The 72089-nt window shown below is 37.0% G+C and overlaps 2 protein-coding genes across 3 annotated transcripts; one reads left to right on the top strand and one right to left on the bottom strand.

Annotated features, from left to right (window-relative positions):
* The first annotated feature begins 20927 nt into the window (after positions 1 to 20927).
* Positions 20928 to 48911, top strand: LOC149842255 (uncharacterized protein C227.17c). 2 transcript variants are annotated; one of them, XM_090001340.1, is made up of 4 exons: positions 20928 to 21077; positions 21978 to 22098; positions 41458 to 41576; positions 48535 to 48911. In XM_090001340.1, exons 2-4 carry the CDS (start codon positions 21987 to 21989, stop codon positions 48652 to 48654), a joined length of 351 nt encoding a protein of 116 aa, XP_089857466.1. In that variant the 5' UTR covers positions 20928 to 21077; positions 21978 to 21986; the 3' UTR covers positions 48655 to 48911. The 2 variants fall into 2 exon arrangements, with proteins under 2 accessions (XP_089857466.1, XP_089857467.1); XM_090001341.1 differs by having other exon boundaries at positions 20937 to 21077; positions 21981 to 22098.
* Positions 48912 to 61793: 12882 nt separating this feature from the next.
* LOC149842254 (26S proteasome regulatory subunit 4 homolog B-like) lies at positions 61794 to 68303 on the bottom strand. The gene is made up of 6 exons (XM_089999030.1): positions 67727 to 68303; positions 66895 to 67140; positions 66590 to 66759; positions 66277 to 66493; positions 65759 to 65899; positions 61794 to 62094 (listed from the first exon to the last, which is right to left on the bottom strand). The coding sequence occupies exons 1-6, from the start codon at positions 68201 to 68203 to the stop codon at positions 62011 to 62013; spliced, it is 1335 nt and encodes a 444-aa protein (XP_089855156.1). The 5' UTR covers positions 68204 to 68303; the 3' UTR covers positions 61794 to 62010.
* Positions 68304 to 72089: the final 3786 nt, after the last annotated feature.

Raw genomic sequence — 72089 nt, 5'->3', positions numbered from 1 at the left:
CCACTCAGACCGAGTTGATCATAACCTGACCCATGTTGAACCTACTAGACTCGGTACAACAGATGGCTTACGTGAGTGATTGTAAATAGATCAGACGTTGATCTGACTGCTACAACCAACAGGCAAACAAGCCGACAGTGACAAGCTAGATCACATTTTAATCAAATAGCACTCAGGTTCAACTGAATTGGTATGCTGTAAACTGGGATTTGCAGGTCTACAACCCGAGGTATGGCAGGTCGGGATGGTGCTCACAGACATATCTGAATTTCTGGTTTGCGTGGACCAGGTTTTGCAATTCAACGCCAGCCATTGTACAACACCAAAAAAAATACAAGCCTGATTTGGAAATGAGCTCGATCAGATTTGTATGGCATAAAAAATGTGTTGAATCACAATGGACTTTTGATACTGCAAACTACAATGGATTTGTGTATTCATGCAGATCCGATCATTAGATCTCATCCAGATCTTCGGCCATGTGGCCTATGCGATGAGAGAAGAAGAAAATAAACTAAACTACTGATATGCTATGATAAAACACAATATTTTTTCTTTTTAGATTTGATAAAATCAATTAATCAAAGCTAAATGCAATAATGAAATATTAATGATGTATTCTAAGAAGGAAATAACACTAATATAACTATGAAAAGATAGGAGAGAAGAAATGTACCTCATGATCCATTTTTGATGGATGGGTTGAGAAGAAAAAAGTGGTCTTACCTTTGAGTTGCACGTGCCTCCATCGAGAGGGGGTAAGAAGAACCGGTGCTAGAGAAAGGTTAGAAGCGAGACAAAAATGAGGGAGAAAGGAAGAGAACAAGAGAGAACCGATTGAGAACGAGAATGAGAGAGAAGAGAAGAGGGAGAAGAGGCATGCATTTTCTTAAGAGGCAAAAATGTGTTTCACGACTGAAAACATACTATTTATACTAAAAAATTAGGTTACATATTTTTTTCAGAAAACTCTAATTAATTTTTAAAAATTTTAAAATAGTACTTCTGAAAAAACATGTTTCACAAAAAGGGCTCTTCTAAATCAGATGAAATACTAATTAAACACCTCTAAACTAATTAGATTAAGAATTAAAAAGTTTCAAGCAAAACTAAACACTGAAAAATGCAAGAAAGAGCTTGAAATATGTGATTTTTCTTTTATTTTCAATTTAAAGCAGTTTCTCGAAAACACTGATAAGAATGAGCTTTTAATGATATTTTTCACTAGATCATGCATAAAATAGTATGAATAAAATGCAAAACTTATGCATGATCAGTAAGTTAGAAGGGTTATTATTATTATGTTTCAATAGTCTTTACCTCCTCTGGATACGCAGAGACATTTGTCATCATGCCATAAGAGCATACTACAATGTTCATTATACAAATTATATTTTTGTCATAGCATCTTAGTGACCGGATAAACCAACCCAAACCCGCGATCTCCAAAGGATCGAGAGATATTCGGTGCAAGAGCAAATCCAGATTGCAATCCCTATCACTGCAGCAACTGAGGCCTACAATTTTTTCGGTGATGTTGATCTCCCTAACTCTGAGTGACGGAGGTCTAAGGATGCCTTTGCTCTTTATTTTTCAAGTCAGTATGACATGTAGCTAAAACCTATATGCAACATTTGTCACTCAGGGTTGTATTGTTTCACCCTCTCTCAGGTGGACTAAGGTGTGAATGGGTGACATGGGTGGCTTCATCTTCATTATGGGTAGTTAGTAGTCATGCTCTCATTTCACGAGGTAGTTAGGCTCAATACCCTCTATACTCCAGTCAATGCAGTATGACATGACAAGGTCTTGCCCAGCCCAAATCAAGTGCTCCTAAATGAGCACCTTGCCTGTGAAGGCGATAACCAAGATCTTAAATGTGTGGTTGTTTGTATATGTAGTGAGAATTTCTCTCACAATGTGGGGTCTCAACCCACCCAATCTCTTATTAGAGCATCAACGCATTTCACAGTTAGTTCATAACACATAAGACAAATGATGTTCATCATGCCTCAATGCATCATGTCATAGCATAACAATTCATATGCATATAAATGTACTTCTTCCAAGTATTATGCATATCATTTTGCGAAGACACTATAGCCAGTTTTTAGAGGCAATTATCTTATATGAAAAACATGAACATCATGATCATAGGCTTTTATGCAACACATGTTACTTATGTATGTACATGTCATATGCATTTTTCTTTTTCGCATAACTTTACCATTTCATAGTCAATTTTAGCACACTACAACACAAGTGTTATCATATGACACTCGGCTCATGCATAGACATTATGACTCAATGTATTGATGTCAAGCATAAGTATATTTGTTTTATGTCAAAGTGCATTCGTCACATTTGTGAGCACAAATAAATATGATTCCCCCGAGTGTTTGTCATATGATGAATTTCATAAGCATAGTTAGTGCAATGTCGCCTAGCTTTATCATAAGCATGTAAAAGTATTGGTCATGCATCTTTCATATGCATAGACCCACAAGTTCTTTCAAGTTTCATTGTCTCAAGTATATGTATAGACGTATGCAAGCCTTTATATGTGCAACATCATCGTGCACTAGTTGGAATCATATACGTATTTGATTTTTGAACAATGCACCATTGTTTTGATCATACTCAAACATGCATTCAATAAGAATTCCTTTTTTGTATTTCATAGCTCTTTAAACACATAATTTTGAAAGTGTATGAACATCTAGTGATGCTATTCTTATGTATGAAAAGATTCAAACTTTCGCATATAAGAAAATTTGCAAAGTAGTTTGCTGTGTAAAATGATTTATATTGATTCCTCAAAGCCGAGATCGTATAACTGGCTGATGGTGGGAAAGGCATCCAGATTGAATATGAACCTATCCATGAATATATTTATGATATGTTTAAATTCTCTAATATTTTGGAGATTTAGGGTGGCAAACCATTTTAATGCCTCCCCCTTTAGGCTTCTGGGCAATCAATTAATTAGCCTCCTATCGATGTTTTGATATTTGACCATACTTCCTATGAACAGAGACAACTGAGTCCTTGGGTTCTCTTTTTCTACTGAATTTCAAGAACTTGAGGGTGTATCATCATTGTCGTCACATCCCTTCGGCAAGAAGTCATCCATAGAGTATTCTTTCTTGCTTATGTCCATGTATCTCATTCTCGATGTTAGGCTCTGAACTATGTCTTCCAATGATATGATCTTTCTGTCTGCTTCTGATGACATGGTCGAGACTGATCAAGTCAGTCGGGATCTGTGGACTGTCCTCTTCAGATCAGACACTTGGGACTCTCCCCAATGACTATATTCTTCTTGTGGCTCTAAAGTTTGTCTGGTTTTTTTCTCTCTGTCAAATTGTGCCCTCACATTCTGACTCGTGGGCTCTTCTTTTGGCTCTTGCTTGTTTTTGTCTCAACTATTTTTGGATTTATCTCATTTTATCCTCCATCCCTTTCATATTCCTTCTGGTCTATGCTGGCACATCTTCTTCCTTAGACTAGGCTTTGAAATGTGAGGTCTTAAAGGTTCGTCTCCTAGTGAACTCATATGTGCTAGAGTTGTTTGTCTCGAAACCTGGGTGAGGAACTTTATGGGATTGATGGGGGTGTCGTTTTTCAGACCAAGCATTGAAATATGAGCTCTTGGGGATTCATCTTTTAGTAGTCTCATCCATGCCAGAACTATCCATCTCATAACCCGCATTGGAGACTTTATGAGATCGATGAGGGTACTGACGTGAGTTGGACACAAGAAGCATTAGGGCATTTTCCCTTTTTCGGTCATCCATAGACTCATTAGGAACATTTGTATGGGTCCTCTCTTTAAGATCCTTATCGAATATGATGTTTTACATCATATAGGGCGGCATCTCGTATGTGAAATTCTCTAGAGATGGTTCTATTAGAATGGATTGGGTTTTGGATTTATGGACTTTAGATCAGGTATATGTTATACGCCAAACAATTGATTCAAATAGGCCTAAACAAATAATCAAAAGATTTTTAAAACAATTGGGTACCCTAAAAAGTTGTATCCACTGATACGTAAGGTCTCTTTGGGTTATAGGGTTTTAGGGCTCCCTTCTGGGTCCACATCGATATACCCCAGTTAACAACTAAATGGTACTAGTATAGAGAATCCAGCTCTAATGGTATCGCCATTGATATAACCCAACTAACAACTGAAAGGTACTAGTGGGGGGATTCGAAGATCCAAATGATAGGACAAGAGATTTTGAAAATTTGTAATAAACAAAAGGGCTGTTTTCCTAAGAGAAAAGAAAATAAAAATGAGGAGCATACAATGGAATCAAACGGTGTCCCGCACAAAGCCCTAACTTATTGAAGGTTGTATTTTTCTTATTTTCTATGTGAGCATGCAAGTATCTAGCATGGGTTTCTAAAGTATGATATAGCCTAAAACCTAATATTGATGCATGTAGCTAATATAAAGCAATATATTTGTGAGATAAATCCAATTAAATAGACCAAAATAAAGTAAAAGAAGTCTACATGCAAGAGGGTCTGTGGATGGCACTGCCTGTCAGTGGATGGCAGAACCTGCAGTCACGATGGTCTGCAGATGGCCAAATATAACCGAACGACGTTGTCATCATACAATGTTGTCTGGCAGAAGATGACCAAACGTGCAGACGCAGGGGTCTGTGAATGACCAAAGGTTACCGAACGACGCTGCTTGGGGACAACATTGTCTAGCAAATCTGCCAGCATTCATTGTCGGATGGAAAAATCCAAACGACTAAAGGCCCTGACAGTCAGTAAATAGCCAAACTGGTAGTTGGCAGTCAACGAATGGCCAAAGTTTGGCAAACGACAAAACAAGGATTGTCGTTTGATAGACACAAGAAACCCGAAAAATATTTTTTTCAAGATTTTCCCGTAATGCAATTCTAGCTATAAAAAGATTAAGAGAAAGTACATCCCATCACGGTCACCAAAAAAATTATTGATGAATACATTTGAATGTTGGAAAGATGGGACTTACTTGGATTTGCTAAAATCGTAGGAATACCGTTGCAAGCTCTGATTGTCTTTCGCCTAACGAGAAGGTAAAGACAAGGCAAGTTTTCTCAATCTTCGTAGCTCAAATGGCGCCACCACAGATTCCAATATGCAATCAAAGCTAAAAAAAACCATATATAAATACCCAATCAAAAGGAGAAATAAGATTAAAAGAAATATATTAGGGATATGGAAAATACCTTTTTCAAACTTAGGGGGTTCGTTCTATTGTTCAATCTCATTATTCTTTCTGTCAGTACTTCATGTAGATATGAGCGTTCATCAATGCGTATGGACAATGTGTTGGTAGGGCTGAGTAGACATGTTCTCGCAGGGCCAACACATAGGTATGAGATTTTCAGATACTTAAGGTATAGGGGTGAGCTCCTATTTATAGAGTTCAACACACTCTTCAGAAGAGTTTTTCCTATACAAAAACTCATCCAAAGAAGAGTCCTTTCACTCTGAGAGACGTACCAGAGAGTTGAAATCAGATAGGGATAAGCTTAGGCTTATCCATGCATGGTATAGTAGATGTCAGAGTGACTGTGTCATCCTCTAGTGGACTGCACTCCTAGTTTTGTCGTTCAGTAATGAATGGCAGTCATATTTTGTCATCTAGTGCGAGGGGGGGCTAATTCTTATACCTATATACTTATCTTGAAGAGCATATTAGCAATCAAGCATCGTAAAAAATTGATGTCTACACCAACTTGCTTCCCTTCTAGCAACTATTTTTGTCAAATATTTTTGAGAGGATATTTCTGACAATTATTTTTGGCAACTATTCATCAGAGACATTTCATTGCTACTGAACCATCCACGATATGTTTTTTTGGTAAGCACAATGTGTGTGCCCTTTTGTTTAACGGTTGAATCAAACACTGTTCCATTTTGTTTAGAGGTTGAATCAAACACTATTTCATTTTGTTTAATGGTTGAATCAAACATTGTTTCCATTTTGTTTAATGACCGAATCAAACACTGATCCATTTTCTTAAATGGCTAAATGAATTAAATAATTTTCACTTCTGTTTTTTTAAATGCTTTTTTAAACACAAATATGTTGTTTATTTTTTGCAATGCTTGTTCAATATTTCTTGTATTGTTATTGTAGAAAAATTTGAAACTGTTTATTAATACAATATGAGCAATAAGAAGAAGACTGTTTTGAAAGGGACCACACCCACATCATATGAAATTTCTCAAACACAACAACAAAAGCTAACAAAGAAGTATGAATTGGGGCTTTCTGGTAATTTGGAAACATAACTTAGTGTGCATAAGTGGGTAGAGATGGATCTACATCCATTGCCAAAAATGTGTGTGTCTAACATTTTCCATAAAAAAATACACCATCGATAATCACATACAACTGAAAAAAACCTGAATTGTCGTACAATGAACAACTACAAATTCCAAAGTGGCATATATTTAAGGTAGAATGTGCAAAAAAAGTTAAGCAGTTTGTAGGCACAATCTTGTCCCCCATCCTAGAAGTATCTAAGGAGGGGGAGGGTGGCCCATTAGCTGGCAATGAGGTTATTGCTAACCTCAATGCCTGGATAAATGAAGCTAGAGATGTGGGCACCTATAGTGGCAGTGGTGAGAGGGCAGAGAAGTATCTCACCAAGAGGTCGAGGTTAATGTATACCCTCCTTGGAAAGTAGATATAAGTAAGGGTCATATGGCTTGGTTAGATGCAAATACCGCTCAGGAGACCGATGTTACTCTCCATGCGTAGGATAAAGTGCATGCTCCAACGAAGTGGTTACAGTGGTGAAGGTCTAGTGCTCATGGATATATAAAAATTTATTGCAATTGACTAATTTCATTGATTATATATTGCTACTATACATGAATGCAATTGATTAGTTTTTCATGTATGTGTGCAAAATATAAAAATTCATTGCAATTGGTTGATTTCATTGATTATATATATATATATATATATATATATATATATATATATATATATATATATATATATATATTGCTATTGCTATTGCTACTATACATGAATTCATTGAAATTGACTTATTTGAGTAAAATTAATTTAGATTGCTGGATTATCAGCCGATTGATACAGAAGATCCAACATCATGCATGTACCAGTTCTACTGGAACCAAGTATACCAATGGTTTTTAATACTAATGGAGGAAGCGAAAGAGTTGTTGGAGACAATGTCATAAAGCCTAACCTAGGGTTTTCCTCGCTTTGATGAGAGTTCCTCATCATAAAAAAAAATTTATTTATGATAATTATGATATTTTTTGGCTAGTATATTGTTTAAGTCAACCACGTATAATAGAATTTCAACTAAAACTGGTTCACAAAATGGTTTTGAAAAATGATTTGGTTGGGACAAATCAAAACGTCGGCGATATTTGTGACATAAGGAAATATACTGTTTAGGACTGTCCTCAAATTGGAGGAAATTTTTGTATTGGTTAGAAACATAAAAGGACCCTTTCTAGTTGTAGGCCCATATCCCATGAGGTCTATCGTAATTGGTTCGGGGTCCATTCGGGTCAAACCAACTATGAACCATGCATTACTTTATTAAGAACTTTTTGTCTTAAACTAAATATGGAGGAAGGATGTTTTTGTTCCTCGTATGGTGCCCAAGATACAAGTACTCAAACTTGATCTGATTCTGATTAGCTTTTAGGGACTGCCAACCCGAGTCAGCAAGAGACTACTACAACAAAACATAGCTATAGGAGCAGTCAAAAACTGCCACTATAGCCTTGTGTGAAGCCACTGAAGCAAACAACGGCAATTCCTCGCTGCACTATAGGTGTTGTCGTTGTTTGGTAACTGTGGCATTTTTTTGATCTACAGTGACAAGTATAACTTTCGCTATAGGTTACCTATAGCAGCATTAGGTAATTGCCACTATTACCCTACAGTGGCATTTACAATTGCCACTATAGTTTCTATTGGGGCATGTTTATACCGTGTAGTTTAAACTGCCGTTGTAAGTACCCTATAATAGCCCTTACAAACTGTCACTGATGTTTCAACAGTGGCAATTGCACATTGCCACTAATGGCATAGCATCAGTCAAACAGTGGCAATGAAAACTGTCAACCTAAACATTTTTTTTAAAAGAAGTCAAGATTATCAGGATCTAATGAATATTTACTTTGTATGCCCACATGATAACATTAAAGGAAAGAAACTTCAATTTATTCACAAGTATTTTTAGTTAAAACCAATTTAAATGTCGCACATATACTCATTTCGTGCATAAAATATACATGACTACATCAAAAGTTGATACCATAAGGCTCTATATAACTTACGGGTACTTTGTTTCCAATGGATTCCCAGTCAAAGACTCCTGAAAATAAAGAAGAAAAGGCACTTACTATTAGCTTTTAAAGCGATGGAGAATAAAACAACAAAAAATTATTGTATTGCATGAGTAATTTGATGAGATTTCTAAAAAATCCGATAATTTTTTATATTCTCCTAATGTCCAAAATCACAAACATCCAACATCATCAGGATACTTTTACCCTTCGTAACTGTGAATTTAAGCATTTTTATGATAAAATTGTACAACCCATTGAATATGTCTAACACCTACTTAAATTCAAAAGCGCCTATTTTTTATGAAAATTTATACCTCACGAGCTCACATAAATTTATTTATGAAATCTCAATGAAATTGAAACCACCAAAATAGCGAATGTCCTACTCGTTCGCATATATTTCATGAAATCAAAAAAATATATGTGTGAAACTTCACTTACCACTTACTACTAAATTCACAAATATCATACTTTTTTGCATATACTTTTTGAAATCGCATAAATTTATAACATTCTTCTATTTTGTGAAAGTCCACTAAATTTGCAAATATCTTACTTATTTGCATATACTACAAGTTCTTGCATAACGTAATTTGTGAATCGCCTTATATCGCAAATATTGTACTTAACTATTTGCGAAAGCATGACAGATATATGATATTGCTTATTTGTTGCAAAACATTTTCTCGAGTCATATATAAACCCATTGTAGTCCCTAACCTGATTACTTTTGCATAATCTAGGGTTTTTTTTGTCTTTTGTCCCCAACTAGTGATCCCAACTGTTGATTAATAAATTTGAATATTGGGAAGATGAGACTTACTTGGATTTGCTTAAATCATCTTTTAAAATCGTAGGGATGTTATCGCAAGCTCCAACCATCATTTGCCTAATAGAAAGGTAAAGATGGGGCATGTTCTCTCAATCTTCGTAGCTTGAATCATGTCATCGCAGATCTCAATATGCAATCAAAGGTAAAAAATATGCATAAATACTCAATCAAAAGGAGAAATAAGATTGAAAAAAATAAATTAGGGATCTGAAAAATACCTTTTTTGGACTCAGGAGGTATGTTTTATCATTCAAGCTCATTCTTCTAGTCATTAGCACCTTCATGTAGATAGGAGTATTCGTCAATGGCGTATGGACAATGTATTAGCATGGTTGAGTATATGTGTTCTTGTAAGATCAATACATAGGTATGAGATTTCTAGATGCTCAAGGTATAGGGGTGAGCTCCTATTTATAGAGTTCAATACACTCATTCGAAAAAGTTTTTCTTATATGAAAACTCATCTAAAGAAGAGTCCTTCTGCCTTGGGAGACATACCAAGCAGTTGGAATCAGATAGGGATAAGCTTGAGCTTATCTACACATGTTCGGTATAGCGGATGGCAGACTGACTGTGTCATCTCCAAGTGAACTGCACTCCTTATTTTGTTGTCTAGCAACAGACGACGTTCCATCGTCCAGTAATGGATGACAGTCCTATTCTGTCGTCTAGTGAGAGGGTGCCTGATTCTTGTACCTACACACTTATCATGAAAAACATGTTAGTAATCAGGCATCATAAAATTTTAGTATCTACAGCTGGCTCGCTTTGTTATCAATCGGTATTATTCAGTTTATAACAAAAAAGTAGACACTTAAGGCTTGGAACACTAGGTTGTTTGCATTGAATTCAATCCTGTCAAACAAGGTCGAGCTGGTGTTTGAAGGAAGACTAGATTGTTGAGACCGTGATTGGTCTTATCGAATGAGGTCAGTGTCAGCATCCGAAGAGAAGAGTTGGGTTTTTGAGACCATTATGGGTCTCATCGAACGAGGTTGGATCAGTTAAAGGACAATTGGATTGCCAAGACCATTTGGTGGTCTTGCTGAGCAAGGTCAGTGTTAGTGCCAGGAAGTAAACCAGGTTTTCGAGATCGTCTGTGGTCTCACTGAGCGAGGCCAAGCTGGTTTGAGAAACACTTTGTTTAGAGAAAAAAATGTTGGACATTAGGCAGGGATAGAACAAGATAAATGTTTTGATTCCTTTTTACTAATTTTTCTTTTGAGAATTTATGGGGGCAAATACCAGGAGTCCTACACCGCTTGCGGGTTCAAGAATAGGGTAAAGTTGCTCCAGTAAGTTCTTTGGGTGGAGGTGCCCTTCCTAGGATGATCAATTTGGACATGAAGCTTTATGCCTCAGTGAGGAGAGTCAGACATACTTCGGTCACCAAATAAAACTTTGAAGACCACCCGATCAGTATTTATTTTGAAGACCACCCGTAGCATATTTAGATTTAGAAAACAAAAAATTAAGTTCGAGATTCATTGAACCATTCAAAATCCTAGAACAGATCGACGAAACAACATACAATATAGAATTGCTGCCACAGTATAACCAGATTCATAATGTTTTCCACATATCTATGTTATGGAAATGCATTCACGACCTGTCGCGCATCATCAGGTATGAGGATGTGGAGGTACAAGAGGATCTAACTGTGTCAGAACGATCGGTTGAGATCATTGATCATTGAGATTAGGTTCTGCGATCAAAGACGATTTCGTTGGTCAAGGTACGTTGGCAACACCATGGCATTGAGACCAATATGAGAGAAAAATATCCTAACCTATTTGTATAGTTTCGTGATAAGATTTCGCGAACAAAATCCTTTTTAAGAGGGGTAGGATGTAAGACCCACAAATTTACTAAAATTTTAATACAATAAAGAGGAATTTTAATGTGAAAAATCAAAATATGAAAATATTGATTTTTATATTTAACTTAGCTAATTAATGTTTATATTTTTAGAATATAGAATTCTTGTATTAATCAACCAAAAAGATTAAACTAGTAAGTATTTACTAAATTGATTAAAATCAAGGTCTAAATTAACCTCAGAGTAGCTAATTTATTTTTAAGCTATGATTTTACTTAAGGAAAAATATATTAAAGTTTTGACATAATTGGATTAGATCAAACTAGAAGATCCAAAGTTGAAAAAAAGTAGTAAAATAGAATTTTATAAAAATAAGCACTAAAATGGAATTTCAAAAAAAAAATAAAGACATGAAATTTTAGAAAAAATAAAGACTAAAATGGAATTTTAGAAAAATAAGGACTCAATATAAAATTTTAAGAAAAATAAGAAATAATGTGGAATTATCATAAATTAAGGTTCCTAAATGGAATACCAACACATAATATAAATAACAAATAATAAAAGGGTAACTAGGTAGTTAAGATAGTTGGATTAGAACTAAATAAAAGGATAAAGGGGGGGGGGGGGATTTTTGCTAATTATTACATGGAGATTTGCAATCTAAGTGTGATCTACTAAATTCTAAGAAGAATCTCAAAAAAATCCTAGGTAGAACAAAAAAATGAGAAAAGTTAGAATCCGTAGCTTGGTGTAGGTTTCCATATTAGGAAAAGTCTTCATGTGATATGGAAGTCAAGGGTTATGCATGGGAGAAATTTTTTGAGAATTGAGTTGGACAAATCTCAACCTTTCATTCCCTCTACAAGATCTAAGCCACACATCTTTGATGTAGTCATTACCTTATGCCTATAAATACCACCCCAAATTGAGAAGGAGAAGCTTCCAAGAGTTCTCAAACTCTTCTCTCTCTCTTGTTCTCTTCCTCTCCCACAGTTTTTGCATTTTGCTCATCTTCTCCACTTTAGTGCAGTGTAGGGTGTCATTAAGGAACTCTACTCTACGCCACTAGTGAGTTGAAGGTTTCAAGATAAAGTAGATCAAGCTAGTTGCAACCACAAGTCAAGGTAAGTGGTTTATGTTTTATACATGTTGATACTTATTCAAACTCTTCTTTCTCTTATCCTCTTTCTCTCCTCAAACCATATAAACATGTGTTTCATAATACATGTGGGTAAGGTAAAGGAATTTACATGCTATATACTATGATGATTATCTCTTTTTCTTCATGTATGTACTTCTTGAACTCCACGCGATTTTGGCAAGGTTCATGGTTGAAATGGAGGAGCACCAACTCTAATGGTGTTTTCTCATTTCAAGAACCATGATCAATCATAAAAAGTGCTTTTGTTTTAATGAAGTCATTATTCTTGAAAATTTCAAGCATCTCATTAATTCTAATTTCTCTCTAAGCATACTTAAGGAATCAGTATGTTCCTCAATAGAAGCAATTCTTGGAAATTCATGTGAATATAAAAATTGGAATTGGTTTCTCAAAAATTCATGTGATTGTGATAGAATTCACAAATGAAAAATGCATTCTTAAAAATTCTTATGATTGTGATAGAATTCACAAATGGGAAATGTTTTCTTGAAAATTTGTATGAATGTGATAGAATTCACAAATGGGAAATGCTTTCTTAAAAATTCGTATGATTGTGATAGAATTCACAAATGGGAAATGCTTTCTTAAAAAATCGTGTGATTGTGATAGAATTCACAAATGGAAAATGCTTTCTTGAATATCCATGTGAATAAGATAGAATTCACAAAAGGGAAAATAATTTCTTGAAAACTCATGTAAATATAAAAGTATTCACAAGATTGAAATTGATTTCTCAAAAAATTGTATGAATATAGTAGAATTCATAAAGTGGAAAGAATTTGTGTGAATGTGATGAAATTCACAAATTGGAAAAGTGACTTTTGTTGATATCAAGTCTAAGAAAAGCTATTCAAGCCTTACTCTAATTCTTAAACTTTGGATGAAAGTGAGTGGCTAAATTAAAAATGAAGTGTTTCAAAAGTAAACTGCGTATTCATCATAATGCTTCTAACCTTGCTTATAATTTTTACTTTTGAAAATAAAACAACAACTATGTCTCAACACATTGACATATAGAATTTTTTTCAATTATACATGCATAGAATAATGGCTGAACAAACCCAATTCGGACCCCAGGTTTGCACCACACCCAGACCATGCAGATCTGAACCAGCCAGAGGTTCAGACATGGGTCATTTTGGGTCGGCACATGCAGGCCCACCAGAAACCGAGTTTGAGTGGTCTGTGTTGAGGTAGCTTGAACCGGCTAGACCGAGTGGTTTGGTCTAGCCAAGGTTCAAACCATGGTGTTATCTGATCCAGACCAGTGCTCATGAATTCATAAACTGATGGTGGTCTATAGCCAATAGTATAAAGGAGCCGATCTTAAACCCCCATGTACTTGGCATTCTGATGAAAAACTTTTATCAACCTCTATGAAGACTGATCAACATAGCTCGGGTTGAAACATATGTTGAACTTATCAAGAAAGCTACAACCTTTGAAATAAGCATCAAGAAAGGAGTATATGATGGGTTCTTAAAGAACAACAAAAAATACAACATCTACAGGAAGTCAGACCCATCTAAGGGACAATTCAATGTTGTAATAACCTCAAGACAGAATTAAGAACAACGATAAGGGACAAAAGGCAGACAATCAGAGTGGCTCCCTAAAAGAAAAAAATAAGAATGGATATGGGGGAAATCCTAAGTGGACTAGAGATCAAACATTCACCAAGTTCGAGAAGCCTTTGTCACAGGTCATGGATTTACTATTACAAGATGACCTACTCAGGCTACCCAAAATGTCTAACCCACCATAAACGAAAGGAACTTACCCAGCTAAGTACTACATATACTACAGAGCTATGAGGTACGACACTGAGGAATGTTTTATCCTGAAGCATATTATCCAAGACCACATAGACAGTAAGGAGTTGCTTCTGAACAAAGAACGGCCAGAATTGAGCAACAATGACTGCATAATAGAAAAAATAGTTCAAACCTATGAAGCAAGAGAGAACTGGTTCTCGAGGAAAGTTTTGGAGTAAGGACCATCTAACAACACAATAGTCTGTATTCCACGAGCCCTCATTTATAGCAATTGTTCTTATTTGATGCGTTTGTTACCCCAAATCTGTTACCAAGGAGGGCAAAGGGTACAAGGAAGAGGAGTTCCATGTGAGAATCAGAAATCCAATTGGATAAACATGATGTATCTGGACACACCTAACAACAATCACACCGAGGTTCTTTTTCTAATGTCCATCACTAAAAAGGATGCCCTCCTTGTATAGTCTCCATTGTCCAAACCCGAAGGGCAAGCTGACATATCGACTATTCAGTTAAAGGAGGAAACAACCCCATTGGCAAGCTCAATTATGAATGTGATGTCATCCAGTTTAAACCAAGTGTTAGTCAAAGACCTCTCTAAAGGCTGAAGGTTATAGGAAAGTCTCTCCTAACTGCACCTACAATGAGAACCTAAGGTCATGGCCACAAAGAACATAAATAGAAAAGGGCAAAAAGGAAAAACTCTTCTCAGTCCTGAAGGACCATCTCACAAAAGGGACCATCGTTATAAGCTCAGTAGGAGGTTCAAACACATCAGATAGCACATGACTGACTCAACCTAAGATAAAAAAGAGCTACCAGGCAGCCTGGACATCTTCGTCTCTCCTTCAGCAAAAGAAAGACATCATGCTCAAAAAAAGGTTTTCACGATTCAGGGCAGAACCACAATGGTATGGAAAAGAAAAGACATCCTACATGAGTCATCATCTCATGACCCAAGGCAAGTTCTCAAAACCTGGACTCTATAAATAGCTTTTTGGAAAAGCTTTGAAAATCCAAAAAAGAAAAATAAAAAATCTCAAAAGAATAAAAATAAAAAAACAAAAAATCTTCCAAAAAATAAAAAATCTTTAAAAATTAAATATTAAAAAAAATTAAAAATGTTTCTTCTCCCAAGGATAAAGTTATCCTCTTCGTTACAGAAGAATACTATTCCTTTTTACAAGACTAAGAAAGCCTTTTGTCAAACCCCTTTCTTTTGTTTTCACTAATCATTTTCAATTATGCATTTCTATCTAAAGCATGTAGGGGCATGTCAAAGAAATCCAAACCTATGCAAAACCCAGGGATAAGTCATCATAAAGCCATCCAAAGTCCAAATCTCTTATACAAGAAGGGTCATTAAGAGTCCAGTTCACCTCATTTGGTGAGACCCACAATGGTCTTGGTTGTCCAGTTCACCTTGACTCCAACAATTATAGGAAGATGATAAAGCTTTATCATGATATAAGGCATACCATTAAAAGGTCATTAAGAGTCAAGGATCTTATCTCAAAATAGATTCAGCTCTCTTCAAAATAGTTTTTCCCTCAAGTACGTCTCTACACCCAAAAGTTCACAACATAAGATATCTAAGTCCTAAGGAAAGATAAGACAATGATATTGTGAAGCTAAGGTACTTTAATCTAATGATTCTAGCCCATGAGTCTATAATGATGAATTATAAGGGCATGTGATCATTATCAATGCATAAATGTAAAGCTTGTAAAACCCACATAGGCAACTAACTCTCTAGGAAAAGGGTTGGGTGTTGAATACCTTCAATGTTAATCTGCTTCATAGGTTGCCCCCCTAAGGAGTCTCAAAAACCTAGTTCACTTCCTGATACTAGCACTGACCTTGTTCAGCAAGACCGCCAAATGGTCTTGGCAATCCAGTTGTCCTTGGACTGATCCGACCTCATTCGATATGACCCATAATGGTCTCAACAATCCAACTCTTCTCTTCAGATGCTGACACCGACCTCATTCGACAAGACCAATCACAGTCTCAGCAATCTAGTCTTCCTTCAGACACCAGCCCGACCTCGCTCGATAGGACTAAATCCAGTCTCAACGACCTAGTGTTCTAAGCCTTAAGTGTCTATTTTTTTGTCATAAACTGAATAATATTGATTAATAACAAAGTGAGCCATCTGTAGACACTAAAATTTTATAATGCCTGATTACTAACATGTTCTTTATGATAAGTGTGCAGGTACAAGAATCTGCCACCCTCTCAATGGATGACATAACAGAACCGTCGTCCATTACTGGATGATGGAATGCCAACTGTTGTTGGACAACAAAACAAGGAGTACAGTCTGCTTGGAAACGACATAGTCAGTCCACTGTTTGCTATACCGAACATGCATAGATAAGCTCAAGCTTATCCCTATTCGATTCTAACTGCTTGGTATGTCTCCCAGGGTAGAAGGACTCTTCTTTAGGTGAGTTTTCATACAGGAAAAACTCTTCTGAATGAGTATGTTGAACTCTATAAATAGGAGCTCACCCCTATACCTTGAGCATCTGAAAATCTCATACCTACGTGCTGGTTTTACGAGAACACATATACTCAACCATGCTAACACGTTGTCCATACGTCATTGATGAACACTCCTATCTACATGAAGGTGCTAACAGACAGAAGAACAAGCTTGAATGATAGAACATACCCCCTGAGTTCGAAAAAGGTATTTTCCAGATCCCTAATTTATTCCTTTTAATCTTATTTCTCCTTTTGATTGAGTATTTATACACATTTTTTACCTTTGATTGCATATTGAAATTCGTGATGACATGATTCAAGCTACGAAGATTGAGAAAACTTGCCCCATCTTTACCTTCCCATCAGGCGAAGGATGGTCGAAGCTTGCAACATCATCCCTATGATTTTAAAAGATGATTTAAGCAAATCCAAGTAAGTCTCATCTTCCCAACATTCAAATTTATTAATCAATAGTTGGGGACCACTAGTTGGGGACAAAAGATTAAAAAAATCCTAGATTGTGCGAAAGTAATTAGGTTGGGGACTACAACAAGTTTATATATGATTCGAGAAAACATTTCACAACAAATAAGCAATGTCATATATGTGCCATGCTTTCGCAAATAGTTAAGTACAATATTTGCGATATAAGGCAATTCACAAATTACGTTATGCAAGAACGTGTAGTATATGTAAATAAGGAAGATATTTGCAAATTTAGTGGGCTTTCACAAAATAGAACAATGTTATAAATTTATGTGATTTGGGGAAGTATATGTGAAAAAGTATGATATTTGTGAATTTAGTAGTAAGTGGTAAGTAAAGTTTCACACATATTTTTGCGATTTCATGAAATATATGCGAAAGAGTAGGATATTTTCTATTTTGGTGGTTTCAATTTCATCGAGATTTCATAAATAAATTTATGTGAGCTCGTGAGGTATAAATTTGCATAAAAAAATAGGTGATTCTGAATTTAAGTAGGTGTTAGATATATTGGATGGGTTGTACAATTTTATCATAAAAATGCTTAAATTCGCAGTTGCGAAGGGTAAAAGTATCCTAATGATGTTGGATGTTTGTGATTTTGGACATCAGGAAAATATAAAAAATTGTAGGATTTTTAAGAAATCTCATCAAATTACTCGTATAGTCATTTTCCGTTGCTTTATTCTCCATTGCTTTAAAAGCTAATAGTAAGTGCCTTTTCTTCTTTATTTTCACGAGTCTTTGACTGGGAATCCATTGGAAACAAAGTACCCGTAAGTTATACAGAGCCTTATGGTATCAACTTTTGATGTAGTCATGTATATTTTATGCAAGAAATGAGTATATGCGCGACATTTAAATTGGTTTTAACTAAAAATACTTGTGGATAAATTAAAGTTTCTTTCCTTTCATGTTATTATGTGGGCATACAAAGTAAATATTCATTAGATCCTGATAATCTTGACTTCTTTTAAAAAAAATGTTTAGGTTGGCAGTTTTCATTGCCACTATTTGACCGATGCTATGACATTAGTGGTAGTGTGCAATTGCCACTGCAGTGGTAGTTTGTAAGGGCTGTTATAGGGTACTTACAGTGGCAGTTTAAATTGTGCGGTTTAACAGGCCCCAATAGGAACTATAGTGGCAATTGTAAATGCCACTATAGGGTAACAGTGGCAATTACCTAATGCTGCTATAGATAACCTACAACGGAAGCTATACTAGATCAAAAAAATGCCACAGTTACCAAACAACACAGCACCTATCGCGCAGCGAGGAATTGGCGCTGTTTGCTTGAGTGTCTTCCACACAGGGCTATAGTGGCAGTTTTGACTGCTGCTATAACTATGTTTTGTTGTAGTGGCCTCTTGCTGACTCGGGTCGGCAGTCTCTGAAATCTAATCAGAATCGGATCAAGTTTGAGTACTTGTATCTCGGGCACCCTACGAGGAACAACAACATCCTTCCTGCATATCTAGTTTAAGACAAAAAGTTCTCAATAAAGTAATGCATGGTTCATAGTTGGTCTGACCCGAATGGACCCCAAACCAATTATGATGGACCTCATGGGATATGGGCCTACAACTAGAAAGGGTCCTTTTATGCTTCTAACCAATATGGAAATTTCCCTCCAATTTGAGGACAGTCCTAAACAGTATATTTCTTTATGTCACAAATATCGCGGACGTTTTGATTTGTCCTAACCGAATCATTTTTCGAAACCATTCTGCGAACCGGCTTGAGTTGAAATTCTATTATACGCGATTGACTTAAACAATATACTAGCCAAAAAATATCATAATTATCATAAATAAATTTTTTTATATAATGAGGAACTCTCGCCGAAGTGAGGAAAACCCTAGGTTAGGCTTTATGACATTGGCTCGCCTATGAAAGCTACAAACACACCCGTGCACCAGTGGGATTTGATTAGGTACCTTCACCTGAGCACCTTCACAACCACCTTGACTGTTTCTGTAAAACCAAACATCTAGATAAAAAAAATAAAAAACCTATGAAATTCTTGATGGTTAGATACTAGTTACATATTTGAGTTATCTTTTTCTAATATATATATATATATATTCCTTAAATATGTTTACTAAGAAACCCTGTTTTCTGGTTGAACCATTGAGAGCCGTCCGAAGGATCAGACATTTATTCATAGGGTCCCCGACATTAGGTCCCTTTGTTTCACACGAATTCGATTCTCTCTCTCTCAGTCGAGCCCTTGCCCCGTCGCCGGACTCCTCTCTCTCAGTTGAGCCCCCTATCTCTGCCCACCATCACTAGCCCCATCTCACGCCTCCCTTTTCTCCCTCTCTCTGCTCCTTCCATGCGGGAAGCAAATCAGGTCATTCTGAAAATGAGCGCTTTTGCTCATGCGGACATCGTGGCCGTCTGTTTGCATTTTGGATGAATGCCACGTGGTTTTGTTGACTTTTGACCTGATCTGCTTCTCATATATATGCCCGTGTGTTTGTCTATTGTTAAATTAGTTATATTTAAAATGATTAAAATACTTTTAAAAGTGATGATATTTTTTAAAATGCACTGTGGTTTTTTAAATAAAAAGTAATTTTTACTTTTTATATTTAAATTTATAAAATTTATTTTTTATTAAAAAGTAGTTGACTTTTTATTTTTTCAAATTCAAAAAACTCATTACCCATATTACTGATACCCAATAAAGTAACCATACATTTTAAAAATGCTATTATTTTTAAAAACATTTTTTTTTATTTCAAAAAAATTGAATGCATCTAACGTTAATTACAATTAGTTTAATATTGATATTTCTCGAGATGAGCGTGTTGTCCATCTCCAAAAATGTTGAGATGGACAGCAACAGTGGACCCCTTCATAAAAAATGGCCTCCTTAGATAAACGAGTTTATATATATATAAAAGAAAATATAAAAGAAAATATAATGTGATTTTGTACCATAAGGTGTATACATTTTTGTTTGTTTGCATGCCATCAAATAGTAAATCTAACAATAGGATGTGCTTAGCATGGTTTATTTACTATGTTAAAAGGTTTTATTGTGTCTAATACATCATAAGATTATATTTTAGAGACATTGAAAATCAAAAATAAAAATAAAGGTGGTGTAAAAATGGCATAAAACATCAAATTTCAATGAAGTTTAACATATGAAAATAATAAATGAAACATGTTAGACATGATTGTTAGATTTTGCATTTGGAGCTTAGATCTAAGTAGGGGTGGCAATCGGGTTGGGTTGGCGGGTTGGCGTGTCAGCATACCTCAACCCGAACCCGACCCGTTTATTAAACGGGTCGGCTGTGGCAAACACGAACCCGACCCGTTTAATAAACGGGTAACCCGACACGACCCGCCAACCCATTTAATAAATGGGTTGGGTCGGGTAAACGGGTTTTCAGGTTCGCGGGTCAGGTTGGCGGGTTGACGGATCGGGTTGGCAGGTAGTCAGGTTGGCGGGTCGGGTTGACGGGTCGGGTTGGCGGGTTGGCAGACGGGTTGGCGGGTTGACCCACCCGCCTAACCCATTTATTAAACGGGTCAGCCGGGTTGGCGGGTTGGCATACCCCCAACCCGAACCCGACCTGTTTAATAAACGGGTTACGCGGGTCGACCCGTTTATTAAACGGGTTGGCTTAAGCCCAACCCGAACCCGCCTAAGAGGCGGGTTGGCTGGTCGGGTTGGCGGGTAGTGTCAGAAATTGCCACCCCTAGATCTAAGTAAATCTAAATAAAGTGTATACCATATCGTATAGAAGCATCCTATATATAATGTTTTTATGATATTTTTTCTTATATACTTTTAAAATTTAAATATACGGATACTTTCCCTAATATTTTATATTAAAAACAATTTTTTTTTATTTATCCTGAGATTTTCCTTTTTGAGAAGGTCCCGAAATCAAGATTTGCGTTTTTTACATGTAATCAGGATTCAGTTACTCAACAAATCTCAATATCTATATAATAAAATCCGATCCATTGACATCCCTCACCAGCAAACAAGCATCTCTCTCTCTACACCGACAGCAGCTCTCGCCGGCGGTCGGAGCTCTTCGCTCCTGCGAGGCACTCCTAGAGGCGGCCAGTGAGAAGCCACCTTCCTGCTGCCGTCTATTTTTGTCCTACATCAGCGATAGGCATCCCCAGGTTAGCATTCAAACTAAAAAATCTTCCCTTTGTTTTTTTTTCGCGCTTTTATTTGTGATATTTTTTAAGTCATTTGATTTTTTCCATTTTTGGTACACCCACAATGTAAATCGTAGTTATCTTGTTGTGATTCTCTCTTGGAGAGGAACGGTTGAATTTTGGGTTTCTTGTGTTCTTTTGGGGTTTTTGGTTGCATGCGGTTTGTTGGGTATTATTTATCTATGGTTTTTGATGGATGTAAGTCAATCTATTCAAAGTATGTTAGTAAGGGTGGAAAATCTAATGAACGTATAATGGTGATGGTGGTGATTTTCGTGGTGGTTGATATTTCTAGTTAATGATTAGAAAGGAAAATCAGCAATAAGATCGCTTTTCGTGTTATTTTTCTCTAGAGAGGAACCTTGATCAAATTTGATCTTCTTTTCTATTTCAGAACTTTGATATTATGGATTTTCCCCCTTTTGGTGAACTGAATTGATAATTTTTTAGTTTTTTAGTCAAAAAAATAAAATACATTTTTTTTCTATTTCTGACTACTTTGATTTCATCTGTGATGTGCCTACTCAATTCGTTTTCCTTCTTTTTCCTCTCTTCATGGTAAAGAGCTAAGATTTATGATTGGAAATTTATGATACTTGATACTTGATAGTTGTTACTTGATGTCTTGATAGTTGATTTTGATACTTCATAATTATAATTCTTGGAATTGGAAATAGATCTTATAATTTTTTTGCATGTGAAATTTGATTGTGTAAGTATAGCATTTTTATAATTATTTTTATTTTTAAAATTTGTTGCTGAGATTTTGTCAATAAATTATTTATATTTTAATTTTGCTGAGAATTTGTTAATAAGAACTTGAGAAAATAAAAAAATCTCTCTATTGTGGCCACATCGCAGCAGTGGCCCATGGAGGAGGCCATGACCATTAGCAGTAACAAAGAAGAAGGTGGTGATGGCAAGAATCCTCGACCTCGGCTTTCCTGCACCAAATGCTTTGATGCTTTGTGGTTTTGTTACTGTGAGTACTACTCTTTCCTGTTTCATCCTCACTCACCTTTTGCTGATTTACTCTAAAAATTTTCCACGATCCATTCCTTACCCATTGTCTCACTCACCTGTTGTTCATTTGCTCTGTCTAATTTTCCACTATCCAAATTCATATACTTATTGGTTGGACTACTGCTGGAATGTTTTGCCATGAGAACAATCAATAACCAAGTCCTTTTAACATACCCCAAGAGGTCTCCTATACGGTCTGAAGCTTGTGGATATGGAGGTCTTCCCCTGCCCTGAGTTCAAGACCCCATGTGGGCACTCCCTTCTATAAGGCAAAGCAGGAGGCTCCTTGGGGGTTGAGCGGGCTGCCCCTAAGACCAGTGGGTCTAGGTCTTCGATCTTGGGTGTGGTTTCTCCATGTAATAAAAAAAAGTTTTAACTCCTTCATTCAACTACCATGAAAGGGAATCTGGAAAGGTTTCTGTTATTCCTCGAGAATCTCGAGTTTCCACCCAAGATATCTGAGGAAAGATTAGATTGGCACATCTTCCTTTAGCAAAACTCAATTGGGTATCTTGTGATTCTTTTCAATCTATGAAGGACTCAAAACTTACACCAATCTAACCATATCTTATCACTTGTATATGATTTCACTGGATCAAATTTTTTAATCTTCTAGCATCAAAAAACAAAGTGCTTCTCCTTATAGTTATTCTCAATTGCTAATTCTGCTTGATATAATTTGTTATTCTTGAATTAGTTTGTCCTATAGATGTTGATGGCTAATAACTAGCTGTGGTAATTTCTTATTCACCTTGTTCCTAAGGTTGGATGCATTAATCTAAGAAGATTAGAAACCTTGCTGCTAAACTTTTGATTATTGCAAAAAAAAAAAGGGAAAATTATTTTGCAGTCTATAAAAAATTTTAAGCATTTAAAATACAAAAGATTCACAAACCTTGAAATGGACAGTTACAAAAGTTTTCATTGGTCATGGAAGTATAACACTTGAAAGTCAAGTCCATTCATATATGGCAATGGGGATACCACATTCACTAAGATATTTGAATCTACAAAGATGAGAAGATATTTGTATTTTTATTACATATTGAATTAATCTACTTGCACTTTTCTTTTCTTAAATATGAAAAATTTATATTTGCTATTTTGCAGAGAATTAAAAAATGACACCAGAAGAAAGATACAATAAAAAAGGAAAGTGGCCAATTGGACAACAAAGTTATGATGCTTCAGATCCTTATGTCTCAATGCAACAAATTGTGATTGATCTTGGTTCATCGAAACTTTAGTCTTCTAAAGATGTTCAAAATAAAGATGATCAGAAAAAAATATTGAAATTGAAGAGCCGGAACTTGAAGAAATTAAGCGAAAGAGATTAAAAACATCTTTTGTATGGGGTGACTTTGATGAAATTATAAACAAATTTGTGAAGAAGGTTAAATGTAAACATTGTTCGGTTACTTTAAAGCATTCCAAGGATGGTTGCATTACTACAATAATTAGGCATCTAGAAAGATGCAAAGGAAAATCTTCCCAAACAAAACAAAAGATTTTGAGCTTCATTGGTGCTCAAGGATTTGATTATCCAAATAATTGGTAAAATATGCTTCATGTACATATATATATATATATGTTCATATAACATATATGTATATATATTTTCTATGTATATATCTATCTATCTATCTATATATATTATTTTTATGGTTGTAATTTGTTGTACCCTATAGGGGTATTTTGGTCTTTTAACCCTTGTGATAGGAACTGCCCATTAGGGCTAAATATTTATTTTTCTGTATTTATTTTATTTTATTTTATTTTTATTTCCTATTGGGATTAGGATTTGAGTCATAGACATTTTTGTTCCTGACTCAAAGAGCTGTTGAGGACTCGGCTAGAAGGGAGCTTCTCACTTCTTTCTTTTGTGTATAAATATGGGGGATCTCTCCCCTTTGTAAGCTATGCATTTTATTGATAAAAATATTTATTTTTAAGATTGTTGTTTGGCCCTTAGTGCTTGAACCCATTTTGGGTTGTGTGAATGATCCTCTTGTCTCTTGTGAGTGAACCCTATTGGGTTGTGATTTGGGAGATTAATCTCATTTCATTGCATGGTATTATAGCCATCATTTAAGGAACTTGTTCATGTGGATGTGAGAGCGTGGATCGTGGGCTCGTGGTGTCCAAAGAGTACTTCGCTTCTGTTCTACCTTCTCTTTCTATTTCTCTCTCTTCTTTGTAAAAATGGAGGATGATAGCGAAGTTGTCATCTCCGTTCCCGTGAGACTCAATGATACAAACTATGTGATGTGAGCATCCATAATAAAACATAAAATATGGGAAAAAGGTCTATGGGGTTTGGTTGATGACACCGAAAGAGAACTCAAGTTTATGCTTTCCAAGATCGAAAATGGCAAGAAAGTAGCGCTTTAAAGATAAAAAATGTCTAAAGTCGTTGAATAATACAAATGAAGAATGAAAGAATGGAGAATGAGTCATTCCAAGATCATTAGATGGTTAATCAATAGTGTTGACATCAAGAAGTGCTCGAGTTTGGCAAAATTTGATTTTGCTAGTGATGCATGGAAGTATCTTAAGGATATGTATTGTCTAAAAGACATAGCTCATGTATGTAATGTGCAAAATAAAGTTAGAACTATGACCCAAGGATAAATGAACATTAGGGAATATTATAATGTTCTTTCTCTTCTTTGGGTTGAATTGACCCTTTTAAAGCTTAAGTGGCATTGCCCTCAAGACGTAGAACTTCGTGAAAATCAAATCAAAATGAAGCATTTCTACCAATTCGTTAATAAGCTTAGGCCCAAATTTGAAGAGACCAAATCAGCTCTTCTTTATAGAAGAGGTGTTTCTACCATAGTTGAAACTCTAGAAAAATTCTATGGATGACAATAGATTAAAGAAACCCTCTTCATCCAAAGACGAATAGTCCGTGCTTGCTATGTCAAGGCCCGAAAATCATACAAGGATATACAAACCTCCACATTTTGAAAAGAATTCAAATGACTGATTTAAAAAAGAAAGTCATATGTCACTTTTGTAATGAAACATAGCACATCAAGCATTTTTGCTCTAGAAGGAATAAAGAAGATAGAAGAGAAGACAAGATAATAACCTCTATGACGCCATCATTCGAGAGAGGTGGTATCGATCAAAGCTCTACAAATGTTGGAGACATGTCTCTTGCTCAACTTATGGAGGCTCTAACATCTCTACTCAAAAACCAATCATCTTCCCTTTCCGATGCGGCCTTCTCCACTTGTGTAGATCCCGATAAGACTTTTTGGATTCTTGATTTCAGTGTTTCATTTCATATGGCTCCTAATGAGTCAATATTATTCGAATGTCAAAATAATTTAAAAGATTCTTATGTCTCAACTGCCGATGGAACCTCTTTAAAAATCAAAAGTTTTGCTACTTTGAAAAATGACCAAAATTTCTTTGTTCCAAACATTAGAGTTGTACCAAACTAAATTTAAATATGTTATCCGTTTATCAAATAACTAACCATGGGTGTAGAATTACCTTTTCATCTAATGGTTGCTTGGTGCAAGATCTCCAGTCCGAGAAGTCGATTGGGTGCGACCATAGAAGTGATTTCTACTACATGGATAAATTAGAATAATCAAATCAAACTTTTTGTAATTTTGTTGAAAGAAACGATATTGAAAATTGACATAGGAGATTAGAACACCCAAGTATGTCAAAATTGTATTTGTTTTCAATCCTTAAAGATTGTAATGAAAAGAATTGTTTTGTGACAATTATATTCTTGGCAAAATAAAATCACTACCTTTTGGAACAAGTTATTTTATTTCTAAAGAACCTTTTGAATTAATACATTCGGATGTATGAGGACCGACACCAATCATGTCTAAAGGAGGTGTATCCTACTATGTGATATTTGTGTTTGACTTTACTAGACATACATGGATTTATTTTCTTAGACTCAAATCCATAGTATTTGGTTGTTTTAAAAAATTTCATAGCTATGTCAAAAATAAATTTAAAGCCTCTATTAAAATTTTTAGAACCGATTCTAGAGGAAAATTTTTATCTAATGATTTCAAAAATTACTTTTATAAAAAATCTTGTCCCTATACCCCTCAACAAAATGGGTTGGTCGAAAGAAAACATCAGCACATTGTTGAAACCACTAGGACTTCTCATTTCTAAAAATGTTCCAAAAAACTTTTGGGCCGAAGTTGCTCTAACGATGGTCTATTTAATCAATAGAATACCCTCTACCATTATTGATAATATTTCTCCTATTGAAAAATTATTTAAAACTCCTCCCGATTATAAAAGATTAAAAATCTTTGGTTGCAAGTGTTTTGTTCTTTCTAACAAAAGAGATAAACTTTCCGCCAAAGCTATTCCTTGTATTTTCTTAGGCTATGCCGAAAACTAAACATAATATAGATGTTATAATATTGAAAAAAAAAACTTTATGTTTCACGAAATGTGACTTTTCTTGAAAAAGAAGACTTTGGGAAGATTGAGTGTAAGAAACCTTGTGACTACTCATTCTTATTTGACTTGATGCGTGTTAATGTTGTTGAGCATGATGTTGATAATATTTTGGGTGATGATATTCAAAATGTGCACTAGAGTGACAATGATGACACTCATGATGCACATGAGAGCGATGTTTCTACCAATATAGTTGAACCTCACAATAAATTACAAGTTTATTCTCGGCGGACTTAAGATCCTCTTACATGTTCCTTAGAGAGATACTCCCAAAAATTGGTACATAGATCAAACTAGTGTTAGAAGATCTATGAGGTTATCTAAAACACCTAGTAGGTTTGTATCCTATGAATCATTTGAACTCAACTATAGAGCTTGCTTAATGGCCATTCACTCCTATGTAGAACCATCCTCCTATAATGAGGCTAAAAATCATTGTGAATTGATTAAAGTCATGAACGATGAATTAAAAGCTTTAGAAAAGGCTACAACAACAACAACTACGCCTTCATCCCAAAACAATTGGGGTCGGCGATATGAACCAAAAAAGAAAATCAGTTTGGGTTTCCACATGAATCCTTCTCCTCCAATCATTTTTATCCAATGCCATGTCCTCGGTGAGGTTCAAAGCATTCATATCCTTTCCTATCATCTCCATCCAAGTCTTCCTAGGCCTACCCCGACCTCTTTTAACTAATATATTTTCCCATTTCTCCATCCTTCTAACTGGAGCATCATTAGGCCTTCGCCGAATATGTCCAAACCACCGTAAACGATTCTCTCTCATCTTATTTTCAATGGGTGCAACGCCTGCCTTCTTACGTATCTCCTTGTTCTGAATCTTATCTTTTTCTTGTATTTCCACACATCCATCTAAGCATACACATCTCAGCTACACTCATTTTTTGAATATGATGTCTCTTGGCAGCCCAACATTCTCTACCATAAGTTTTAGCTTTAGAAAAGGTTAAAACTTGAAAAATTCAAACTTTACTTATAGGAAAAAAAACCATAGGATGTAGATGGGTCTATAAAATCAAAACTAAAAGTGATTGATCACTAGAGTGGTATAAAGTTAGGCTAGTGGACAAAAGGTTTAATCAAGAGTATGTGATAGATTGCCCCTGTATCAAGGATGACCATTGTTAGACCTCTCATCACTATAACATTAATTATAAAACGATTCATATTTCAAATGGATGTTAAAAATGGCTTTGTTAACGAGAATCTAAATGAAGAAATCTATATGAAACCCCCTCCTGAATTAGGGTTGGCACATGGGAAAGTTTTTCGTTTATGAAAAGCCTTGTATGACCTAAAATAAGCTCCTAAGGCTTAGTATGATCATTTTAGCAATGTGATGGTTCAACTAAGATTTAGATCTTGTTATATTGATATTGCATTGTTTGTTAATTCTTCTGATGCATGTATAGTTATTTTATTCCTTCGTGCATATGATTATCACAAGAGGTGATAAACAAAGAGTTGGTCAGATCAAGGATGTTCTAAAGAATAACTTTGATATGACAGATCTTGGTTTTCTTAAATATTTTCTTAGAATTGATGTTGCTTATTCATCCTGTAGATATTTTTTGTCTCAGACTAAGTATGCAGCCAAGATAATTGAAAGGTCTGGTCTTACTGATGAAAAAAGAGTTGACACGCCAGAGGTCATAAATGCAAAAATAAAAAAAGATTATGGAGAACCTTTGAAATATCTAACTCCATATCGCAAAATGATTGACTCTCTAACCTACCTTTCTATTACTCGTCCTGATATTACCCATGCTATTCATACTGCTAGTCAATTCTAGCATTCTTCCACTGCAATACATTTGAGTATTGAAATGAAAATAGTTAGATATGTTAAAAGTATCATTAGTCATGGTTTATTTTTATCATCTTCGTTACCATTGGATGTTATTATCTATTCTGACTCTGATTGGGGAGGAGATGTAAATGATCATTGCTCAACCATCGTTTTTTTTATTTTTGTAGGTGATTCCTTGATATCTTGGAGATGCAAAAAACAACAAAAGATGTCCCTGTCCTTTACAAAAGCAGAATATCATGCTATGACCACTATGACTTTTGAATTGGTGTGGTTGCGACAATTACTGGAAGACTTGGGAGTTTATAAATGAGTCCTGACGATTATGCTGTGATAATAAGAGCGTCGTTTATATTGCAAGCAATCGTACATTTCATGAGCGAATAAAGCATATTGAAATGAATTTTCATTATGTTCGTGAAGAATTCTTGGAGAAGATCATCTTGTTACCATATGTACCATTTGAGTTTCAACTGACGGATATCTTCACTAAGGCACTGCCCTCTCTCATATTTCACTTTTGCTTGATAAACTCTCGATTATCATTCTTTGAGTTTGAGGGGGGGTGTTAGAATATGCTTCATGTGTATGTATATATATATATATATAATTGTGGTTGTAATTTGTTGTACCCTTTAGGGTTATTTTGGTCTTTTGACCCTTGTAATAGGAACTGCCATTAGGGGTAGATATTGATTTTTTTATATTTTATATTTATTTTCTATTGGGATTAGGATTTGAGTCAAGGGCATTTTTGTCCTCGATTCAAAGAGCCGTTGGGGACTCCCAATGGCTAGATTTCTAGCCTTATGGGAGCTCCCCAACGGCTAGAAGGGAGCTTGTCACTCCCTTTGTGTATAAATATGGGGATCTCTCCCCTTTGTAAGCTATGCATTTTATGTGCATTTTATTGATAAAATAAATATTTTTAAGATTGTTGTTTGGCCCTTAGTAGCCCTTTGTGTGAGTGAACCCTATTGGGTTGTGATTTGTGAGATTACTCTCGTTTCATTACAATAATATAATACTTTCAAGTGGGAAGCTTGACATGGACATAATTAGGAAGGTAATGGCAAGAATGATCATCGCCCATGAGTACTTATTTAGAATGGTAGAACATGAGTGGTTTAACATGTATAGCAAAACTTTTAATCCAAAATTTGAACCAATATCACATGTGACCATAAAAAGGGATTGTATGAAGTTGTATGAGGAAAAAAATAAGAAGATGAAAGAATTATTTAATGATGTTGACAAAGTTAATCTCACCACTGATATTTGAACTTCTAATCGGTTTGTTTCCTATTTGTGTTTGACTGCCCACTTTATTGATAAAGAATGAAGGCTATAAAGGCGTACTTTTAATTTTTGTGAGATAGATTCATGTATACTGGGAAAGCATTGTTCAATACCATTGCAAAATCCCTTACAAAATGAGAGATTAAGAAAGTTTTGACGATTACAGTTGACAATGTTTCTAACAACGATCTTGTTAGGACATTAAAAGATAGCTTGAAAAAAGTGGTTTAGAGTTATATTTGTGAAAATATCTCAAAAATGAGATAAAGTGTGCGATGAGCACACCACCACCAATGTGCACAAATGCACAAGAACACTTAGAACAAATGTACACAAAGGTACAATAAAAAAACTCAATTGCACAAAGGCATACAAAATATAAAGAATTTTATTGAGAAGATTGGAGAACAAAAGCTCCAAGAAGTATTGATTACAAAGGGGGAACTCCCCTATTTATAATAAGAGAAGGAGCCTTGGAGGGGCTCCACTAGCTGTTGGAGCCCCTCCAACGATTAGAATTCTAACCGTTGGAGAGGCTCAACAGCTAGTGTTGAGCCCTCCAAGTTGACTTTGAGTCAACAAAAAATAAGGACAAAAAAATGAAAAAGAAAAAAGACAAAGAAGAAAAGTGAAAAAGCAAAAAGAATTACAGCATATTCATAATTATGAATATGCGCAAAAGAGGAATGACTAAAATACCCGCTTGCGGGTTTTACAAGAAAAGAAAGAAACAAAAAGAAACATACATATTTACATATATATATATATATATAAAGATAGATACATATACATATATACATGATATATATATATATGTATATGTATCTCTCTTTATATATATATATGTAAATATTTACATAAAGAGAGATACATTTTAACACCCTCCCTCAAACTTAGGGCACAATGACCGAAAGTTTGCTAAGGAGAAAGTTGAATCTTGGAGAGCAAAGCGCCTTGTTGAAGAAATCTGCCAACTGATATTCTGACGTTACATAAGGAAGGTCGATGACTTTTTGTAGATATGCCTCTCGGACATAATGGCAGTCCATCTCAATATGCTTTGTCCGCTCATGAAACGTGTGATTCTTAGCAATATAGATTGCACTCTTATTATCACAACACAACTTTGTGGGTTCTTTAATTGGAATCCCCATGTCTTGCAGCAACTGATGAATCCAGACAATCTCCATAGTTGTAGATGCCATGGCTCGATATTCTGCTTCGGTGGATGATAGAGACACCTTCTGTTGCTTCTTACATCTCCATGAGATCAGGGATTCACCTAAAAAAATGCAAAAGCCTGTAGTGGAGTGACGGTTATTTGGGTCACCTCCCCAATTAGAGTCAGTATATGCAATTAAATTTAACTCAGAAGAAGAGGAAAGAAAAACTCCCTTGTTTAAAGTTCCCTTTAAGTATCTGACAACTCGGAGAACGACACTCATATGAACGGATGTAGGAGCATGCTGAAATTGGCTTGCAGTATGCACGGCATGAGAGATGTCCGGCCTTGTGATGCTAAGATACATTAGAGATCCCACAAGTTGCCGATCCTCCAAAGGTTTCCCATCATCGATCTTCATTTTTGATCCCACAATTTCAGGGGTTTCACAGATTTTATCATCAGTAATACCTGATCTGTCAAGAATCTCACAGGCAAGTTTAGTTTGAGACAAAAAATAGCCTCTATGAAAGTAGGCTACCTCGATACCAAGAAAGTAAGTCAGATACCCCAGGTCTGACATTTCAAACCTTTTTTTTAAAGTGGTTTTAATGTTTCTGATGCCCTTTATGTCACTACCTGTTATCAACATATCATCAACATACAACAGTAAAATCACAATTCCTGCATCAGACTTTTTGATAAACAGAGCAGTGTCAGTGTAGCATGAGGAAAAACCATTTTGAACCATTACATCATTAAATCGATCATACCAAGCCTTAGGGGCTTGTTTTAAACCATAAAGCGCTTTTTGCAAACGAAGGACTTTCCCCTTTGGTATGTTCATACCAGGAGGAGCATCCATGTAGACTTCTTCATTAAGGTCCCTATTTAGAAATGCATTTTTAACATCCATTTGGTAAATATTCCATTTTTTAATAGATGCAATGGTAATCAAACACCTTACAGTAACCATTCGTGCAACAGGAGCAAAGGTTTCTTCGTAATCGATGCCGTATTCTTGACTATATCCTTTTGCGACAAGACGGGCTTTATATCTTTCAAGAGTGCCATCACTCTTGGTTTTGACTTTAAAAACCCATCTACATCCTATTGTTTTCTTTCTTTCTGGAAGACATTGAAAAACCCACGTTTTGGCTTTGTTGAGGGCTCTAAGTTCGTTGTCCATGGCATCCCTCCATTCAATCATTTCCTTAGCTTCTTTAAAATTTCTAGGTTCTTGATATGAGTGAATGACACTAAGACATGCCCTATGTTTCAGAGAAAAAAACTCATAGGATATAAATCTAGAAGGATTTTTCCTAGATCTTTCAGTTCTTCGATAGTTGTTGGAAGATTCACTAAGATCACTATATTTCTCTATTGCACTTCTAAAAGTGCTTTTATCTCTATAAGTATAGGTAATTGGTTCATTTATCATTTCTTCTTCATCATGAATGGTTTGAGGAATACTTTCACTTATATCCTCATTCTCTTTTAATTCATCATCGCTAAAAAAATCTTCATTTCTAGATAATAGTTCAAACAAAAAGGAATAATCGGCATTATCTTCATGAGTTTTGTGTTCTTCAAAACCACTTATGTTTTCTAAAAAGGTTACATTTCTTGAAACATATAGTTTATCATTTTTAATATCATAACACCTAAAACCTTTTTGGGTTTTCGAATATCCTAAAAACGCACAAGGAATAGCTTTGGGAGATAATTTATCATTCTTATCGGTGAGAACAAAACATTTACAACCAAAAATTCTTAACCTATTGTAGTCGGGTTCTTTTTTATACAAGGTTTCATATGGAGATATTTGATTTAAGTTTTTGGCTGGAAGTCGGTTGATGAGATAAACCGATGCAAGAGCCGCTTCGGCCCAAAATCTTTTTGAAATTTTTTGAGAAATTAGCAAAGTTCTTGTAGTTTCAATTATGTGTCTATGTTTTCGTTCGGCCAACCCATTTTGTTGGGGAGTTTTGGGACAAGACCTTTGATGATCAATCCCATTATTTTCAATATAACTTTTGAAATCATTTGAGAGATATTCTCCCCCGGAGTCGGTTCTAAAAATTTGTAATTTACTATTGAATTGATTTTGTATTAACATGTGAAAGATCTTGAAAGTAGAGAAAACCTCATGTTTATGTTTGAGGAAGTATATCCAACTATACCTTGAAAAATCATCCACATAAATAACATAATATGAAAAACCTCCCTTAGACACAACGGGTGCCGGTCCCCATACATCCGAATGCACAATTTCGAAAGGTTTGGTTGAAATCATAGTTCTTTGTCCAAAAGGTAAGCTTCTCATTTTACCAAGAATGCAATCATTACAATTGAAATTGTCTTTACATAAGGTTTTAGCAAAATGTAAATACGAAAGCTTGACAATATTTGGATGCCCAAGGCGTTTATGCCAAACATTTATATCCTTATGTTGGGCAACAATACAAAAAGAGGTTTTTGGAATTTGAAGAAATTCCATGAGATAAAGATCTCCCTTCCTAGAGCCTTCCCCAATCAACTTCCCGGACCGACGATCCTGTATCCAACATTTATTTGATGAGAATTTGATATCACACCCATGATCCGATAGTTGAGAGACGGAAAACAAATTTAAATTTAGTTTTGGTATAAATCTAACTTTTGGAATAAAAAAACCTTGTCTTTCAAAATCCCCAATTCCTTTTATTTCAAGAGAAGCCCCATCCGCGGTGGAGACAAAAGAAGGTGACAAATTTTTTGAGTATTTAGAAAGTGAAAAAACATTTGGAGTCATATGAAAGGATGCATCCGAGTCTAAGAGCCAAAGAGTCTTACCGGGAGGAGAGAAGGTGGTCATGGCGGCTCCGGAAACGGATCCCTTGAGGAGTGGTTGAAGATCTTCCATGATTTGATTGAGAGCCAAAGTAGCATGATTGGAAGTAGAAGGACCTTCCTCCTTGGTTGATTGGAAAGTAGTAGACATAGTCACCATCTTCTTCCACTTAGGACATACCGGTTTAATGTGACCCGGTTCTTTGCAAAAATGGCATATGATCTTACTATAATCTCTCCTTCCATAATGCCCACCATTTTCTCTTCCTCCTTGATTTTTGTTAAAATGAGGGGGTTTATAGGTTTTAACATTATTCCCCGGTCTTGAGACGGCATAAGCACTCTCATCCTCATCTTTAGAGGGAACGGCCAACACACTTAGATTGGTTTTATTCATTCCCAATCTAGTTTCTTCTCCACTTAATTTGGTAAGCACATCTTCCAACGGAGGGGAAGAGAAAGAAGATAAGAGAGAGGATCTAGTTTGTTCAAACTCGGGTCTAAGCCCATTTAAAAAATTAAAGAAATGATCTTCTAATTGTTTGGCTCTCAATTCAATAGCCTCACCGCTCCATTTAGGTTCTTGGAGGGCAAGCTCATCCCAAATAGTGGATAACTCGGCGAAATACTCTCTAACGAACATTTCTCCTTGTTGAAGGGTTAAGGCCTTCTTTTGGAGATAGTATTTATGGGACAAATCTCTTGAAGTATACATTCTTTCAAGATATTCCAATACTTGACATGTCTTTTTGAACTTTAGAATATTGGCATTAATTTTGGTCTCAACCGAAGAGAAGAACCATGAGAGTATTTTGTAGTTTTTCATTTCCCATTCTTCATGCTTCTTATTGTAATCTTCAAAAGCCTTTTCTTTTTCTTCTCCCTCAAGAACCTTGATCTCCCCTTTGTCAAGGGTAGTAATTTTTGGTACGGGTTCGGGAATAGTTCCTTGAACATATCCCCAAAGACCCTTTCCTTTTATATGGGCCTCCATATTCCCGGCCCATACATGATAATTCGTTCCATTCAATTTGAAGCCAAGAGAGAAGTGAGAGTCCTTTTCGCCCATGATGACAAAGTTTTTCATGTGCGATGCTGTGCCCACATTTTAAATTTAATGGTACAAGACGGGCTTGAGGAGATTAAAGGGGCACTTCATAAGGTTAGAGAAAGCATCAAATATATTAAGGTTTCACCATCAAGGCTTCATAGTTTCACAACTGTAGCAAAGGAACTAGATGTTCCAACTTCAAGAAAGTTAGTTTTGGATGTCCCTACTAGATGGAATTCGGCATACTTAATGTTAGAGATTGCCATGATATACAAAGATATCTTTATGCGATATAAGGTTGATGATGCTACTTTTGATTGGTTGCTTGAAGATGAAGATTGGGATAGAATTCAAGCTATATGCATTTTTAGAAGTGTTCTATAATGTTTTTAGACTTTTTTCAGGAACCCAATATCCGACTTCAAACTTGTTTTTTCTTGAGATTTGGAAGGTGAAGGGGAGGTATTGGATAAAAAGGCTAATGAAGGTTTTGACTTTATGAAAACAATGGCGAAAAAATGGGAGAAAAGTTTGAGAAATATTGTGAAAGTTGCAATTTATTGATTGTTGTTGCTTCAATTTTGGATCTTAAGATAAATGACACTTTGGTAAATTTTGTCTTTCCTATAATCTATTCCGACAAGGAAGAAGCAAAACATCTTGTTCAATTAGTGAAAACTATATTGCAAGAGCTTTATGATGATTATGTTGCTCGGCATGAGAGTCAATATAGGGCAACAACTGGTTTTAATATCGGTGCTTCAAATATGAAGGACAACAATAAAGTTAGCAATAGTGGTGGGGATTCCAAAGCGAGCAATAGAATTAGTAGTGGGAGCACTAATTTCTTTGCTTTTTTAAGGCGAACAATATTCCTTTCCAAGAAAGCAATGATGAGACTAATTTTGTCAACATCATTGAACAATTCTTGTATCTTATTTTCTTCCTCATACAATTTCATGCAACCCCTCTTGATGGCCATACATGATATTAGTTCAAACTTTGGATTTAAAGTTGTTCTATACATATTGAACCACTCATGTTCTACTATTCTAAATGGGTACTCATAGGCGATGATCATTCTTACCATTACCTTCCTCACTATCTTCATGTCAAGCTTTCCACTTGAAAGTACCATATTGTTTGGATAATCAAATCCTTGAATACCACTGAAGCTCAAAATCTTTTGTTTTGCTTAAGCACATTTTTATTTTGCATCTTTTCATATGCCTAATCATTGCAGTCGTGCAACCGTCCTTGGAACACTTTAAAGTAACCGAACAATGTTTACATTTAACTTTCTTTACACATTTGATTGTAATTTCATCAAAGTTATCTCCTATAGAAGATGTTTTTGATCTTTACACATTTGATTGTAATTTAATGTGCCGTGGTGTATGTTGTTTGTTGATGATATTGTTTTGATTGATATGTTTAGAGCTGGGGTTAATGCTAAGTTAGAATTATGGAGACAAACATTGGAAGCAAGAGATTTAAAGTTGAGTAAGAGTAAGCCAGAATATATGGAATGTCGGTTTAGTAAGCAACGAAGTAGTGATGGGAGTGTAGTGAAGCTTGGTGAGCAAGAAATATCGGTGGATGACTGTTTCAAATATTTGGGATCTATCGTTCAAAAGTATGAAGAAATTGATGAAGATGTAAATCATAGGATAAAAGGTTGGGTGGATGAAATGGAAAAGTGCAACTGGAGTGTTGTGAGATCGTAGAATGCCATTGCGGTTGAAGGGAAAGTTTTATAGGACGACAATTAGACCCGCTTTACTATATGGTACGGAATGTTGGGCTACCAAGAGACATCATATTCAAAAAATGAATGTAGCTGAGATGCGTATGCTTAGATGGATGTGTGGAAATACAATAAAAGATAAGATTCGAAACGAGGAGATACGTAAGAAGGTAGGCGTTGCATCCATTGAAAATAAGATGAGAGAGAATCGTTTACGGTGGTTTGGACATATTCGAGGAAGGCCTAATGATGCTCCAGTTAGAAGGATGGAGAAATGGGAAAATATATTAGTTAAAAGAGGTCGGGGTAGGCCTAAGAAGACTTGGATGGAGATGATAGGAAAGGATATGAATGCTTTGAACCTCACTGAGGACATGGCATTGGATAGAAATGATTGGAGGAGAAGGATTCATGTGGAAGACCCAGAATGATTTTCTTTTTTGGTTCATATCGCCGACCCCAATTGTTTTGTGATGAAGGCGTAGTTGTTGTTGTCGCTTAACTTCTTCAAGTTCCTGCTCTTCAATTTCAACATTTTTTATGCCCATCTTCATTTTGAACCTCTTTAGAAGACTCAAGTTTTGATGAACCAAGATTCATTTTTTATTGTATCATTCTTCTGGTGTCATTTTTCAATTCTATGCAAAATAGAAAATATAAAATTTTCACATTTAAGAAAAGAAATAAGAAAAATACAAGTAACATGCCTATGAACATAACCAAATCCATGATGAAGTTTTGCACTGCAACATCATTAAATGTATGCTTTAATAATTAATAGCCACTATTACAAGAAGAGAACGCTAATAAGATATATTTTTAGGAGAAAAAACCCATGTATTTAGATTAGTTCAGTATATAATAAAAATATAAATATCTTTTTATCTTTGTAAATTCAAATATCTTAGTGAATGTGGTATTCTCATTGCCATCTAAGAACGAACTTGACTTTCATGTGTTATACTTCCATGACCAATGAAAATACACGATTAACAAGTAACAAGTTTCCACTAACCTTGAAATTTTTAACGGAATTTTTAGCGCCTAGTAACTTAATGTGAATCATTGACATATAATCTAAACAAACATCTTAGAAACTCCTAAGCAAGAATTTCATAATATGATATCAAAGTCCATAAGTTGATCCTTTGTTTGTGAGACTGTTTACATAATAAATATTCTAATCAATCTGTGTGTGAAGTGTTGAGTAATGCTCGCCTTCTCTAGTTGATCGAGCCAGTGACCCGGGATCTAAGAAAAAAGGTTCACAGGTCGATTCCATAAAACCAAGTTGGCAAGTTCTAAGAACAGGGCACGAAGGTATTTAAATGAACTCTAATCTAAAAGATAGATAGAGAGAGAGAGAAACCGCAAGAAGAATGAAAAAAATCAAAAATCACTACAAGAATGTCATAAATTTCGGCTGAATGTTCCCAACAAAATGCAAGATGGAAAATTAGGTCTGTGGTAAGGAATTACCTTACAGTTACCCCACTGACCCAAGGTATTAGTTAGTGGTCGACCCTCTTGAGTCTTGCCTCACCTGCAAGTCAGCAACTCCATAAGAGAACAAAGAGAGAGATAGACCTCACCATAGCTACCAGTGTGGTCTGTGTTATGCCATCGCCAACGTTTCTCACCCTCACAATGAATCTTCAACTACAACCATATCCTCCTACCAAGAATAAATCCCTCCAAAACCCATAAAAAAATAATAGAATCCAGAAATTACAAATATACAGATCTAAGATCAGTAGAGAGAGAGAGAGGGAAGAAGAGAGAGACATAAATAGAGAGAGACCTCATTGTCACTACTCGCTTGGTCTGTGTCATCGTCGCCGACCTTTTCGCCCTCGCAGTCGTAGTGAGCTTTCAATAACAATCGACGTATCCTCCTACCATTACCAAGAATAAATCCCCCAAATACATAGATCTGAGATTTGTAGAGAGAGATCGAGAGGACTTGATTTACTGTCGCCGCCCTCCTGGCCTACCCCGCCGAACGCCGGACCTATCACTTAGCCTCAGGCCCTTAGTGAAGGTGGAGAGTCGAAGACTTAGAGAGGGAAGGATAGGCAAGATTGAAAGATGGTAGCGGCTGACCCTAAGTCTCTAAGGTCTATGTTTTGTGGGTTTTTGTGGACTATTGTTGAACCGTTGATCATTATAAGATCAACGGTTCAAATCTACAATATATGTGTTGAGTTCTTAAATGGCAAAACACCTAAGAGGGGGGTGAATTTGGTGTTTAAATTTTTTCATGATGCACAACCATAATGCTAGAGAAATAGGGAGACATAATGAATAATACACAAGAATTTATAGAGGTTTAGCCCAACCCGGCCTACGTACTCTTGGCTTCCCTCCAAATCCACTAGATCCACTAGCTTAACGGTGCTAGCAACCAATACAACTAGATCCACTAGCTTAATGGTGCTAGCAACCAATACAACTAGTTTCACAGTGCTAGTAACAAAACCACTAGCTTCACAGTGCTAGCAACCACTTTTTTCACACCCCTTGTGAAATTCACAACATGAACCTCCTTGGTTCTTTCAAGCTCAACCTTAAAGCTTTTACAAATAAGTTAACAATAAAATGATTCACTCTTTTCTATACAAGTTTTGCTCAAAGCAATTCCTAAGAGTGAAATCCAATTACCCGAATCAAGAATAACACAAATAATCCAACAAGAATGAGTAAAACAAATGAAGGTGCTTGTTGGAGATCGTTGAAACTATTGGACATTTGAATGCTCTTGTCTTTGAAGCTTTTTTTGATAAATCTTTTGCATGCTCTTGTTTATCAATCATCTAAGTTGTTCTTCACCTTCTTCTTATAGTTCTTATTTGAAAATAGACGTTGGAGAGCCGTTAGATTTGAAAATATGACCGTTGGCAACGACTAGAAGTTTTTTGAAAACTTTCGATTACCACAATAGTCAACACCTAAATCTCGAGTGTCGACACCTATGTGTCTTGGTGAGAACTGCTTCAAGACTTTTACATTCAGGAGTTGACACCTGATTTTCAGGAGTCGACACTTTGTGTCTCAGAGATTTAAGCTTTTATATTCAGGAGTTTACACCTGATTTTCAGGAGTCGATACTTTGTGTCTTAAAGATTTAAGCTGCATTCGGTTCGTCCAGGAGTTGACACTGCCTTTTTAAGAGTCCACTCTTTTGTACTTCTCTCAGGAGTCGACACCTTGTCAAATGAGTCAACACTTGCTTTTCTTCTTTACTTGAACTTGAAGTGCAGATTAAAATTCTTCAGGAGTCGACACTAGTTTCTCAGGAGTCAACTCTTTTTCTTTTTAATACTTGAATTTCTATGAAACTTCCTCATTGATTTTGACAATCTTTTTGGCATTTCTTGGGAGGAATTTCTTCACTTAAATTCAGTTTCTCAAGGTATAAAGATGAGTCTAAAATGTCTGCACACTTAAGATTCAAACATTATTCCTTGGATAGTTTTGTATTCATCAAAATCATACTTGGGAGCTCAACAATCTTTATATAATATATTATATTTAAATTACATGCCAAACTTCTTTTGAGCTTAATCGAGTTCAAGAGAGCCGGTACTTATGACCGAACTCAACTTGTTTGTACGATTGAGCTTATGCTTTATGTACAAGCTCAACTCTTTTATAAGATCGGGTGTACACGAGTCAGGCTTAGACCGAGCCGTGCTCGGGCTAACCCGACTCATTGTGCACCCCTACTCATGAGCACGTAGATTCCGTATTTACAGACATTTCTACCTGGAGCTGTGAGTGTACATGAATCCTTTTTAGTTCAAACAAAATTATCCTCTACCAAAGTGAAATCTCTAGGCTTGCGTGACCTCTGATCCACAACCATCAAGCAGGGTGGCCCAAGTAGGTTCTGCTTGATTTTACAAAATAGCTCATGAAACCATAGTTTTAAAAACCCAGTGACTCGTCACTCGGCCCATCCATGATGGAATCGTGACTCGGCCGGGTCAACCCGGTGACTCGGCTGGGTCATGTTAACTTTATATTTGATATAAAATATGTAAATATATGTATTTACTATGTATATTTTATAGCATATTACTAGTATATTGTATATATTATACATTATATAATATTTTTATAATATTATTCTATAATTTTATTAATATATGTATAACCATCTTTTTATGTATTATATACATAATATTTACATTATATTTCATATATATATATATATATATATATGACTCGGTCAAGTCATGACAAAACTTAGCCTAGTCATGCTAAAACTCTACTGACTCGGGTGAGTTTTTTTTTTTCATTTCATGGTCATTCACTGGTTTGACCCAGTAAATGACCAAGTCAACCAAGTCACTGGGTTGACATGACGAGTTTTTAAACAATGCCTGAAACCCACTCTTTTTTTTTTAACAGTTTTAGTGGTTTACAGGGGAGGGTGTTGTGATTAGGATAGGACATTCAACAATCATGCATGTAAGAGAGTAGATTCTTGAGCATTCTAATACTTGAATACGTTCTCTAAATCACACTTACAATATGTGTATATGGTAAAAAACTTTTATAGCCTTGGTTTTTGGTTGTTTTTCCTTTCACAAGCATTTGCATTTCAAATCAGTAGGATAAGTTGACATGTGTATTGAGGTTCCTGTAGTTGCATACACACATACAGCAAATGACTTGCATCATATCTGTCCTATATTAGTGAGTAATATTTCTCAAGGCTTAGTTGCATGCTAGTATGGCCTATTGTTTTTCATTAAGTAGGTTGTATTCGTTATGTGCCTGCAGACATAAACTTGATTTCTTCAATTCTTCTGCTTTCATTTGTTACCTAAGATACCAATTACTTGTTATACTCATGAAAAGGTCTCCTAGCACGATGTTGCAGGATTTGTTTCTTTTTCCTTGTACAGTTCAAGTTAATTATATTTCATCCTTTGGCAGCTCCTGTCCATCAGATGCAACAATATTACCGGTATGGGGTATTTGATAACTGCTCTGATAAGTGGAATGCTCTTGTCGACTGTTTTCATCTTAAAACGAAAAGGGCATCTGAAGTGCAGGTTAGTTTCTCATGATTTGTGGACCATAATAATCTGTTAATTGTATGTGTTCTCATTGGGTGTTTTGCATGGATGATTGGTGCTCAACATGAGCTTTATTTGCTGAGATCTTTATAAAATTTTATTCTTTTAGATTCTTGTTGGAATTGGATTTAAGAGTCTGGGCGAAGCTTATCTACTCATCAAATTAAGTGTGGATATCATTGTTAAAACATATGTAATAATATGTAATAATACATCTATATATATATAAATATAGATGTATATTCACCATAATACCCGATAGGGGTATTATGGTCTTTTCACAAGTACCCAATAGGGGTACTTGTTTTATTCCTTTTATTTTGCGGTTTTTTATTTTTGTTTTTCTGTTTTTTAAAATGTTTTTTGGATACCGAAAAGGGGCCCCACAATGGAGTCGTTGGGGCCCCCAACGGTCACAATTGTGACCGTTGGGGGCTCCCAACGACTCTATTGGGAGCCCCTTTGGTCTCCCTTTCTTATAAATAGGGGGAACCCCCCTTGTATGTTGCATTGCTCTTGAGAGCTCCTCTTCAATAATAGTGATATTATTTTTCATGTGTGTAGCCTTTTTATAAGGCCTTTCGTATATCCCTTAGTGGATTGCCTCTCTTATGCTTGTTGCATTTGTCCGTGTGGGACATAGTGAATGCTTTAGCATTCTTGGATTCTTCCGCATATTTCATTACATGGTATCAGAGCCATACGATCTTCTAAGGTAAAATCGTGTATCTCTCTACTTCCTTTTTTTTCTCACACCTCCATCTTGTACCTATGGAAGTCAAGATCGATCTATCATTCAAGCTCAATGGGAAAAATTACATGATGTGGGCATCCGCAATGGAGAATAATCTCAAAGGCAAGAAGCTTTGGGGTTATGTAATGGGGACCATTCCGGAACCCCAACTTAAGCTCACAAAGATGGAAGAAGATCAGGAGAAAGCACTTGAAGGCGATGCTCGTCTCAAGGCTATTGAAGATTATCATCATCAAATGGAAGATTGGGAGAGTAACCATGCAAAAATCCTAGCATGGTTTATGAATAACGTTGAACTTAAGGTATGTGCAAATATTGCAAAATTCCGCCGGGCAAATGAAGTTTGTTTTTTTATGAAGGGTATGTTTACCCAAAAGGATCTTGCAAGAGCTTATTTTTTGCAAGAAAAAGTGAGAACCACAAAACAAGGTGACATGAGCATACAAGACTATTATAGTGCTCTAAATCCTTTGTGGGATGAATTGGCTCTTTTAGAGCCTAAATGGGTGTCTATGGAGGATGTGGTTCTAAGACAAAAACAAATGGAACAAGATAGATTGTTTCAATTTTTATTTGGGCTTCGTCCCGAATTTGAACAAGTTAGATCATCACTTCTCCATAGATCTACGTTTCCTCCCTTAGAAGAGGCTATTGCCGAGATTACTCAAGAAGAGACTAGGCATAATATGGGTAAAAGCATTGATGAAGTTCTTGCCGTATCTAAACCCGGCAATCATGTCAAAACATACAAACCACCTCATTTCGGTAAGCAAGGGAGTGGTGGAAGAAAAATGATTATATGTCATCATTGTTATGAGCCGGGACATATTAAACCCGTTTGCCCAAAGCTAAATGGAGCATTCAAGCCAAAGGTGGCTTCCGTTGAAGAATCATCCACCAAAGAAGATGATGGCAAGAACGGGGATCTCAAAGATACTCTTGGACAAATTTCCTTGGCTCTCCAACAAATTCTAAAGGCTACTTCTTCTACCTCCGGTGCCGCCATTGCCTCATCATCACCTCCCGGTACGTACTCTTGGATTTTAGATTCCGGAGCTTCTTTTCACATGACCCCTCATGAAAATGCATTAACCAATGTGCACACCAATTCAAAAATGTCTTGTGTCTCTACGGCATTGAACTTTTCTCAAAATAAATGGTGTTGGAACTCTTGATTCTAAAAATGTTCAAAATTTTCTTGTTCCAAAAGTTAGAATAGTTCCAAAATTAAATCTTAATCTCTTTTCCGTTTCTCAAATAGCCGACCATGGATGTGAAATATCTTTCTCATCCCAAGGGTGCTTTGTGCAGGATCTCCGGTCCGGGAAGCGGATTGGGCAAGGCCATAGGAAATGAGACCTTTATTTTATGGATAACTTAATGCTTCCAAATACCTCATTTTGTACTTATGTCCAAGACAAAAATATTGAAACTTGGCATAAAAGGCTTGGACATCCAAGTTACTCTAAAATGTATCTTTTTTCTTTTGGACACAAGTTTTGTAAAGAAAAAGATATCAATTGCAAAGATTGCATTTTTGGCAAAATGAAGTCTACTCCTTTTCCTATTAGAACCTTTGTGACAACAAGACCTTTTGAATTGGTGCATTCCGATGTTTGGGGACCATCTCCGGTTTTATATAAAGGTGGTTATTCGTATTACGTTACTTTTATTGATGATTATACTAGATATGTATGGACTTATTTTCTTAACTTTAAATCGAAAGTTTTTAACTTCTTTAAAGAATTCCATGCAAAAGTTCAAAATCAATTTCAAAGTCAAATATCCATTCTTAGATCCGATTCGGGTGGAGAGTACTTATCAAATGATTTTCAATCATATCTAAAACAACATGGCATTTGTCATCAAAAATCTTGCCCAAGAACTCCTCAACAAAACGGTCTAGCGGAAAGAAAACATAGGCATATTTTGGAAACCACTAGATCCTTACTCATTTCTAAAAATATTCCTAAAAATTTTTGGGCCGAAGCCGTGTTAACCTCCACCTATTTAATCAATAGGATGCCATCTTCAAAATTGAACAATATCTCTCCTTATGAAAAACTTTTTAATATGACACCCGACTACAATCGCCTTCGAATTTTTGGGTGTAAATGCTTTGTTCTTTTACATAAAAGAAATAAATTGTCACCCAAAGCAATAGAATGTGTATTTTTAGGATATGGTGAAAATCAAAAGGGCTATAGATGCTTTGACCATAAAAACAATAAATTATTTGTCTCCAAAGATGTGACCTTTTTAGAAGATGAAAATGGATTTGAAATATTGGAAAAACCAAATGAAATTGATTATATGTTTATCAATGATCTTTTAGAAGATTCAAATGATGACTCTTTGAGTCATCCGGAAGTTTTAGAAAATACTCATGATTCTCATGATAATGATGTATCACCAACTAATGGTGACAATCTCCAAGTATACACTCGGCGTGAGGAAGCCCAACCTATTAGTGCTTTAGAAAAATTCTTGCGGCTTAATGAACCCCTAGAAGAGACCTCCCTTAGGCGTTCTTCTAGAGAATCAATTCCACCTAATAGGTTTGTCTCATACGAAACTCTCTCACCTAACTATAGAGCTTGTCTAATAGCCTTGCATTCTTACTATGAACCTTCCCATTATAATCAAGCAAAAAGTATACCTCATTGGGTTGAAGCAATGAAAGTTGAACTAGATGCTTTAAATAAAGCTAAAACTTGGGAAATAGTTCACCTTCCTCCAAATAAGAAAGCTATAGGATGTCGATGGGTCTACAAAGTCAAAACAAAAAGTGATGGTTCCCTAGAACGTTATAAAGCTAGATTAGTTGCTAAGGGATACTCACAAGAGTATGGCATCGATTATGAGGAGACTTTTGCTCCCGTGGCTCGCATGACAAGCGTTAGAACTTTAATTGCGGTAGCATCATCTAAGAAATGGCCTATATTCCAATTAGATGTTTAAAATGCCTTTCTTAATGGTCAGTTAAATGAAGAAGTATATATGGACCCTCCGCCGGGAATCAGTGTTAACCAAGGTCAAACCCTTCGGTTATTAAAAGCTTTATATGGTCTTAAACAAGCCCCTAAGGCTTGGTATGATAGATTTAGTGCTATCATGTTACAATTGGGATTTCGCTCATGTTATACTGACACTGCTATTTTTGTTAAACGTGCAGGTAATAGTATCATCATCCTTCTGCTTTATGTTGATGATATGATCATCACTGACAATGATGAAAGTAGTATTCTTAAAGTTAAAAATATGTTAAAACATAATTTTGATATGTCTGATCTGGGTTTTCTCAGGTACTTTCTTGGTATAGAAGTTGCATACTCTCCTCGAGGGTATATATTGTCACAGATGAAGCTTGCTGCAGACATATGTTCCAAATCTGGGATTTCAGATGATAAAAAGGTGGAGACTCCCGAGGTTATCAATGCTAAACTACGACTGGAGGATGGCGTTCTACTGGATGATCCTACGCCCTACAGGCAACTCATAGGCTCCCTCACCTATGTGACTATCACCAGGCCGGATATTGCTCATGTTGTGCACTCTGCAAGCCAATTTCAGCATGCTCCTACATCTGTGCATATGAGTGCTGTGCTCCGGATCATTCGATATATTAAAAATACTTTGACTAAAGGGCTATTCCTATCCTCTATCTCTTCCTTAGATTTACTAGCTTATACTGATGCTGACTGAGGAGGAAACCCAAATGATTGAATCTCAACTACTGGCTTTTGTGTTTTCCTAGGAGATTCGCTAATTGCTTGGAGGTGCAAGAAACAGCAGAAAGTCTCATTGTCTTCTACTGAAGCAGAATACAGGGCTATGACAACTACTACAATGGAGCTGGTGTGGCTTCGAAGTCTTCTTCAAGATATGGGAGTCAAAATTACCGGGGCTTCGAAGCTTTGTTGCGACAACAACAACAACCACACTTTCCATGAGAGGACTAAACATATTGAAATGGACTGTCATTATGTACGTGATGAATATCTTCGTGGGACAGTTACACTGCCATATGTCACTTCAGAATATCAACTTGCAGACTTCTTCACCAAAGCCCTGCCTGCTCCTCGCTTCTTGTTCCTTCTTGGCAAACTTTCGGTCATCCCCCCGTAAAGTTTGAGGGAGGGTGTTAAAACATATGTAATAATATGTAATAATACATCTATATATATATATAAATATAGATGTATATTCACCATAATACCCGATAGGGGTATTATGGTCTTTTCACAAGCACCCAATAGGGGTACTTGTTTTATTCCTTTTATTTTGCGATTTTTTATTTTTGTTTTTCTGTTTTTTAAAATGTTTTTTGGATACCGAAAAGGGGCCCCACAATGGAGTCGTTGGGGCCCCCAACGGTCACAATTGTGACCGTTGGGGGCTCCCAACGACTCTATTGGGAGCCCCTTTGGTCTCCCTTTCTTATAAATAGGGGGAACCCCCCTTGTATGTTGCATTGCTCTTGAGAGCTCCTCTTCAATAATAGTGATATTATTTTTCATGTGTGTAGCCTTTTTATAAGGCCTTTCGTATATCCCTTAGTGGATTTCCTCTCTTATGCTTGTTGCATTTGTCCGTGTGGGACATAGTGAATGCTTTAGCATTCTTGGATTCTTCCGCATATTTCATTACAATCATGTCCATCCCAGCCTGTTCCATTAGCATCCTCATGGAGAGTTCTTAGTGGTTTAAACTTTGGATCCAGTCTTAATCAGCCCAAAGTGTTACCCCGTTGTTGGATGAAATATTGACCCAGGAGTGACATGAAAAAAGTCCTCAGATTCTGGTGCATCTTGTAAATTCATGAAGTTGTCTCTCACAAATCTCATTCATCTTTGTCATTAATGCCAAATATACACTTTTGAGTTCTGACATGTCTATCGATATTTTTTCATAATCCTCCCAAAATGCACATTGTTATGGAATTGCTCTTTAGGCTCTGTTTGGCAGCCTTGCATTGAGATGGAAACACCATTTCCATGTTGCCAAAATATGGTTTTGCCAATATGTGGTGTTGAGGATGGAGTGCCGAAAACATCCTCTTGTGAATGGTGTTGAGGCTGCCAACTCCATTCCCAATCCAGTTTTGGCAACATCACTGCTCCCAAATATCAGAGAGCATGAGAGCACTGGGGGAAACCGCAACACACCTCCTATTCAAGGCTCTACCAAACAGAGCCCTATTGATGGGGGCTGGAAAAATTGACATCCGGTGGTGTAACCTCAGGTATAAATGTATGATTGCTCAAGATATCAGTTTTATTGCAAGTTTTCCTTTTTCCTTTTCTGGTGGCTTGCAATGAAACAATGCAAACTTGAAGAACCAAGGAAATTTGATATCATGGTTTGGCAGTCATGGAGTATTAAAGCCATGCGTGACAGAAAACAAAAAACTGAACTTAAAAAAGGAAGGGCATGGTTTTTTGAAATAACTAGGAGAGAGTTACCAAAGCTTAAACTTTCTTTGGCTAGACCATGGTAACTTCTCCCTGCTATTAACATGCCATGCCTACGTTTTATTTTGTTCTTTTCTTTTTTTTTCCTTATTGAACCTCACCGAGGACATGGCATTGGATAGAAATGATTGGAGGGGAAGGATTCATGTGGAAGACCCAAAATGATTTTCTTTTTTGGTTCATATCGCCTTCCCCAATTGTTTTGGGATGAAGGCATAGTTGTTGTATTCTAGATTTTTTTATTTTATTTTTCTTGTTATTTTCCAGTTAATACTTTTTGAATTCATAGCCAGTAAATTTTTGCAGCATAAATTGCATTGTTTCTACCATTCTGCATTGTGTTAGATTACCAGATTTGTGTTTTCTTGTGGACCTTTACCTATGTGGATAGGTGGCTGCAACTATAGTGATGATTAGTCCTCTAGGTGCATTTATCTTAGAGATGGAGAATACTTTTTTTTTTGATAGGCAAGCTGGGGTTAGGCAGACCACTAACAGTTATACAACTATACCATTGGGTTTTGAACCTGCAACGTCCCAACACAATGTGACGGGCACTAGCTGCTCCTAACAGACAAGCGGTGCCCCCGCTGGTAGAGATGGAGGATACTTAGCATGGTGGTACTTTCAGCCAACTGCTGTTATCCTCTGGCACTTTCTTCAGTATTTGTTCTATCTACAGAATTTGATTTGTTTCTTGATGCAGGAAATTCTTGATTCTCGAGAGAGAAGCAAGCCACATATCTGGTCTTACCGAACACCAGAAGAGGCTGCGATGCATTGGAAGGAGATTTTCGGCAATGTCAATGAAGAACCTGATTCATGAGATTCTTAATCCATTTAGAAGCAGGATTTTTTGCATTTGATGCTGTCTGTGCTTCAAAGGGCCATTAACGTGTTCGACCCTTGGTGCAATCTGGTCTTGAATGGGAAAGAACGAAAAAAAAACAGTGGTATTAGTAGAGGATTTTGGTTGATTCTTTGGCTTCATGACCATTTGTTATTACTTGATGCGGTAAACAGAAGAATTTACTGTTGTCTTCATTGAAGGACTTCTAAATTCTAATGCCAATAGATGGGAATGACAAGTTGTCCTTTTGGAGTCCCCAAATCATTTTTAGTGCCATCTATACGAATGGATCTATGGCAACATGTACCAATCAAATATTGAGCTTCAGCCTCTAAACCAACTTGATTCATTGCACAGGTTAATAGCCAAGTATCAAACAGAAAATCAGTCTCCACGTCATCTTGCTACAAACCAGAATCTGGAGAGGAAGTGTTCAAACTTAACTAAAAGAAAATCTTTAATACTATCAATTGACTTGAATCATATGGTAGGAGTTTTTATTTTCCCCTGGTGCTAATGAAGGTGTGGAACTATTGAGTAGAAATCACTTTTTTTTTTGCATATTTTTAAGATCTTTTTTGTAGTACAGTCTTCAGACCTTATGGATGCGATCAATAAGGTTTGTTTAATAGAAACTGAGTTTTGAATCATGTGATTGTGACATGTAAACATGTAAGAAATGACCCACAATATACTAAAAAAAATTTATTTTTACATAAAAAAACATGAACCAATCCTTAGCAAACATGCCATCTGAATATGTCTATGTAGTCAGTTTAAGCTGATAGAGCTTGAACCCATGATTTCCAGTTCAAAAGTTCCGTTCCTTCGTTAGTACCAAATATGGGCCCTTAATTAAAATACTCATTTGGTCCCGGATGGACTAAGCCTATAATTCTACAAACAAAAGCGCCACTACTGTTTGATTTGTTGGAGTATATGACCACTTAATTTCAGCTTTCCATTTACAGCTAAGCTAATCTAAGCTCAGCCATCATTCAATCACTTCTAATGATTGATTTTGCTGAATGAAAATTACTGAATTTTTGGTGTCCCCCCTTGTACAAAAGTAGTCGTTGACTCTTAGCTGATCAATCACTCGATTTCCATTGCACGAAAAATTCAAATACAACAAGAAAATAACGTGAGGGAGTTAAATCTCTCCACATCCCTAATATGAAGAGAACAAGAAAGTCCCAAAATTTTATGGTTTGTGTTTGTTGCCTGTTTGGGTTTGGGTGCATCGTTTTGCCTCCTGCATTGTGGAACCATGATTTATATTAGTTGATTGCTGAATTGGTGGGTGGGAAGTTTGTAACTGGGATGAAAGAACTAAATGTCAAGTAGTGCTCGAATTCTTCTACAAGTGCCAGTAAATCTGAATCTAATCGGCAATAAATCACGACGGATCAAGGCTTCATTTGAGAGCATTACATTGAGATGAAAATACCATTTGCACGTGTTGCAAAAATGTGGTTTTGAGAATGGAGTTGCCAAACACATCCTCTTGTGATTGACGTCGAAATGTGGTGTTGAGGCTGCCAACTGCATTCCTAATTCAGTGTTTTGGCAACTCCACCGTTCCCAAACAACAGAGAGCATGGTAGCACAGGGGGGAAACCACAATACACCTTCGATTCAAGGCTCCCAAACAGAGCCTAAAAGGCATTGCCAGCCAAAGTCTCAATGTCATGTTGGTGTTGTAGTTAGATATTGTCCATCATGGCCCCATAACATTAGGAAATAAGAAAGGGCATTGATCATCGTTTTAGCCGGTTAAGTTTTGCCTTTGTTCAAGGCCTAAAACGTTACTAAGCAGGATTCTGCTCCAGATCCACCTTGATCCAGCTCAAATCCGAGCTATTTACAGCCCTAAAATAAAGTAAGGACCATGCATCCAGGGATTCAAACGACTTGGATTCTCACTTGGATCCAACACAAATTGCCCGTCCCAATTACAAGAGAAATATGATTGAGGTATCCTCAGATCTGGTTGGAAACAGATCTGTTATCACCCTAAGAGGGCTTAGACAAGGAGACCCATTATCACCTTTGTTGTTTCTTATAGAAATGGAATCATTATCAATGTTGATTAATTCGGCCCATGAAAATGGGAATTGTCATTGGTGTAAGGTTTTCGACACTATCACTATCACCCATTTACTTTTTGCGGATGACATTTTAGTGTTTGGTAAAGCAACGAAAGAGAACATGTTAGTAATGTAGGTACTTTTAAGATGCTTTGGTGAAATTTTAGGTTTGAAAATGAATGGGGGTAAAAGCCATGTTTTGGTATTCAATGACTATTGGTTTCAGGCAAGCTTTGACTTGTCAATTTTTTTATTGCGCAGCAGGTGGTTTACCTTTCACTTACTTGGGCCTACTACTTCAAGTTTCTCGAGAATCTCATTGGGGTGGGGTGGAAGATCAGATTTGGGCTAAAACCCAATGTTTTTCGGCCCATCTCTTATCTAAGGCAGGGAGAATCACTTTGGTGAAATTTAGTATCTCCACTATGGTTCTACATCTTATTCAAATCTTTAAAATGTCAAGAATGGTTGAGAAATAACTTACAATTTTCTTTTCAAACTTTATTTGGAATAAGAACTTGGATGGAAAGGGGAAGGCCTTGGTGGGATGATGTCATATCTCAAAACCATTGATTTTTGGGGAGTTGGGCATTCGGGACATTCGCAAGTTTAACTTGGCACATCTTGTTAGATGGTTACAGGTGATTTGCAAAAGATATAGTTTGCTCTCTACTGTGTTGGTAGAAAAATATAGTATTTTGAAATGGCCTTAGAGTTGGAACAAGAGTTATAGATGGTAAAGGGGGGTCGGGTATTTGGAAGGGATGGATGAAAATTATTATTATTTTTTACCAATTCTTTAAGGTCTGCATTGGTTATGGGGGAAGCACGATGTGTGGTGTTGTGATAACTCTTTGCGTGATGAATTTTCTCAACTTTATCAGCTAGCTCAAAGACTACGCTTTGGTAAAGAATTTTTGTTTACCATACTCTAATCACTGGGAATTAACTCTTAGAAGAGTGGAAGTGGACGGCTCTCATGTCTTGCACCAATTTCATTTATTTATCTCATCTATAGTGTGATGTGAAAGCTTACGAATGAGGAAGATTCTCAACAGCTTCTCTTTACTTGGCATTAAGTGACCCATCTCTCATTTGGTTGCCTAAGGATGCACTATGAGGGAGTGGCTTACCGTATCGAGCATCCCTAACAGGTTGGTTTATTCTTAATGAAGAAAATGCAAACTGATGACTGGTTGAGAAGGTGGGGTTTTCATTTGGCAAGTAGATGTTCTCTTTGCCAATGTCACGTGCAACATATTTTCTGGGAGTGTCCTTTCATTGGGTCTTTAAGAAATCAGGTTGAATTCCATATTTGTTGAGAGAATATGGTTTTTCTTGGAGGGTGCTGACAATGGAGCACCTTCGAATTCATCGTGATGCTGGGAGATTCGTTTGGTGCGCCTGTTGGCTATCAACATGGAGACTGATTTGGTTAGAAAGAATGATGGAATATTTAGGGAGAAACAATAAAGTTTTGATAAGATTTGTTTTCTATTGAAGTTGGAATTAAGAAGGGTCCAGCAGAAATGGCCGGGGAAGGACTTTCGCTGGTTGGGTAATAGAAGGATCTTTCTCTGATGTATGTGTGTGTGTGTGAGGGTAGGTATACATGTATGAGTTTATGTCTGTGTGCGATAATGGCCGTGTGTGAGTAAGCTCTGGGCGTGTTTGATCAGTGCTCTTATCTGTTGAGGGTATTGTCTACCGTTCGTCAGCCTCTTCACTTAATACTCTTCTGCACATTATTCTCTGGTATCTATGGCGCTGCGGGTCGTCTTGCATGGACTTCTGCTACAGCTCAGCTACTTTTCTAGTGGCGGGGCATCGGTCTCGTCAGCTCTTGTTCCTTTGATGTTCTGTTTGAAATTACAGGGTTCTGATCTCATGGCCTTACACTCAAACAAGGCTTTCGGTGTTATATTTTTGTCTTCAAAGGGTTCGCACATTCAATGCATTCAGGATTGGAGTTTCTGCTGATTCAAAATGGTTATCGCTATGTTCGTTCTGGTTTGGCAATCGACGTTGGGGAAGGCTTAAAGCTTGTCGGGTTCACATGATTCTCAGAGAATTGACATTGTTTACGTTACTTCAATTTTATCATTCTGTACTGAGAGGCTCTCCAAACGATATCTCATCATCGTTTGGTCTGCTAATGTTTTCTCTCCTATCAATGATAATTTTTCTTTCAAAAAAAAGTCTGGTTGGAAACAAATATGGGATCCGTGTAAGATCAGGTGCAACATGAGTTTAGCTTTTCTACTTGAAAATCAAAGATTTCACTGGATTTGCAGAAAATTCAGTACCATAATGACTCACACTATCCTGATCTGGAACCCTATTGTGAGATCCGATTCGGTGCAACCAGCACCAAATCTACCTCTAGAAATGGATTAAATGCTGGGTAAGGCATCCTCGGACCCCTATTTAATTCATTCTGATTCACACATCGTTTCCAAAACATCAGTTTCGCATTTCATACTAGTTTTAACGCTCGCTTCTTCACTTCTGCTTCACAAATCACTTCTCATATCTATTTTATATCTCTAAAGGAGGTCAAGTATGAACCGCACACTTGTCATTTTAGATGAGAGTTAATGTTTATGACATAAAACTACATTTGTATTTTGAAACTAAAATATGTTTACCAACCAAATATGTTTGCTGGTATGAATCAAGATTTTCATAGTTTTTTTGTAAATCTAATCCTATAGATGCATTTGACATGGTCCATTTTGTTAAGAATGGATTGTTGGATCATCCTAATCGGATCAAGAAATGTGATTTTTATGCTTGAATATTTATGAAAATTCTAAGCCATTGATTTTTAACCCATAAAAGATTTTTCTTGTACATCGAAATTGAATGATCCAAGAGTCTCTTTCTATAAAACCAAACGTCTAGTTCATACCATTACCAGTAAACATAGTTGGTTGGTAAACATATTTCAATATTTCAATTTGGAATCAAACTGAATTATACCATCATGATGTGTCGATTTATGTATTTGAGACATACATTGTGCACAGAAAATCGATACACATCACCCCTGAATCGGCTCTTTTTTAATAAATATAAAATAGTAAAACTTAGTTTTTTAATATTATTAATATTATTTTAATAGTTTTAATACATGTCACGTTCTGATTGACACATAATGCTTTTTATTATTTTTGGCCTATATAAAACGATTCACTTGAGTATCGGTATGGCCCGATACAGCTGAATCATTTGCCAAACGATCCAGATACTGATACTGACAACATTGGCTGGGACCAAGTGTGAAAATTAAGGGTTTGAGCATTAGATCCTTAGGATCAGTTGACTTAGCTTGCCTTGCAAAACTCTCTTGGAATGTTCTTCAGCAGACAACCAAGTCCTGGGTCATTTTAGTATCTACTAAAATATCTGGAGAAAGAATCTATTTGGGTCCCTATGCATGACCAGGGATGAATCTTTTTGGGTCCCTATGCATGACCAGGGATCATCATATGGGTGGAAAGGGATGGTTAGTACCAGACTTGGGCCCGATCCGAGTTCTGATTAAGATCTGCAATTTCTCAATATAAAAATATTATTTTACTGGGTATGGTCTGGAACTAGTTCATGTAATCCTTATCAAATCCGGGTATGGATGATGGATCTGATTAGACCAGAGTCCAGACCCGATACCATCATCTCAAATGAAGTTTGAGTCAGGTTTCACCTAAGTAGGAACCAAACCCCACCCATTGACTCCATACTTGTCATGAAATCACAAAGGCAAAACCATGATGCGCAATCCAACACCACACACCATAACTCCTTTCTTCTCAACTTCCCTTTCATGACTGTGGCTGCACACTTCCAACAATTCCATAGTTTGAACTTCTGAAAAGGTGAGAAACAGTATTGCTGATTGGACATCACCCAAACAAGCCCAAGTCATAATAACAAAAAAAAATGGCGAGTGACCCAAGGGGTTTGGCGTAGTGGGATGGGGCCTAGGCCGTTTGACGGACAGTCTAGGTTCAAATCTCATGGGTGTCACCCCTTGTGTAAGACGAAGCTTGGCGACTCCTTGGGGTCGAGCGGTAAACCCTCAAAGTTTTACGCTGACAGGACAGTGACCATAAGTACGGCAGACTGAGTCAATGCGGCTAGGTCTCTGCACCTGGGGCGGTTTCTCCGATCAAAAGCACCAGAGACTGTGCTTATCACATCCTTATCAAGCCTAGACTTGTCTATAAGTGAAAATGTTGCATAATGTCACTTTTGTCAAATCATGGCATTGGATGGTTGTGCAGTTCATGGAATGTGCAATAATTCATGCTTGGAAAGCTATCAACCATGAAGAGATGCACCAACAAGTGACTAATCATGCAGCTTTGCTACTTTACTTTACCAGGCACCCAAAAATTGGTTAAAGTTGTTTCCTTTGGTGCCTTTTTCTCCCAGTCATGTACTCGTGTTATGCACCAGGGATGCCAATCAGTTGGAGTTTCAAACCGGGTCTGAAACAGATGAAGCCATATTATCAGATTCAGGCAGTATATGTACCATATACGGGTCAGGTTGAGACAAAAATTTGTCAGGTCTAATTGAACCCGTGTTGTAATCAATTAAACAAATCTGATCACATGTGAGTCAGAGTCGGGTGTAACCCGACCATTTTGTCTTTTCAAACTGAAATTCAACAGATTTTTACCTGGTTTTAGTGGATTCAGTACTACAGGGACTTGGATCAAAATCCAATTTTAGGAGGCCACTGTAAGATCCAAACTGGACCTAGATCTATAACAAGACCCACCCTTCAAAAGTTGGATATGATTTCAGGTCAAGAACAACTCAACTCATAACCAACCCATTTTCGTCCCATGTCATACACATTAGAGTGGTAATATCATGGCCGCAATAGAACTATCAAAAACTTGATGTTTTTTTGTTAGGGGGATTGTTGCTGTCATTTCACTCAACATGGCGTCAGGTAGCTTGAAGACTAATTTTTTAAATGGAAACTGACGATACTGTAGGATAAATATGACATGTTTCTTAAAATGCTCTACAATTTTTGCTATTTTTTTATGTCCAAAATCATAAATATGCGACATTGTTAGGACCTTTTTACCCTTCACAACTGTGAATTTATGCCTTATTGTGATAAAATTGTATCGTCGGTCGACAAGTTTCAACTCTCACTTAAGTCCACAATCGTAAGTTTTTTTATTCAGAAACTCAGACCTCACAAACTCGCATAAATTTATTTGCGAATTTTTGGTGAAAATGAAACCACTAAAATCATAAATATCATACTCTTTCGCATGCATTTTAACATTTTGCATAAAAATATTTACGAAACACCACTTAGACTGAATCCACTAAATTCAAAATATCCTACTTTTTTTTCATATACTTCATAAAGTCACAAAAATATGTGTGAAACTCTACTTATCACTTACCATTCAATTCGCAAATTTCCTACTTTTTCTCGTATACTTTATGAAATCACATAAATTTATAGGCAAAACTACACTTACCACCAAATTCGCAAATATCTTACTTATTCATATATACGACAAGATCTCACATAACGTAATTTGTGAATTGCCTTATATCACAAATATCGTAGTTAACTATTTACGAAAGTATGACATATATGCAATATTGCTTATTTGTTGCAATATATTTTCTCTAATCATATATAAACTCATTGTGGTCCCCAACTTGATTATTTTGCATAATCTAGGTATTTTTTGTTTTTTGTCCCCAACCAATAGTCTCCAACCTGCTTTCCTTCCAGCAACTATTTCTGGCAATTATTTTCAACAACTATTCATCATAGACATTTCATCGTTGTTGAACCATCGACGACATGTTTTTCTAGTAAGCATAGTGTGCCCTTTTGTTTAATGATTTAATCAAACACTATTCAATTTTGTTTAACGACTAAATGAAATAATGTTCACTTTTATTTTTTTGGCTTAAAATAAAATGTTTTTTTATTATTTTCGGTAAGCACAATGTTCCTTTTTTTGTGAAATGTTTTTTAAAACGCAGATAGTTTGTTTGTAGGTGTGCAATGCTTGTTCAATATTCTATATATTGTTATTATAGAAAATTTTGAATTCGTTTATTAATATAATATATCCAATAAAAGAAGACTGTGTCGAAGGAGACTACACCTATATCATCTAAAAATTTGCAAGCAGAACAACAAAAACCAACAAAGAACTATGAACTGGGTCATTTTGATAATTTGAAAGCATGACTTAGTGTGCAGAAGTAGGTAGAGAGGGAGCTACAACCATTGCCAAAAATATGAGTGCTCGACGTTTTCTATAAAAATGCACCTTCAATAATTGCATACATCTGCATTCAAACGGTAAGCTGAAAGAAAACCTGAATTATTGTATAATGCATAACTACAAATTTCAAAGTGGCACATATCTAAAATAGAATGTGTAGAAAAAGTTGAGCACTTTGTAGGCATAATCTTGTCTTTCATCTCGGAAGCATCTAAGGAGGGGGAGGGAGAGGGGGTGGGGGAGGGTGACCCATATGCTGGCTATGAGGTTGTTATTATCTCAATGCCCAGATAAATGAAGCTGGAGATGCAACCACCTGTAGTGTCCATGGTGAGAGGGCTCCTCAAGAAGTATAGATGTAAGCGAGGATCATGTGGCTGAACCAGATATGAACACCAATCAGGAGTTCGATGTTGCTCTTCATGCGCAGGAGAAAGTGCATACTCCAACGAAGGGGTCACAACGAAAAATAAAGTCTGGTGTTCATGGACAAGTATCTTATTCATTGATTGAATTGAAATTGCTACTATACATGAATGCAATTGATTAGTTTGTCATGTATATATAAAACATGTAGAAATTCATTGCAATTGATTGATTTCATTAATTAAATTGATATATATATATATATATATTGCTACTATACATAAATGTAATTAATTAGTTTGTCATGTATGTGTACAACATGTAGAAATTCATTGCAATTAATTGATTTCATTGATTATATATATATATATATTGCTACTATACATGAATGTAATTGATTAGTTTGTCATGTATGTGTGCAACATGTAGAAATTCATTGCAATTGACTGATTTTATTGATTAAATATCTTATATATATTGCTATTATCTATAAATGCAATTGATTAGTTTGTCATGTACGTGTAAAACATGTAGAAATTCATTACAATTGACTCATTGTATTGATTAAATTGTTATATATATATGTGTGTGTGTGTGTGTGTATTGCTACTACACATGAATGCAATTAATTAGTTTGTCATGTATGTGTGCAATATTTAGAAATTCATTACAATTGATTGATTTCATTGATTAAATATCCTATATATATTGCTATTATATATGAATGCAATTGATTAGTTTGTCATATACGTATAAAACATGTAGAAATTCATTACAATTGACTTATTTTGTTGATTAAATTGATATATATATACATATATTGCAATACATTGAATCATTGAAATTTATTGAAATTCACTGATTTCAGTAAAATTAATTTAGATTACAGGATTTTTAGCCAATTAATTCAGAAGAGCCAACATTTTGTATGCACCAGTTCTACTGAAACCACGCACGCCGATTGTTTTTAATACTAACATCCAAAGCAATGGAGTTGTTGGATCAAATGCATTTTCGCAAATACTTAGAGATCATACCATGGAACAACAATCACCCTCTCTTAGAAGTTATTGTGTATTTTTGAAATCCACCAACCAATGCATTCGAGTTCGGAGAACTTGAGATGACCATTATATTAGAAGACGTGGCACAAATCACTGGATTGAAGTGCCATGGGGAGCCAATTAGTGGACAACAGTGGAGAAATTTCAAGCACTTGTGTGATATTTATTTGCAAGCAAATGATGATGCGTCCAAAGCTGTTAAGATTAACTTTTCATGGCTTAGGAGCTACTATCCCAGTAAGGCTAGGAGGATGAAGACGAAATTATCTCGTGTTAAAGGGAAGGGCATAGTAGTGTGGACAAGACGGTCAGAGCATTCTTGCTAGACTTTTTTGGCTTATGCTTATTCATCGAGAAGTTGAGCATCAAATGGCCAACCGAGTTATTTGACAGTTTGGGTTTGTTAAGCAACCAACCAGTCACCCTCACATACTTAGCAAATTTCTATCACATGATATGAAGGATTGGACGAAAGATGACCCTACGATATTTCTCTCCGAACTTCAAGTCTGGCGTGAGGGCGACAAAGACATCAGCTTGTCATTCATGGAATGTGCCACCAATAACAATTTTATAGCCGCCCAACATGTTGCATGTTCTTCAACGATAAAGAAGGACTTTCAAGGGAAGAAGAAAGTTGAAGAGAAGCACAGAAAGACCATAAGTGGATCATAGGGAGATTTAACTCTTGCACTTAAACATATGTCAACTCAAACTAAAACCACTAAAATTGCATATATCAGACTTTTTCGCATATCAATTCACAAATTCTTAAAAAAATATTTGTGAAAATCTTATCGATTCGCACAAATTTGACAGTTTTGCAACAATCTTATTATTTCGTATAACTGCTAAAACAACTAAAATTGCAAATAACCAATTCATTTGCGAAATAAAAAGAATTTTGCGAAACAGTAGGATTTTCGCAAATATGTTTATGCGCAATTGTGAATTAATTATGAAATAGTAGGATTTTAGTGGTTTCAGTTTAAGTAAAGTTTCACAAATTTTTTTATGCAAAATATTGAAATATATGTGAAAGAGTAGGATATTTGCGATTTTGGTGGTTTCAGTTTTACCAAAAATCCGTAAATAAATTTATGCGAGTTCGTGAGATCTGAGTTTTTGCATAAAAAACCCCGTGATTCTGGATTTAAGTGGGAGTAAGAACTAGCTTGCGGGCGGTACAATTTTATCTCAATAAGACCTCAATTCATAATTGCAAAAGGTAAAAAAGTCCTACCAATATGGGATATATGCGATTTTTAGGGAATCGGGTCAAATTATCCATATAGTACGGTCATTTTCTGTTTTCTAAAGCATGTACTAGATCAAAAAATAATTATTCATGCACTTTGCAACTACGTGCCATAGTTACGGGAAGCACCCTTATAGGGTGGAAGCTCATGTTTCTCTCAAAAGGGGGAAGTGTGGGGAAAACTCGAAGCACACTTCCCACTCTCTTTCCCATCATTTTCTCTCTCTCTCTCTCTCTCTCTCTTACCTCTTGTGTTTTTATGTTTTTCATGTTAATATTTATTTGTTTAACTTCTTCCATCGTTTTTCCTTTATGTTTCTTTTTTACGTGCTCATATACTTCCACAATCACTTTCAAAATGAATCCCATTTCCTGCTTCACACTACTTTTTAACACTTGCTTCCCCACTTTCACTTGGCGCATCGCTTTTGATATCCATTTCGCTTCCTGGTAGCGTGACAATTTTTCAAGCAATCGAATGTGACAGTTTTCAAATTGCTTGCCTACTAAGTACCTCTTGAGGGTTTACATTAAAAAGTGCAGTGCAATCTTCTGGCCCTGCAATCACAGGATGCATTTTGAAACCACTCAATACCAAACAGGCACAAGAGCTGGCCCTCATACTTCAACAATAACTGTGGGATAACGAGATCTGCTGGGGGCAAGGGGTAGTTTTACGCTGTCAAGATAGCGACCGTAAGTACGGCAGGCAAAGCCAGTGCAAATAAGTCTTTGATCCTGGGAATGGTTTCACCTTGTGAATATAAAAAAAAACAAAAGTCTACAGTCCCTCTGCTTGTTTCATAAGATGGCAGTTGACCCCAAACAAAGAGTAGCCAACATCAAGTTCCCGCATGGAAAGACCACGCTTTCTTGTCATGCTTGCCATACATCACAACTAATCACATACCCCAAAAACAGTGTGCTGAAGAAATCGATGCAGCACTAAGATGAGCTTGTCAAATAGCAAGAGTAGGAGGAGACCAACAGCCTTTTTTTTTTTAATAGGCCTGAGGGCAAGCTGGGGTTAGGCAGACCCCCACCAGTTATATAACCATACCATTGGGATTTGAACTTGAAACGTCCCAACACAAGGTAACGTGCACTCACTGCTCCTACGAGACAACTGGAGCTCCCCCCTCCCCCCCCCCCCCCCTTGATGGCGACCAACAGTCTTGGTTAAACAGCAGCACTGTTTAACAATTAATATCATGGAGTATGAGGCAGTAACACGGGGTAAGTGATGCTCCAGATGAACGTCATCAACACAAACAACCTTACTATCAGAAGGAACCATTCAGCCACCAGGTTTAACATAGTTGATGATGGCAGGAACCCCAGTCCATCAGTGGTGTCACGGCTGAGGACCATGTGATAAAAGAGACTTTATCAAATCAGGTTTACATGACAGAATCATCATCTGTTAAAAGAGAAGCCACCTCACCAACTGAAAGGAAGAACTTTCAGCATAATCGGAAAGCCAAGGAGGCAGAGGGACATGACGCCCATTAAGTTGGTGGCACAAACCAGTAGGCAGTTTAATACGAACTCTTGCAAACTCAGGACCACATCAAGGATCCAGCCTACCTTGCAATCATAGCCTATTCGCCAGGATTGACCTAGTTTGACAGGATTTTGTCAGAATTGGGTCTCTTATTGCGATCATAGAATAGGATGACAAAAGTTATCACTACATCAACGTTATCCCAATTACTTGTTCATCGATTCCCCTTCATTTACCTCATATCTAAAGCTACACCTACCAACTCACCCTACAATCCTTCATATTCTTGCAGCCTCCTCTCCAAGTCTTCATGGACATCTGGAATTGACGAATTTGTTTGGGCTTATTAGTTTGAGATTAAAAAACTCCCTTTCAAGTTTCAAATGTCATGGCCTCTCAAAGACATACAAGATGCCGTGTGATACACGTGCAGCAACACAATCTCAAAGTCCCAAATCAAGAAGCAATATGAATCATTGTTGGTATAACTAAACAGACTAAAAATTTGAGCCACAACTACAGACTTCGAGGGAATAGGAAGCAGTATGCGGGGAAAACTTTATATATAGTCATGTTTCACAGATATGAGAAGCATTCAAAGAAAAAACACACAGGATCTGCAAATTCGTCCTCTACATATAGTCCTTCGGGCACTCCACGAGGGAATAGGAAGCAGTATGCGGGGAAAACTTTATATATAGTCATGTTTCACAGATATGAGAAGCATTCAAAGAAAAAACACACACAGGATCTGCAAATTTGTCCTCTACATATAGAGTCCTTCGGGCACTCCTTCCTTCTTCTTGAACATAACTTTTTCTTTTGCCTTCTTGAAGTCCACATGTGTTACCTGAGTCAATATTCATCAAGACAATTGTCAAATTTAAAAGCGTTTTGTCTGCTCTGATGAATTAAACGACAGGAAACCTCGAGTTTTAAAAAGGCACAAATCTACAATGTTTACACAGCCATAATTGTAATCAAAGAACCAATCCATTCTTGTAATTCTAGATTTTGTAGTAGTAACCAGCAAGAGTTGGTGTGAAAAAAGAACATGATAAATGAAGCAGCAAGAGCTAGTGAAAAAAAGAAAATGATAGCTGAAGTTTGCCATAGAGAAACTCAAACTCAAGCGCCAACATTTCAGCATCAAGAAACACCTCAAACTTCTGCTTGAACTTCAGGCTAAACTGGCTAACCATGGGAACAACAATTTGATAATTGCACTTAAAAAATGGAACAAATAACTTTTCTGTTCATAACATCCAAATATTGAAGAATATTCATCTACAGCAATGAACAGGCATTGTTGGATGGTTGAAGGAAAATCATAATTGAGAACAAGCACAAAGGTGCTCACACCCATTGAAAAACAAACCTCCATGGTAGCCATCAGAAACTACATGCTTTTCTAGCACATACACAGACAAACACACAAACGTATTCCCACTTCTGTTAAAATAACTAAGCTCTTCTAGGTTCAGGCTAGTAGCTACATTTCCATGCTGTCAACAGGTTAGGTTTAGTCAGTTTCTGACCCAAAACATACAAAAGGCGAAGTTCATCAGATCCATTGTAATGGATGAGAAGAGATCTAAAACTGGAGCTTTATCTCATCTAGATCAAACAAAAAGCTCACCTGGGCCATGTTATGGCAAATTTCACTAGGACACACCCAACTTCCTGTAAACTGGGGTCAACAAAAATGTGTCTGGGATTTTGTCTGTCTTTTTCTCCACTTTTTTCTTTTTCTGGCTTCCTGAATAAGATCGTTGGGCCTATGTGATGCCATGATTGGTACGTCAAACTTATGTAGTCAAAAGTGCTAGTTGAGGCCTAGGCAGGCCTAGTCGGCCTAGTCATGACCCAAAAAAAAGATTAAGAAAACAAAATTTACAATAATATATATGGAAAATTTAGAGTATACATGTTTATATATCATAAAAAAAAGAATACACACACACACACACACACACACACACACACACACACACACACACACACACACACACACACACAGATAGTCAAAGAAAAAGGGCACGTTTGTGCTTAGGCAGGGACTAGTCGGTACTTAGTTGGCCTAGGCCGGGACTGATCGGTGGTTAGTTGGCCTAGGCGGGGAATAGTTGGACTAATCAGAACCTTGTAAGTTTGCGGCACCTAGGTGCCCTAGACCAGGCGTGTAGTCACCGATTTTGACTACACAATGTCTAACCATGACTAAAATTACTATAGTATGTCCATTGTCCATGTTGGCATGTGTCCATACCATACAGATATGCATGATTAAAGGTGCTGGTGTGACATAGCCTCGAGCTAAGCAATCTAATTTCACACTTCTAGATACCCACTCGTAGAATTCCTAAGATGGTACTCTATCATTTCTCTTATGCAGTTTTGTATATTATAGTCCAAACTCTTATGGAACCACACCATGTCCTTGCAACTTTGCAAAATGAGAGAGGTGGATATTGGAAGAGATTTGATTCCACTGCAAAATTTGCTGTGTAAGTTATCTTGAAAAATGGGAATCTTCAAGAATGAACCAGAAGCAGTTGTCCTTTTGGCCGCCCTTACTTTGTTCTATTCACAATTACATGCTCAAAATTCCAAGAAAAAATCACAAAAACAGGGTATTGGCATACCGGAAAACCAAGTACATCCCAATCAGGATAACATTTCTAACTGATTACAAGGGAGATTAGGCTACAACTCCCCAAAGCTATATGTTTCATTTTCAAGTAGATGCTATTAAGTTGAAAATTTTAACACCTGCATAGAGGGAAGCCGAAATTGTTACAGAAGATTTCACACTATCAAAGAGCACACAAAAATGTCTCCCGTGAAATTTAGATGCTGCAGTGTTCTCTAACTATAACACAAACAAAGAAGCACTTAAGAGGCCCAACCCCATAGCCTTGCTTGTGGAGATGGTTAAACTTATCCCACCTATCAAAAAATGGCACAAATAATATACCGAGTATGTTCACCCTCTAGTCACTTTCAAGAAATTGCCTTCAATTGGACTATCCACCAGTCAACCACAACTAATGTTGAGCTTCGCATCTTCAAGCTTCTTGACAAGTGTATCCCCCAACACAAATGCATTCACCTGCCTAGATGCATTCATTCTCATTTATGAAAGCCTCTTGGCAGTTGCCATGCCAAAGAAAGTTATAACTTGAAGATGCAATCAATCATCTCTAGCCACATCGCCATTCAGATATGATCATTGACTCCCACACTCTCAAGAAATGAAATATTCATCATTAATTTTCTAAAACTTGTTGAATTTAATTAATACATATATTGTATATAAAAACTTTTGGCAATTTATGAAGCTACACAAATATATGATCTTTGATTCAGAAACAGAGTCAATGCCCAAAAAAAATTCAGCACCCTTCTATGCATAACAACACAAAGTGCACACACTCAAGTGGGATATAATAAGGTAGCAATGGGGGCAGGTAATTCAAATATAGTATCGTCACTTGGACACAGAAGACTACAATCACCTGTCTGTTTTCCAAGTGATAGCACTTGGCCATGGATAGCTGTGCTCGGAATGTGCATCATACAAGAAAGTTGACCAGCAGGCAAATTAAGGACCTTCAGAATCATTTTGATTCCTTTTAAGCGCTTTGGATCCACAATTTGCCAATCTTGGCTGTGAGGGTTTATCTGCTTTTGAATCTTTCTTCGTTAACTAGAAAAGGAGATTGAAGGGACACCACAATACCATGTGCTTTAACCACCTCCCTCCTGAGAACCTCCAATATCTTATAGTTCCAATGCTCCTGCTAGAAGTCATTCTACCAAACTTCAGCCGATGAAGGAAAGAAATTCATTACCTAAAGGATTGGCCCCAACAGCCTCAATTCCACAACTCTTAAGAAGGGTACAAAGACCAAACTTCAGCCGATGAAGGAAAGAAATTCATTACCTAAAGGATTGGCCCCAACATCCTCAATTCCACACTTTTTGGAGAGATGCTTCACACTCAATCTAGTCAATCTAGTTCGTTATGTTTGGGCACATAGGTGTTGCCTTATGGGTGCTTCCGAGAAACTAGGTTTCAGGGCCCACTTTTGCTTTACTATCAAGCCTATGCTTGAAATCCTATTCCATGGGGTTCTTTTGTTTTTTGTCTACTCTTGTCCTCTAACCATCCAGTGCCCAAAACCCTAGCCCTCGCATTCCACACTGATGTGCCCACCATTCGTTAACACACATTGCATTCTTCATGAAGAAAAAATGTGAATAATTGGACATAAAAAAATTACACAATTTCATAATCTAATAACCTCTTGGTAATGGTCAATAATATGCATAGATCATATAAGCAAAAGAATTATGAAAATACATAGCACGTCTGAAAGGATTGACTGAAAAAAAGAAGAAAGAATATATCGCTTGAAAAGAGACAAATCATGAAAGTACCAATGAGAAACACAAGCCATATGCCTAGAAAACTCTAAATATTACAAAAAGAATCCATGAAGAGACCATACCTTCATCCTACGTTCTCTTAAAGCAAGCAAACCAGACTCAGTGCAGATGGCCTTGATATCAGCTCCAGAAAACTCGTCCTTTGTCATAACAAACTCTTCCAAATTCACATCGTCAGCCAGTGTCATTCTTGATGTGTGTATCTGCAACATAGAAATAAATTCATTAGTGTTTTGCTTCTGAGATTTACATCAGCACACATTACAAACTCAAAAATAAAAAAGGAAAAAAAGGAAGAGAGAGAGACAAAAAGAAGATCCATAACTCTTAAGAAGGGTACAAAGACAAATACCCTGAATATGATGAGTATATGAAACTTGTGTACATCAGGAGTCAAACACAGGAAATACAAGAAAACAGGACACAAATGACCCTTGATCTCATAATAAATAGCAACAAGTTTTGGAGGGTTTTGATATCACAATGTTCCAAGTTTTTACAGAAAATGCAGTCTGTTCATGATTTCCAGCAACACATATCTCAAGACCAAGTTATTTCGAATTTGATAGGGCATGCATACCTGGAAAATACGCCTCCTGGTTTTGATGTCAGGAAGAGGAAATTCAATTTTTCTGTCTATTCGTCCAGGCCTAAGCAATGCAGGATCAAGGCTCTCAATTCTGTTAGTGGCAAGAATAACTTTCACATCTCCTCTAGAATCAAAACCATCTAACTGGTTGAGCAATTCCAACATGGTTCTTTGGATCTCCCGCTCACCACCTGAGTGGGCATCATACCTGATGCACCAACAAAAGAGAAGGAACAATAATTAAATTGAGAACTGGTGCTGAGAAGAAAGCCTGCATTTGGGGCATTCTGAAATCAGAACAGACCTTTTTGTTCCAATCGCATCTATCTCATCAATAAATACAATTGATGGGGAGAGATCATCAGCAACCCTGAAGAGCTCTCGAACTAGTTTTGGTCCATCTCCCAGGTATTTTTGTATCAGTTCACTTCCAACAACACGCAAAAAGGTTGCTGATGTCGAATTAGCCACAGCCTGCAATGCAGTATCATAGTAAACTCTAATGCTCCAAAAATAGAATAAATAGATTTTGTGAACCATTCCTAGGATTGAAAATAAATGAAGCAATTATAACAACACCACTAAAACAGGACAGTCATGACCATGCACCTTGGCTAATAAAGTTTTGCCAGTTCCAGGTTCGCCGTATAGTATGACTCCTTTGGGCGGCTTGATGCCAATGTCTTCATATAGTTCAGGATGAGTAAGAGGAAGCTCAACTGCTTCCTTGATTTCTTGAATTTGGGCATCCAATCCTCCTATATCAGCATATGATTCCAAAGGAGCCTTCTCGACCTTCATTACTGACACCATGGGGTCAACTTCATCTTGCAGGAGGCCAACAACAGAAAGCACCTGAAAGTATCAGACACGTCAAGGAATGTTGTAGATGGTTCACATTAAAATATCCACACAACACTGCAAAACTCTAACTCATCATTCTCCAAATTCAACAAAAAAAACTTAGATTCTAGGAAAAACCCTAATTCCAAGTCTCTTTTCACCATTCTCAAAGTCAAGAACAAAACCTAGATTAGTTTCCAATCAAATTCCCTACTTCTCAATCTAATGTCGACATTCTCCATCGTCAATAAAAGATCCCAAGAATGGGGAAACCTTAATTTCACAAAACAATCGAGAATGCCCCCCAATTTCTATTCACCAAATGAACCCTCATCCCAATTCTCGCTCCATCAATTCCCGATTCCTGTAAAAATCCTAACTTATATTTCAACCCCAATTTCCCGATCTATTTTAGTTCATCCCCAGAATTAAACAAAAAAAGGAAGCCCGTTTACTAAATGAAACCCTAATCCCTGATCTCTCTCTTAAAAAAAACAAATCCAACCAAAGAGAAACCCTAACTATGCCAAAACTCAGACGAGGGCCAATTTAGAGATCAAATAAGAAGAAAAAGCAAGAAAGAAAGATATCTAGTCACCTTGTTGTGCATGAGGATGGCGCAGCCGGGCTCGAGCTGGTCCTTGTCGACGAAGGAGAGGATGCCGACGTAGTACTCTGGGCCGACGGAGGAAGAGACGATGGCGTGGTTCTCGTCGATGAGCTCTTCGAGGTTGCCGACGCTCATGGGGGAGCCGCGGAGGTCGTCGACCTTCGACCGGTCCTCCTCGTTCTTGTCCTCCTGGGGCTTCAGCCGCTCCTGGCTGGTGACGAACTCCTCCTCCATGAGGAGGTAGTCCTTGATCCGCTCCAGCTTCAGCAGACGCAGCTTGCACTTCGTCAGCGGTGTCACCGTCGGAAGCCGGGCCGCAGCCTCCGGCCCCTTCTGCTTCCGCTGCTTCCGCCCCACCCGCGCGGGCGGCGCCGCCTGCTCGAACTTCTTCTCCTTCTTGTCGTCGTGCTTCCGGTCTCCGGGGAGACCCTGCCGATTCATGCCGCCGGGCGATCCCTGACCCATCACTCTCTCTCTCTCTCTCTCTCTCTCTCTCTCTCTCTCTCTCTCTCTCTCTCTCTCTCTCCGATTCCGCAGGGCAACGAACAAAGGAGGTGAGGTTTCGTTCAAAGAGGGGATTGCAGGGAATTTATAACCCTCTTTCGTCTCGGATCTGAACGTCGTCGTCTCGGGACGACACCGAACCAGTTTGTCCCGGGTCTCTCTTCTTGGCGCTGGTGAACGAGCCCAACGAAGTTGAAGTGTTCAAGCTTGTTCTTGTGGCGAGCCAAATCGAGTTCGAGCTCATATTGGGACCGAGTTAAACGACCCTAATTTAAGATGGCTTGTTTACAGAAAAAAATGCAATTGTTTTAGAACCGAAAAATATAGGGTTACAAAAAAATGCATGGTTTTAGATAGCACTAAACCCATTTTTTTGCAAACTAATGCAAATAGTTCAACCATATGTTGATAGCATCTACACCAAATAGAAAGAGCAAAGGCAGTTGGCGAGAATGAAGATGGAGGTTTCGCTGGACGTCGGAGTTGGAGATCGAAATCGAGCAAAGGAATGTCTCCCTGTAGGAGATTGTTTATGAAAACTCCATCAGATACTGCGTCGCTTGTGGCTCGATATCTCACTCCACAGAGCGTTGCAGAGCGTGATTGGGAACCAGGAGAAAGTGAGAAAGCAGTAAAAGGTGTGAATAGAAACTGTAAGTTCTTTGCTCCCCCATTAGTTGGTTCTGTCAGGAACTTGCGTGATAAGTGATGGAATTGGTCCCGGCCCAAAGCTGCAGTGAGAATGTCAGCTGGTTGCTGGTTGGAGGAAACGTTAGCAGTAGAAATTAATCCAAGTTGAATTTTGTCGTGAATCAAATGACAATCCAGTTCAATATGTTTTAGATGTTTAGTGTGCTTGCGAAAGACTGAATTAGCGGCAATATGAAGAAGGGTGGCCTAATTATCCTAGTATAACTGCATCGGTTGAGAATGATTTACTCCAAGATTCAATAAAAGCGGTTTCAATTAGTTTGCATGTAGCAGCTGTCATGGATCAGTATTCAACCTCTGTTGAAGAACATGAAATTGTGTGCTGCTTTTTAGTTTTTCATGAAAGAGGGTTGTGGCTGAAAGCAAAATGCCTTTGCTGGGTGTTGATTTCAAATATTGTAGAACTCGATATATATGCAGCATCCAGATGATGTTGGTGAGGTTGTTGCATAAACTCTCTTAAAACATTGACATAATAGTTGATGTCAGGTCGCATGGCAGTTAAATAAATGAGTCTGCCCATGAATCTACGATAACATGTTGGATCGACAAGAAGTTCTCCTTGCTCAGTTGAAAGGTTATGTCGTTGCTCCATTGAAAAATCTATTGGTCGTGTGCCCAATAACCCCACTGTCTGATAAGATATCAAGGACATATTTCTGTTGACTTAAAAAAGTTCCTATAGGTGAACGGGGAACTTCAAGGCCAAGAAAATACTTGATACGACCAAGGTCTTTGATATTAAAACTGTGTGATAGATTGCTAAATCATTGCTTAGAAGAATGATGTTTGTTGACATATACAAGGACATCGGTGAAAGTAGACCCAGACCGTTTAGTGAATAACGTGTAATCAACAGCTGATTGCACATAGTCAACTTCTTTGAGTGCACATGAAAATTTGGCAAACCAATTTCGTGAAGACTGTTTGATTTCATATATTGATTTTTGAAGTTTGCGGTGTTCCCTCTTACTTTGAAATCCGGGAGGAAGGTCCATGTAGACTTCTTCTTAGAGGTCCTCGTGCAAAAATGTGTTGTTGGCGTCCAATTGAAAAATGATCTACCCTTTGATGGCAGCAAGAGCCAACAAGCATAGCATCGTGACAAGTTTGGCAACCAGTTCAAATGTCTCATGATAATCAAATCCTTCAACTTGAGTGTATCCTTTTGCTACTAGACGAGCCTTATAACGCTCAATTGAACTGTCTGCCCAATATTTAATTTTATAAACCCAATGACATCCAATCGATTTCTTTCTAGGAGAAAGAGAAACAACCTGCCATATATTATTTTTTTGCAAAGCCTCAAATTTAGCAATCATGGCATTACACCAATGCTCATTCTTAACGGCTTCATTCAACCTTTGAGGTTCAACCTATGAGGTAATGGAAGCTAAAAAAGCACAATGAGCATGAGAAAAATTTTGAATGAGGATAAAATCCTCCGCATAATACAATTCCAACGCTTTTTCCCTGTCTTTATCGTTCTCAATCTTAAGTATATTTTGGTATCTTTCAAAAACCTTACATAGATGGGACTAGCGTATCACTTCTCTAATACACAAACCATAGAACGACGGGGCATCTCTTCTCTGATGAGGCGCAAGCATTGCTAACCTGCACAACACATTAAACGATCATCATGATTACAAATCGTCGTAATATTTGGGTTCATAAGTACACATCTTTGTAAGATTTCTCAAACTTACAAGTCGTTGTATAAGAAGAAACCTACAAATTGAATAACGAAACCTTACACGAAACTCACTGAAACGATAGGATTTTGGATATTCCAATTATAGAGTAAGCAACAGTAACAACTAATACGCAACAGAAGGTGACAACAATGTTGCGACTGCGCGTAAGACGGAAACAGATGCTCTGAAAAAAAAGGAAAGGATGTTCCGTTGTACACAGATGAAAGCAAAGTATGCTCCGGTAGAGTTTTCTGCTTAGAGCGAGAATGAATTGTTTTGAACTATTTAAATCCTACAACATACAGCTTGCTGCATACGCAAACTTTGCGGAACGTTTTGGCGCGATAACGATGAAGGGCATTTTTGTCCTTTTCACGAACAGCCGATTCATTTTTCTAGATAAAGGGCATTTATGTCAGTTCGAGGAAGAGGAAGACAATGGCGGTAAAGGGTACTTAAGTCTTTGCGACGGCACCACATTACGATGCAATATGATGCGGACACACATGAGGATACATGTCGGTCTGCATCTTATACGTGGCGCTCTTTGGGAACACCCGAACATGAGATGGAGTACCGGCCCTGTTCGGGGGGGGGGACATATAACCTGCTTCGAAGATTTTCTTTACCCAGAGGATTCCAAGATGGCTAGAGGGGGGAATATCAAGAGTTTGGTACGAATAGGTTGTGTGACCCCATGAGACTGCTTTAGTTTGAGAGACTGGCAGATCCACAATTACGTCTTGACCTGCGTTTCACAAGGGCAGTGCCCACCCTGACTTGGTCAAGGTGACCCAGTCGCCCCCAGTATCATAAGGGTCGAGCAGTGCTTGTCCAACCCGAGGTCTTGCGATTTTGCTCTCTCTCTCTCTCTCTCTCTCTCTCTCTCTCTCTCTCTCTCTCTCTCTCTCTCTGCAAGGCTCAGTCGTTCCGCTCTGAGTCACTTGAGCAGCCCAGCATGGCAGCACCAGTCCCACCCTATTCAGTTGTGACTTGCGAGGCTCCGCCGCTAATTTGTCCTGAGACGCTTGACCCCATAGGCCCACCCAGCCTCTTCCACCCTCGCCCTCCCCGATGTTCTGAGCGTCTGCCCCACCCATCTGTGGTCCTATGGTAAGTGGCCCCCTGCTCTCTCTCTCTCTCTCTCTCTGGAGGCTACAACCCCACTCCACAGGCACAATGGCCCCCTTAACTCTCTCTGTATAAAAACGACGTCTCCTTCTCGTCGATGTGAGCGTTCATTCCGTCAAATCTTTCATGTAAGATTTTGAGATTCTTAGTGGAGTCATCATCTCACTACTTTTTCTTCTTTTTGTGGGTTTTTGTAGAGTTTTTGAGTTTTTTTTTTGTGAAATTCTTTTTTTTTATTTTGTTTCCGTGGATTCGGCTATGTTATGGTGTGATCGTTGGTTGAAAACAAGATGTTTCATATTTGGATT

This window comes from Nuphar pumila, chromosome 3 (genome assembly GCF_984573655.1).
Source record: "Nuphar pumila chromosome 3, dmNupPumi1.hap1.1, whole genome shotgun sequence".
NCBI lineage: Eukaryota > Viridiplantae > Streptophyta > Magnoliopsida > Nymphaeales > Nymphaeaceae > Nuphar > Nuphar pumila.
The sequence above is the reverse complement of the archived record's forward strand: the minus strand, read 5'-3'. Positions and strand labels throughout refer to the sequence as shown.

Coding starts and splice junctions, on each gene's coding strand:
- LOC149842255 (XM_090001340.1), top strand. CDS start 21,987: ATGGAGGAGGCCATGACCATTAGCAGTAACAAAGAAGAAGGTGGTGAT. Junction 22,099..41,457: donor TGCTTTGTGGTTTTGTTACT/GTGAGTACTACT, acceptor ATCCTTTGGCAG/CTCCTGTCCATCAGATGCAA. Junction 41,577..48,534: donor AAAGGGCATCTGAAGTGCAG/GTTAGTTTCTCA, acceptor TTCTTGATGCAG/GAAATTCTTGATTCTCGAGA.
- LOC149842254 (XM_089999030.1), bottom strand. CDS start 68,203: ATGGGTCAGGGATCGCCCGGCGGCATGAATCGGCAGGGTCTCCCCGGA. Junction 66,494..66,589: donor GATGCGATTGGAACAAAAAG/GTCTGTTCTGAT, acceptor TTGGTGCATCAG/GTATGATGCCCACTCAGGTG. Junction 65,900..66,276: donor CCAGGAGGCGTATTTTCCAG/GTATGCATGCCC, acceptor TCTATGTTGCAG/ATACACACATCAAGAATGAC.